Raw genomic sequence first — 55,428 nt, forward strand, 5'->3', positions numbered from 1 at the left:
CCCTCAGCTCTTCAGCTCAAGGCGAGTGCTCTACCACTTGAGCTACAGCGCCACTTCCCGTTTTCTGGTGGTTTATTGGAGATAGGAGTCTCACGGTCTTTCCTGCCCAGGCTGGCTTTGAACCGCTATCCTCAGATCTCAGCCTCCTGAGTAGCTAGGATTACAGGCATGAGCCACCAGCGCCCAGCAAGATCAACTTTTTGTAGTAAGAATCTGAAGTGCTTTTTAGCTGTGTTCTTCTATATCCTTCTCTTTTTCTCTTGTACTCTTCTTCTTTCTCATTTCCTTTAATCACAAAATCTTGTAGAGACCACCTGCAAGTTTTCTGTTCTGTGCTACGTTCTAGACTGAGAACAATGGCAAACGGTTCATACAGGACCTCTTTTATTTTTCAGAACTTATACATTAAAATCATATGTAGGAGCTAGGTAGTGGTGGCTCGTGCCTGTAATCCTAGCTACTCAGGAGGCTGAGATCAGAAGATCACGGTTCAAAGCCATCACAGGCAGGAAAGTCCATGAGATTCTTATCTTTAATTAACCATCAGAGACCCAGAAATGGAGCTATAGCTCAAAGTGGTAGAGCACTAACCTTAAGAGCTCAAGGACAGCACCCAGGACCTGAGTTCAAGCCCAAGAAAATAATATGTAAGAATACTGAAAAATATTAACATAGATATAATATGAAGTAGAAAAGATTGAGATTTCACATGTAGTCAGGAGGAAAGGGGATAATGGGATGACTGGATGAAGTATGAAGCAAAGGTGTTTGTCTCACATTTTTCTCTTAAACTCATAGTCTCCTTCACTAAAGGCATCTTATTTTCCAGTGTGAAATTATTTGGAGATTATTTGAACAAGAAATGTTTTCTGTGCCTCATGTGCTCAATGGCTTGGATTCGAATCCAACCACAATTAGAAAAAGAAAAAAATGTGAGCAGGCGCTCTGAGACCAAAAATATGATATGGAACAGCCTATATTTTTCAATGTGTGTGTGCATGCAGATACCCATAGAATATTCAACTGTATTTAGTTGTATATACATTCTATGTGTGCTAAAGTATGTCTTTCTTTAGAAATGCATTGCATTTCATTTGCATCCTCTGTCACTGTCTCTCTATATAGCATAAACTTGAGTATCTCAAAAATTTAATATCCGGCTGGGAAGGTGGCTCAGTGGTAGAGCACTTGCCTTGCATGCATGAGGCCCTGGGTTCAATTCCTCAGCACCACATAAGCAAAAACAAAAAAAGCCAGAAGTGGCGCTGTGGCTCAAGTGGTAGAGCGTTAGCCTTGAGCTGAAGAGCTGAGGGACAGCGCCCAGGCCCAGAGTTCAGGCCCTACGACTGGACCCCCCCAAAAAAAAATTAATATTATTGGCTGTTCTAAAAAACAATATCAAATCATAAATGCATAATTCATTAAAAAGCAATGAGAATATCACAAAGTCCATACAATCTCAAATTAATCCCATCTTTTACATTTTTTCTATTTCAATTATAATTTGTGTCTCTTATGATATTTGAAGTAGTCAAAATTGATCAGATGTCCTCTAAATCAATAAAAGGAACATATTTCCAATGATATGCATTGTTATGTATATTTTATGGTACTTTCATTCTGTAAAAATAATAATCCTTACTGGGAAGGTGGCTCAGTGGTAGAGCATTTGCCTTGTATGCATGAGGCCCTGGGTTTGATTCCTCAGAACCACATAAGCAGAAAAAGCCAGAAGTAGCACTGTGTCTCAAGTGGTAGAGTGCTAGCCTTGAGCTGAAGAGATGAGGGACAGTGCCCAGGCCCAGAGTTCAGGCCCCATGACCGGCAAAAAAAAAAAAAAGTAATCCAGATATATGTTACCAATTAATGACCAACTAATCTTAACTTGGGTAACACTATTTTGTGTTTTTTCAAGTCTTAGGATGAAGGGAAATGCCACCTCACCTACAGGGATCTTGGTTATGATTTTATCTGAAAATAATTTTCCTATGGAAAGTTCCAGACAGATATTTTCATGACAATACATTTGAAGTTGAGGAATAAAAGATACTTCCTTCAAATGAAATAAAGGTGCAGCAGATTTGTGGAGCATGAATTTTGAAACAACCTAGGTTTCTTTTCTACTTTGTCCCTTTTTCTATTCCCAAGCAAAGTGTGAGGTGACTGGGAACTAGACCTTATCCTCCCTTTGGAAGGGAAAAAAACACAACCAACATTTGATTCTTCACCCCAGTAATTTCTTATTATGCGTGTTTCTGTGAATGATATTTATGGATTTCTGTTTTTCAGAAAATTGCCTCAGAAAGTTGTAAAACCAGATACTGATCTAAAGACAAGTCAGATGTAAAGGTTATAAACTGTTGAATTTTCCAAAGTTAAGTTTTTGTTCATAGGAGTAGAGCCTGGGACTTTTTTTTTTTTTGCCAAGTTAGCATTCTCCTTTGCTGAGTCTGAGCACTTGGAATATTTTAACGTTGGTATGCTGTGACTCACTGCCTGTCCTGCAGCTTAATAGATACTGAAGCAACTCCACAGTATGTCTTTCAGATAATTAAACATTGTTGCTATGCACAAAAGGATATATTCTTATATGTCACTCAAGGGACATTTTATCACTATGCCCTCACCTTTTCCCACTTTCTGGATACAGAGTAAACTATGGAACTCGAGAACTATTATGCTTTCCACTTTCCTTCTCTCTTAACCTCATGATGAAGTACAAATTTGCATTGTTGCCATTCATGTTAAACAAGTCTGTTCCATTTCAGTTGTCAGGAATATTCTCACTTACCCAGCATGGTCAGCAGCAATCAGGCAATTGGTGATGATGTGAAAGTTTATTAGAACATGAAGAGAGGAGTTACCTACAAGCAATTCTGGAGCATGAGCCACCAGGAGCCAAATGCCTCCTAGGCAGAAATTCATTGAATAGCATGCATTTATTATATGTTAGCTAACAGAAAGTTAAGTGTGTGAACTCAAACTTCCTATTAGACCCTCCCCAGCATGCGGGCCACCCACCAATTGCAAGGCATGATGACACGACAGATGACCCGTCCTCCTTGGTAGCAATACGGATATGGGTAGTAACCTAGCAATGGTTCACAGACTCGGCGGCAGTAGCGATTGCCTCTACGACAGTAAATGCAACAATATCCTCTCTCATCCAGCATGGGGTCAAATTCTATTCCATTTTCAGTCTGAAAGAACAAGAAGACAACGTTGGAAGGGAAAGTTCACTAGAAAGAACACCAAGCAGGGGAAGACTACACTCCTTTATGAGTGGGGTGGCTGAGGAGAAATGAAGTGGCTTAGCCAGATCATGGAGATTTGATAATAGATAGGATAGTTTTGAGTGAGAGATTCCAAGTTCCTTAAGCATTTGTTTGTTGAAACCATGATCATTTTTTCCTAGTGATTGTCGTCGTCATAAAGGTAGTAAGTTTGGCAAGAGTCCATTGTTTTGTCTGTAAAAACAATAACTTGAATATACTCACATAGTCATTTATTGGAAGGTCTTCCTCACTTGCTTGTCTGGTGTGACGAGTCTTCTCCACCTTTACTTGAGGGACCACCCATTGCTCATTTTGTTCTATCCCTTTTTTTTCATTCGTAGGAAAATGAAGATCTTCACCATCCTCTTCAAAGTCTTGTAATTCAGAAACTAAGATAATAAATACAAATGTGTGATGCAACTGCTTTGTAAATATTTCTGAAGAAAGTATTTGGGATAATGAGAGCTAGGGTGCAGAGATTTTTTTTACTGTGTTCTGATGGATAATTTAGGCATACATGCATCACTTTTCCAAACTCCTTCAATTGATATTTGAAGGGATATTTTCTAAAAGAAGCCTCACTATTCCCAAGTACACAAACCTTTTGCTTGTTTGACATCAAACATTTATAATATTGCCTAATAAATATACTAAATTAAAGATGCCTAATAAATATACTAAATTAAAGATTGAGAACAAGGGATAAGGAATATCTATTTCCCACAATGATTTTTTTGTGCATAAGTGCTCAAAATATTTCTTGGTTGCTTGATTTGATTTGCCATCTGTTCTTCTACTTCTTCACTTCTTTTTCTTGTATAATTTTTTTATCTTTCTATTTCAAAATCTTAGATTTATAGAAGAATTACAAAGATAGTACCAAATTCTCATATATACTTCAATCAGTTTCTCCTAATGATATCTTACACAATCATGGTAAAATGATTAAACCTAGGCAGTTAGCATTGGTAAAATAAAACTAAACTATAGACTTTATTCAGATTTCATCAGTCTTTCTACTAATGCTCTTCTTGTTTACAGTCCTTAGTCCAGGATATCTCCTTCTCACCCCTCCCCCAATCTCTAAGGTATACTAATACAGGCATGCATTGGTGGGAATGCTCTTTGTTGAGTAATATAGTAATCTAGTCTGTTCAGAATGGGAGAGGCCAATGTTTATGTAAGTTGTACAGAAAAGGATGTTTAGGAACCTTTGCAGACACTGGGCTGATGACAAGTTGAAGGCTGGAATTTTCTAGTCAAAAACTCTAGCCCTCGATTACTTTTATAATGATACCTAAAATAAGTACAAAGAAATTTGTACTGTAGCTACTGTCTTAGCTTTTGGGGAGAATGACATCATTTGACCTAGAGAATCTTTTTTGAGCTATCAGAGTATAAGCTCTTGTTTCTTTGTTTTGTTTTTTTTTTGGGTCCGGTCGTGGGGCCTGAACTCTGAACTCTGGGCCTGGGTGCTGTCCCTCAGCTCTTCAGCTCAAGGCTAGCGCTCTACCACTTGAACCACAGTGCCACTTCCGGCTTTTTTCTTTTTGCTTATGTGGTGCTGAGGAATCGAACCCAGGGCCTCAGGAATGCAAGGCAAGTGCTCTACCACTGAGCCATCTTCCCAGCCCCAGCTCTTGTTTCTTCTGTTGTTGAGCTGGACCCATGTTGGGCAATAGTGTAGTATCCTTACTCCAATGAATACAGTTGTGCATAGAAAGGTTCACTTTTTGCTATCACTAGTCACATTAGAATGGTGATACCTTTATTGAGATATTTTAAAAGCCTGTTAGCAATCATTTATCTGATTTATAACTTGGCTGGGAAAAATTCTCTCCTCACTGGTAGTCAGCATACAGTCTTATCCAAGAAGGCATAAACTGTTCATCTGTTTTCATTGAAATGTGGTCTTTCATAACTGGAAACATTAGCCTGTCTTCAACTTCCACCTCCCTTCCAGGGTCTTCCTGTGTGACTCAGGCTGGCCTGAATTTGCTACATACCCCTGGCTGGTCTTCCTGTCTGTGCCCCTTGAGTGCTGAGCCACCATGCCCAGCCTGGTACTGTCCTGGGATAGAAGGAAAATGAGATAGAGTATCATACCTGCTATTAGAGTGGGATTGATCCAATACATGGTCACATTATCACAAATCTCCAGTATTTTGGAATTTTTAAGGAAATCTCTGTTTTCAATAGGCTTTTCTGCTGGGACCCAAATCACTGACTGTTCAAAGAAAGTTGTAGTAATTTCTTCATTCTGAAAGAAGAAAGGAGATTAGAGTTGGGTTGGTAGAGAAATGAATGAATTGATTAAGGCATTATGGGATATTGGAAAACAATGCATTTTGAATCTGAATAGTAATTCCAATCCCCCCTCCCCCACTGCTGCCAAACTATCTTGTGTTTTGCATACTCTAGACACCCTTGGAGAAAATAAAAACAGATTCTTCCCTCCTGGTTGTAACAGTAAGGCTGCTACTGAATGATAGCATTCTCTCATCATTTTACTTAAGGATTTCCATCATTTTCTGGGCACCTCTGGGGCATAAACATTTAAATTTGACCTCTGGAACCCTGAGTGATTTTCATTTATTTTCTCTTTTCAGTGGGTATTGTGAGTACCTTCCTTGTTTTAGGCTTTATAGCTGAGATCTGATCTATAACTTTAAAAAATTGTATAATCAAAATAGTGAAATTCTTTAAATAGCAACTGAACCCCATATTTTAGTTTTACAAGAAATTTGTCTGTTACTGGTAACTCACTATACTACAAATTTGTCTTATGTTTCTAACTTATGGCTTTATGGACTTATTATTTTATTTCTTTCATTCTAGTTTTATCTCACAGATTTTTTTAACTTTATAGACCCTTGTTAATATTATTAAAAATGATAGTTCCTCTTCTGTTTTTAGTAGTACTGGGAGCAGTTGTCTTGTGTACCTAGCTCTTTCTCACTTGTCATTAAGGCTTCAACACTTCTCTCACTTTTTTTTTGTCAGTCATGGGGCTTGAACTCTGAGCCTGTGCACTGTCCCTAGACTCTTCAACTCAAGGCAAGAGCTCTACCAGTTGAGCCACAGCGCCACTTTGATATTTCTGGTGGTTTTATTGGAGCTGAGTCTCGTGGACTTTCCTGCCCGGGCTGGCTTTGAACCGCGATCCTCAGCGCGATCCTCAGATCTCAGCCTCCTGGGTAGCTAAGATTACAGGGGTAAGCCACCAGTGTCTGGCCATTGCTCTCTCACTCTTTTTAAAAATGATCATGTAAAATGATGTTTATTGAAATGAAAAAAACTGAGAGAAAATGAGGGAAGACATGACACTGTTCAAAAAGAAATGTACTCACCACCTGACTTATGCAACTGTAATCCCTTTGTACATTACCTTTACAATAACAATAAAATGAAAAAGTTAAAAAATATAAACAGCAACCTGGGTGGGCACCCATGGCCTGTAATCCTAGCTACTCAGGAAGCTGAGATGTGAGTATCGTGCTTCAAAGCTAGCAGGGGCAGGAAAAGTCCGTGAGACTCTTAAATAAAGCACCAGAAAACCAGAAGTGGTGCTATGGCTTTAGTGGTAGAGTGCTCACCTTGAGCTGAGAAGCTGAGGGACAGAGCCCAGGCCTAGAATTCAAGCCCCATGACTGACCCCCCCTCCAAAAAAAAAATATATATAATATAAACAAAAATAAGCCAAGATTTTACACACTTATGTAACACCAATACTTAATTCTATGTCTTAAGGATATTGTTCTGCTGTTAATATTTGCAAAAAAAAAACTGGATTAAGGAATGGGAATGTGGCTCAGTGGTAGAGTGCTTGCCTAGCATTCATGAAGCCATGGGTTCGATTCCTCACTACCACATAACCAGAAAAGGCCAGAAGTAATGCTGTGGCTCAAGTGGTAAAGCTCTAGCCTTGAGCACAGAGAGGCTCAGGGACAGTACCTAGACCCTGAGTTTAAGCCCCAGGACCAGAAAAAAGAGAAAAAAAAACTGGATTAAATAAAATGCTTCTTTTATCAACATGTTAATTTAGTCAAGTTTTTAACAACTTCAAAAATAGTCCTAATCAAGTCAAAGTTCCTGTTTGCCAAGGTCATTTAAGCATCTGTAATGCTAATTGTTGCTGTCTCCCCTGAATATTTAATGTATCTCTATTTCCTAAGTATATATGCATTCTAGGCTATAATATCACTGTACCAAGCAGAATCCCTTTACAAAGTTTATGTCCATGTGTTTCTAATTGTAATAAGAAAAATAATCATAGTAATACTGTCAACTTATTACCCTGAAATATTGCATACCATGGATATAACTAGACTTTTCTGTTCACTGCTAAATTGTCTCAAGATGACAACTTTGGTTATTCTAAAACTTTTTATTGATGATTTGATCTTTATCTGGTACTCTCACTCTTAATAAAGCTTTTTATATCTTTTGTTTCTTTTTAGCTTAATCATTCCAGTATTTTTAATTCTCTGAAACATTTCTTTGTGTAATCTCTCCCTCCCTCTGCAACTTTCAAGTCTATGCTCTTTTGTCCTTGAGTCTGTAAGACCTTGGAATGTATTGAAAAGGATTATATTAAATGATGTTGATATGCTGACTAGCTTTGTTAGCAAAATAAGGGCTATTTATATACCTGCTCTGCATGTTTAACATGCACATGCCATAGATACAGTGGTGAAGGGAATGCAGAATAAGAGGGATTTTGTAATTCAGGACTGTAAATTTGTCCCATAAAAAATCTTTAGTATGAAATGCTATTTTCTTGAAGGTACAGTAATTCTACTGGCACATGATGAATATATGTGTTATTTAAAGATTCAGAAAAAATAACAGAAGAATAAATTATGGATAAAATGAGATATTATAGGCCTTTGTTTCCATTTCATGCAGGAAAATAAGTCCTCTTATATTACTTTGGGTTGTCATTCATAGCTGGCTGTACTCAAATGCTTACTTTATTTTCTGTAAAACTCAGCATTCAATATTGCATATATTGACTTTTTAATACTATTGATGGTCCTTTTATCTTACTGGTACCCTCTTATAGTCATTCCCATTTCCTGGAAGTTGATGTTTTTCCCAGAAGCATCTAATTTGGTCTTATGTACAACAAACAAAACAAAGTAACACAGTTTCTCATTATGAAGGATTTTAGAAGCAAAGCATCAGCTTTATGGTTGTTTTCTTCTTTTCCATGGAAATTCTAGGAACAGAGTCTGTAACTCCTCTGGCCATAAGGAGATCACCAGCATGAAAGATTAATGTGGGAAGCAGTGACAGCTGAAACTTGGGTATGGAAAAGGAAAAAGTGTTCCCTACCACCAACTCCCAAAAAAACGAAAAGAAGAGAGAAAAGGAAAACATCAATGTGTAGGTGAGAAGTCATAGAAAAGTAAAAAAGAACAAGGGAGAAAGAAGAGAAAGCAGTTTTCCCCCCATTTTTTTTAATTGTGAAAATACTGTACAGAGGGGTTACAATTACATGGGCAAGATAATGAGTACATTTCTTATCAAGCATTGTAGCCTCCTCCTTTGTTTCCCCTTCCCATACCATCCTCCCTCCCCCTACCCAACCCTCCTCCCCCCGACCAAAGTTGTAAAGTTCATTTTCGACATAACGACTTGTACGTCTCATTGTTGCAATGGGTCCACCTGTATCCCTAGTTAAACGATTTGTTTTTTTCCTTCCCCTCCACAAATTATATCAACATCAAATACAGTGAAAGCAGGGGTTATACTGTGGGAGAGGGACATACAAAGCATAAATATGTGTTAGAAACATTAATGTGTTAGAAACAATTGCATGAAAGAAAAAAACATTTGAATACATATCTTAAGGTTCATTTCCCTAACATCACCTTATCTGACCTTTTCTGCTTGTCTCAGCCATATACTAGTTATTGCAAATAAGGAAAACCATGGGACCTATGTTTCTTTGGGCCTGGCTTACTTCACTTAATATAATTTTTTCCAAGTCCAGAAAGCAGTTTTTAATGGTGCATAGAGAGGTTACTGCTGCACAATCCCATTTTAGATTTGCCAGTTAAACACAAAACCAAGCCAAACCAAACAACTTTTTCATTTTTATATTGTCACAGTCAGGGTATATTTTCACATATTGCCTTAGCTGAGGCCTCCCTCTTTCCTCTCACTGACATTTGTAATTATAACAGAATAACTGAGAAAACCAAGAGATACAAGGAATATCATGATGGCTGTATTTTAAGCAGTGATGGTACATCTCCTATGGCTTTTAGGGGACATTTAGTGATTGAATCCTAGGTGACCTCACCCCAGTCTAGCACTGTTTCTAGACAATTGATACCACAGCAAAGGTGTTCTTCCCTTTGCTTTTGCTTTTCCTAATAAGGAATAGTTTGAATTATTCCCATTAGCAGCCTAGTATAAAATGGTAATGTGGCAAAACTGAAATCCTTAAAACAAGTGAATGAAAAGTCACAAGAACCTTAAGAGAATTTTCAGACTTATTTTTTGAGATGTTTCTCGAACAAGATGCTTTCGTTTCTCTGACTCATACTTCTTACTAGAAAACTTTTGGCTAGGAGTTGATGTGCATAATGGGGTGGGTATCCATGCACAAAAATTCTAGTGTTGCACCTTAAAATAGGAACTTTAGTTCTTTGAAAAGCCTGAGGTCAAAACCCCAGTCTACACAATACCACTCTTTAGCCATGTGATATTGGTTAAGGCTCATTTTAGTTCTGAGTCTCAGTATACGTATCTAAACTGAGGATAATAATGGTGTCTATTTATAGGACTATTGGCAAATCAAATGTGAGTAAAGCATTTAGTACAATGTTGGACACATAACCCCCAGTACAGGATGCATTTACTAGTAGTGTTGTTATTCTAACATACCTCATCTATTTCCTCTTCTGGTTCAGAAAATTCAGGAATCACTTTAATTTGAGTCTTGATAAAGCATTTTTGAAGACCTACAAAGTAGATGCCAGTATATCCCTATAAAACAGACAAAAAATAATAAAATGTCCTGAAGTACCCACAGTTAATGAGTTCCATGACCTGTCAGGGTCCCAGAATAGCAAACATTGAACTCAAAGGAAAATCTTTATCTTATAAGGTTCTTGTGACTTTTCATTCACTTGTTTTAAGGATTTCAGTTTTGCCACATTACCATTTTATACTAGGCTGCTAATGGGAATAATTCAAACTATTCCTTATTAGGAAAAGCAAAAGCAAAGGGAAGAACACCTTTGCTGTGGTATCAATTGTCTTTATCTTTATCTTTCTTTCTTTTGGCTGTTCCTGGGCTCGAATTCAGTGCTGTCCTTGAGCTTTTTTGCTCGAGGCTAGTACTTTATCACTTGAGCCACATATCCACTTTTGGGTTTCTTTTTTGGTGAAGATAAAACTCACATGGACTTTCCTATACAGGCTGGCTTCAAATTATGATACTCAGATCTCATCCTCCTGAGTAGCTGGTACTACAGGCATGAACCACCAGTATCTATCTTAAAGACTTCAACTTGACTCAGTTGCTCAAATATTTTAAATAGAAAGCATTAAGGGAAAACACCCAACTTACATTTTTTTTTGGGTCCGGTCGTGGGACCTGAACTCTGGGCCTGGACGCTGTCCCTCAGCTCTTCAGCTCAAGGCTAGCGCTCTACCACTTGAGCCAGAGCGCCACTTCCGGCTTTTTTCTTTTTTTGCTTATGTGGTGCTGAGGAATCAAACCCAGGGCCTCGAGCATGCAAGGCAAGCACTCTACCACTGAGCCACCTCCCCAGCCCCCAACTTACATTTTTAAAGTCATGTACTTCCAATGTTTCATCAGTACCATTTCCACTTCTGAATATTTCAGTTCTGGTCATGGGATCAATTTCCATGTAAATTTTCTTTTTCTCTCCATTGCTGTAGAAAGTGTGCTCCATGTCATAGGTCTGGGAGGGCAGAAGAAAAGAAACTCTGAGCTAGTCAGTTCTTTCATAAAATGCTTTAATTGGGTAATAGCTGGGACATATTCTCTTTTGAATGCCTTTGTAGTGAGGTGCCATCTCAGCAGCTTGCCATTGGGAATTCTCTGAAATCTGAGATTAAAGGAAGGTGCTTTTTGGCACTGAGACTGATATGGGGATCCCTTCTGAGCCAGTATTTTGTACTGAAGCCAAGTTGCTGAGCTAATTATTAAGAATTCCACCAGTTTTCTTGGCAGCCCTGACTAAATAGCAAATGGTATTCTGTAAACCGGTCTGTAGTTTCCCTTTGTATTAAGCTGCTTCTTTAAGCTACAGCTTCCCTATTCTAAGTGCTCTATTATGACCCCCTTCCCCTTTCTGTCCTTGAAATTCACTAGGACTGAGAGATTCAAACACATTTAGAAAGGCTAGATATTACTTATTATCTCCACATCTATCTAGTAGTACTGGTCTTTGCTTTTTTATTTTTTCAATCTAAAGATGTTCTGCTTGGCCAATATTAGGTATGAGTATTATCCTAGTAGACAATTCTTTTTTTGGGGGGGGGACCAGTTGTGGGGCCTGAAGTCTGGGCCTGGACGCTGTCCCTCAGCTCTTCAGCTCAAGGCTACCGCTCTACCACTTGCGCCACAGCACCATTTTTGGCTTTTTTCTTTTTGCTTATGTGGTGCTGAGGAATCGAACCCAGGGCCTCAGGCATGCAAAGCAAGCACTCTACCACTGGAGCCACCTTCCCAACCCTAGATAATTCTTCTGAGATGAATAGGACCAGTTCCATGAACTATTTCCACTTAGGAGTAAGAACACAACCTAAATAACTTGGCACATATGTTAATTAGAAGCAAATAACAACCTAAAAAATTTTGCTACGTATCACAAACCTGAAATCTGCCTTCTATCTCTTATTAGGGGCCTTTGATTATCAAATTTTTTCATACTGTTGGATGCTGGTGGTTCACACCTGTAATCTTAGTTACTAGGGAGGCTGAGATCTGAGGATCACGGTTCAAAGCCAGTCCAGGAAGGAAAGTTTGTGAAATTCTTATCTTCCATAAACTACCAGAAAACTGAAAGTGGTGCTGTGGTAGAGCCCTAGCCTTGAGCTGAAAAGCTGAGGGACAACCCCCAGGCCCAGAGTTCAAGCCCCATGACCAACAAAATAATTTTTTTCATATTTATTTGTCCTTATGAGAAAGTAAGTTGTCTGCTGAACCAGTGTTGCTTTCTAATGGTACAAGCTCCTGTTGTGGTAGCTTTGTAGAGTTCACACTGGGTTATGTGTGCTTATTTTTTAGTCTCTGCTGATGTCTGCGAAAGCATGTTAGTTTAACCTGGTCAAATTTTCTCCAACTTAAGTAGAAAAACCAGTTGGAAGGGTTTATAGAAACAAGTGTTGCTTTACTTCAAGTGTGAGAAGCTTAGAGTAGCTGCTGAGTAGAAAAACAGGCAAAGTCATTTACCTCTTTGTAACTCTACAGTGCCTTAGGCATGGGTGGCAGCTAAGTGAATACATATTCCCACAATGACACATTCTTATTTTACTAAAGAAAGACTTTGGACACTGGCAAGGTCTTTGAAGAGATCATGAGAAAAACAGTATTTAAACACCTCTGGCTACTGCAGAGTTAACTCTGAAACTCTGGTCTGCTTTGTGACAAGTAGCCAATTCCTTTAGGATTGTTATTTGCCTCAGCTTAAAATATATATCCCCAGCCCCAGCTCTGCAGCCAGCTGAAGAAGAGAAACTTCTACTTCTGGAAACAAATGAACTCTCAATGTCTGACCTAAGCAGAGGACTGAGACATCTTACTTTAGATCCAGTCTTGTCAGGTCTCCCAATAGGGGGCAGTTTCCTTAGAAAATATTATCCTTATCTGAGACAAATGTTGACACCACTAGGCATTGGGGGGTAGGCTGAGGTGTTTGTTTCATCTGTCTCACTACTGATGGATTATTGCATGGAAAAATTAGATTACAGACTAGGGGATGTTGGACTGCTGCCTACCTGGGAGAAAAAGAAAATGCAGGCTGTACTTTCAATCATTGGTAGAAGACTATGGAAGCATACTGGTGACATTTAAATTTTCAGTGCAATTCTGTGAAATGAGTTTTCCTGCACTGTTGGCAGTGCACTTTCCTTGGACACCTTGCTAGATGAAAATTATTGGAAACTGCCAAGCTCAGCAGATCTTGATTATTTTCAACATTCCTGCAGCTTGTTTTCTTGGATGAGGGAGAATGGGTTCATCCTGATTGTATATATTAACCAGGTTGTTGGTTTTATTTAGCAATGATAACTTACTAAACTGAGTGAGCTGGCAATTACTCCATTTGTGTGAATCCTTGCTAGGAGGCAAGAATGGGAGCTCTATACTCACCCAGATGGAATTCCATCATCAAAGGTGTCCTTTCCAAATAGACTGTCTTTTGTCTAGGAAGATGATGCCAGTGGCTCACTTTGGACTATGTGGGGGTGGGTTTGAGCAAATCCAGATATAGCATGTGGCTCAGGTCCCTGTGGGTACATTGCTTGGGTAATGGCTATGAAAGCTTCACTGGCCCATATGAAGTCTGAGCTCATACCATTGGCATCAGCACCACTTTATTCTTGAATAAGCTCCCTGGCTCAGGGGTTGGGATTCTTTTTGGAAATGAAGGAATAAATGGTTCTGTCCTCTCCAGGAACAAACTAAAGCAGAGACAGGATGGCTGGTCTGAGATAGGTGTGAGTGGGTGGCAAGCATATCTCAGACTCGGCTCCCGAGCTCAGCTTTATTCCAGGAAGGCCATATCAAGGACAACTGATGACAAAGGGTACTCCTCCATGAATGCGCACGCGATGAAAAGTTAAAGTTTGATACTTTCCCCTTTTGTCTACACATCCAGGAATCTCATAGTGCTTCGGGGACCTTACAAGAAGAAATCAATTTGACACCTGATTTCACATTTAGATATTAGTAACAGATATTTGTCTGTTAAATTGAGTACAGTTGAGTGCTGTTGGCTCATGCTTGTAATCCTAGCTATTCAAGAGGCTAAGATCTGAGGACTGTTGGGGCAGGAAAGTCCATGAGACCCTTATATCGAATTACTTCCAGAAGAAGCCAGAAGTGGAGCTGTGGATTGAGTGGGAGAGTACTAGCTTTGAGCAAGAAGGAAATTAGGGACAGTACCCAGCTCCAGGACTGGCAAAATAATTTGAGTACAATAGTTCGCTCAGAGGAATGAAGTACTAATGGAGGATTTTATGCATCATGGTACTAGGAACAGTAGATATTTGGGGACAATGACTTCTTGTCAGCACAGCCCAAATGGACTCTTACTGTATCCACACATAAGGCTGTCTCTAAGGGTAAGGGTCAGAATGTTGGAATGGGATAAAGAACCCAATGGAGTGGAATATGAATCAGATGTGAACTGAGACAGATGTGTGGTTAGATGAAGGCAATGTACAAGGAACCCACACTGACAAAATACTGAGAAGACATAAACACATTTCTCTTCCTTGCCCAGAAATTCTGTTTTCAGTCCAGTCAGATCCTTTACTCAATCAAGCCAATGAGCCCTAGCCATTCCCCTTTCACAGTTTTCTGAGTCTCTGTAACAGTCTCTGAGATCAGAAAAGAAAGGTTTTTATAAAGAGTGGAGCTGACTCACCCCAGTGTGATGGATGTGTTTGGGGAGTGACTAGCTTTAGCCTGTCCTGACAGGATTTGACTTGTTTGTTTTTTGAAGCCTGTGATTAATCTAGATGCTCTTCTCTCCACATTCATCCTTTAATGTCTATTTAAGAGATACATTCTCCAAAGGTGAAATACATGCTCAGAATAGCTGGCTAACAGCTGTTAGACTGGAAGGAAGGGAAGGGAAGCCACCATGCTATATTATTATCCACCTAGCTTGTGGGAATTAAAGGATCACTGGGTATTTCTTTACCACACAGAGGAGACAGTTGTTTCTTATGCAAAATTGAACTTCTGCATCTTCAACCACAAGTTCTCAGTCCTAAAAAATTTGCATAAGCAGCCAGACATTCCTCTTCTTTAAACAAGAAAAAGTCATTTATTTCATCTACAGACTTGAGCAAGCTAGGAAGTTTTCCCTTACTCACAGTCCCCACCCTTGATTCTTTTTTTTTCCATTCTTTTTTGAGTATATTAATTGTACAAAGGGGTTTCTTTGGAGGGTATTTCCATACAATGCAACCATAAAGGTTAAGAATAAATCTTAAATGCAGCTGAAAAATAATGGAAAGAATTCTCATAGCAGTACTAGTCCTAACCTTAGCTCTGCCACTTAAAAGTTATGTGACTTTTGGCAAGTCAGTACATGCCTCAGAGGACAGAGTTCCTACCTTTGTCCCTCATCCCTTTCTAGATGCAATGTTGGATAGAGGAAAAATTGGTTGTGCTCAGATTTGAGGTAACAGCTATCAGGATGATCACTGGATTGCAAACATCTGTTATTCACCTGGGCTACCTCTCCTATGGCTCCATATCTATTCTTACTCTTTCAGGATAGCTTTCTTTGAAGACTCAAGCTCTAATTTTGCATGGCACCTAAGATGATGAGGAAATGCTATCTGAGGAGACTGATGGTGTAGGAATGTGCCCACCACAGCTATAGCACGGTTTCAGGTATTTGTTAGGAACTGTCCCGAGTAGACTAGAGGAAGAGCTGACCCAGTGAGAATTGTACAAGGTTAGACTTGGATCTTGCAATGCTTTAAGGGGAAAAGCAAATGAAGAGATGTCTTCTTTTCTAAAATGCTTATGTGGCACCATCTGGTGCAGCTCAAGTTCTCCTACTTAAGAGATTCCAGCTACATCTCCAACTTTTTCCTTCAGGCAATATCACCCAGCAGCTTGTGTATGAAAGCCCAGGGAAGCTAGGGAGGAAAGTAGTCTCCCATGTGTGCTTAGAGAATGTGAAGAAAGTTGTCTTGGGTTAATGCTAGGATTGAAAACATAGGCCAAAAAAAAAAAAGCTGGACTCAGACTTAAAAAAATAGTACCTCTTTTGAGCATACAATTTTCCACCTAGAATCATAATGGGTTTGAATTCTGGGTGACACTTGTTTTAGTGGACATCTTCAATTGACATTGGAGTGGTGAAGTAAGAATGCCTGTGTATCTTCACTGCTTCTCATTTCCATACTCACGTATGTAGATTTTGAAGGAATACATTAAGGAATCTGTTGATTGCTTTTTGGACATGGCAGCTTCCAAATAGCCCTAAGGTCACCAGGCAGTTATGACATGTGGCAAGAAGGACACTATTTCATTTATTTAATTTCTTTCTTTCTTTTTTTTTTGGGTCTGGTTGTGGGGCCTGAACTTTGGGCTTGGGAGCTGTCCCTCAGTTGTTCAGCTCAAGGCTAGTGCTCTACCACTTGAGCCACAGCGCCACTTCCGGCTTTTTTCTTTTTGCTTATGTGGTGCTGAGGAATCGAACCCAGGGCCTCGAGCATGCAAGGCAAGCGCTCTACCACTGAGCCATCTTCCCAGCCCCATTTATTTAATTTCTTATGCTGTCATTCTTTTTTTTAATGTAGAATTAAAAAAAATTATTGTCAAGGTGATGTACAGAGGGATTACAGTTACATAACTAAGGTAGTGATTACATTTCTTGTCTAACTTGATACCCCCTCCCTCATTTTTATCCCTCTTTCTCTCCCCCAACCCCCTCAAGTTGTACAGATCATTTCCAACAAATTGTCTTGTGATTATCGCTGTTGCATAGGTTTCCCTTTTGTCCTTTGTCTCACCATTTTGTTGTTCCCCTTCCCTTTTCTAGTTCAGATAAATGTATATACAATACCCAGGGTACCAAAATTGAATACAGTGACAACAGGTGATACACCATAGGGGTTTTTAAAGGACTAGAGGAATGGGATACAAAATATGTGCTATGGCCTATAAACTGTTTAAGGGCTGGAATTTTTCTGATTTTCTTTTCCATGTTGCATTGATTAACTGAAGAGTTGGCTTCTAATTGTTTCAATTTAAATGTGGAATATAGTTTTAAGCAGGGATATTTGTCCAGTGAATCTGCTTCAAGGATTCCAGGGCAGGAGAGTGTCAATGTGGTGTTCGCTCAGACTCTCTGAGACTGAATATAAAGCTCTGTACAGAGTCACATGGAACTTTCTATCACTCTGATCAAGTGGCTCCTGTGTGTGACTCTGTCTCAGAGGTGCTAGGGCCTGATAAAGAAGTATAGCAGCTCACTTAGAGACAATTCTCCTTCCTTCCTTCCCTTTCCCTGCCTTTCTCCCTCTTTCTCCCCTTTTCTTCTCTTTTTCCTCCTTTCTTCTCCTCCTCTCCCCTCCTCATCCCCCCTCCTTCTTCTTCCTCTTCTTTCCCTCCCTCCCTCCTCCCTCTTCCCTCCCTCCCTCTCTCTCCTCCTTCCTTCCTTCCTTCCTTCTTTCTTTCTTTTTTTCTTTCTATCTTCTTCCATATATGTGTGAGCATGTTTAAGGTATGTAATGATTTCTACATAGCTTATTTTCCCTTTGGGATCAAGAATCTTGATCTTTTGTACACAGCAAGGTGGGAGAGAAGGGGGAGAGTCACTTGCATAGCTTACTAGTTAATACCAGATGTAAAATGTTAAATAAACATTTTATTATAAACAGATGTTAAAAAAGACAAAATAAAAGGAGGCATATTTGGGAGCTGGAGGAGTAAGCACTAAGAGATTAGAGGAAGCCCCAGAAAAACAACTATATCACTGTGCTGTAGCATTAATAGTTTATCTATCTGCTAAGGTCCCCTTAGTCCTTACTCACAAGTTCCATAGGCTAGTAAAATCCAGAAGAGCCTGAATTTTACTCTGCTAATTTTTTTTTGGCTAGGTCATACTTTTAAGGGAAGAGTGTTAAGTTTGTGTAAAATGCCAGTATGCTTTTCTTTGCAATTTTTTTTCAAGACTAATCTGACTACTTTTCTCTTCCCAGGATTCCTGTCTTTCAAAGGAAGGCTTATTTGTAGACTAGGCCATTGGAAACATGAATGATCCTTGTGTGATATTTGAATGGTAGTAGATAGAGTAACACATCCGCATCTCCACCTGATCTCCTAATTCACAAAGGATCCAGCCTGATCTTGTGGTGCAAGCCAGGTCTTATGCATCAAAGAGAATAAATCACATTACCTCCTTGAATGGAAAACAAGTAAACTTTGTTGTAGAAAACCTTGCCCTAGGAGGCACCCTTGTAGGTGTCTTTTATCTTATAGCTTTATATTTTTTTTGTTCATTGCTGAGGAGTCTTTGGCTTAAAATTACAGCATAAGGTGCAAAGCTTTAAACAACACATTCAATTTTTGATAAACTTTTTTCAGTAGCCATTTTCTATGTATACACTGTTTTGTTTGTCTTCAGGAATTCCAGAATCACTCTTTTAGTTTATTCAAAAAATAAGTGAAATGAAAAACATAAATAATGTAATTGGAAGGCAAAGGAAACCATGAAACTAGCTAAGAATATGGGAAAATCCCTGCCTCATCATTGATAGCTGCACCAAGGCAAATACCACCACAAATTTAGGGGAAAGAAATCATCTCAACACTTCCAAAATTGCATTTGTAGTACTATTCAGTTTAGCGAAGAGAGAAAGGCTACCTAGATATACCTACCATATCCAGTTAAATGCATTATATTTATGGTGAATAAAAGGATTGTGGTCCTCTAACTTATATATAGTTTTTAAGAGAATTCAGATTCAGTTTGGGGCAAGAGAATTAGCTAAGTGGTACCAGTATTATATTGGAATGTGTTTTGGCATTCTTATTCTTTTGCTATTTCTTTTTTGATCTTGACTCCTTTGCATACCCTGTTAGCCATGCTTCCTTAGAAAGATGTCTGAATAGTATGTTAAGAAGTGGGTGAGGGGTCAGGAGTCATAGAGGCTAACTGTAGGAACTGGATGATGCCTGAAATCATTTCTGGAACATAATATAAAAAAGCAAACAAATGAGGTAAGCTGTTTTGCTCTTTCTTCTGCCTACACTTGATAAAGTATCCTTTGAGACTAAATGGGAGTGTGGCATCAGGTGAACAATCCCAGTGTAGCTATGCCTTTTCTGTTTTCTTAGGATACTTGGCCAATTTATTTTCTTGTTCTTTTCTTCTGCCTCTCCCCATCAATTCTTATATTCTCTCTCTGCTCTTATTGCTCCTTTGGCTCCTAAACGTTCATGTCAAGCCATTTTTTTTCTTGTCTTATCCTCCCTCTTGAATTTGTCTTTTCTTTCCTACATCTGTTACCAAATAAAAATGAACATCTTATGACAACAAATTAACAGTATCAGAGGTGGCAACAACAACAGCCACCCACCCACAGACAGAAAAGTACGGCAATGCCATCTTCACACAGTAAAATTTGTGTATTTGTTAATTTTCTTTCAAATGAAAATTGTTAGCAGGAAAGAACTGTGGTTTTATTTGGGAAACACTTTATTCATTGCAGGTGAATTTGGGAATAACAATAACACTAACTCATACTAATACAAACTACAATGGACACCCAGACTTCACAAAATGACCCCAATATTAGAAGTTTTCTGACATATCTGTCACTAATGACTTGGTCTTTCTCACTTTCTGCCTTGTGGCATTACTATTTCAGTGGGATAGTGATGATTTTGACTGGCAAGGAGCTGAAAAGCATGAGTTCTAAAAATCATAAATCAACATGAACACAGGTATGAGAACTACTCCTTCTAAAAACGAGGTGTTGCTTGTCCTTACAGAAGATGCATTGTCAGAAACATAATCCCTGAAAATCCTTTGCTGTTATTTCTGGTGGTTTCTCCTTCTGTAGTAGTCTAATTACTTTTCCATAAGTTTCTGCCCAGATAATTGAAAGAAAGATACAAGTATTTTTTATACAGTGGAAAATTTGCTTCTAGAAGGAGATTTAAGTCCTTAAATCAAAGTATTATAAAAGAATGGGTAAATCTACAGTCTATCATTCCTAACCAAAATACAGAAGACAATTTTTCCCTTACCAAAAAAAAAAGGCAAATAAAAGATAGTAAAACCTTGATTCAGTTTTTATAGTACCATAAATAAAACAAAAAAGGAATTAATCCTTTTCATTTTCAGGTTAATTTACATGTCAAACACTAGTTAAATTCAGTCAAACAAACAAAAGCATTAAGAGTGTTGGACATTTACTTACTTTCTTTGGTGCCTCCGGCCAGAAGTGTTTACTCCCCCAAAATAGGACAATTAGAGTTAGGGCCAGTATAGCAAACATCAGTCCACAAATCTTAAGTGCTTTACATATCTTCTTAGATTTAAAAGCTTCTGCCTATGCAAAGAACAGAGAGAATGAAACAATATACAGTAATCCTCAAAATAGCAAGTCATAATTCAAAGTCTCATTTCACTTTCCAATATTCATACTGCAATATGATAAATCTATGAAACCATGCTTCTGCTCAAAAGGGAAAAAGTATGAATCAACTTACATTTAAAATGTGACAGTCCTCACAGTTCTCTGGAGGATTCTTTGCCATGGTATTTCAGCACACAGTACTCTTTCCCTGCTTCGAGAGCACTGAGAGACCACTGCTGAGGTGGAGTTGCAAATGAGTCGGCTAACAGATGTCAGAGGAGAAGCTGAATTTATATGGCTCAAATATGTCATACCAGAGGCTGAGGGAACCCAGGGGGCTCTTGTGCTACAATTTGTTACATAGATATACCCATATATGTATATAACTTCTGTGCATAGAATTCCATCCAGAATGGCAAAGACAGAAGGTTATAATGAAAACTATTGTCCTGGGGGTTGGGTTGGATGAAGATCAAGCCTAGGACACATTGAAATGATTTTTCGCTATGAACTTAAAATATCAGTGACAATACATGCTGCACACTCCAGAAAAACCAAAGGGAATGCAGTTGTAATCTCAGTTCCATTTGATTCAGCAAATATTTATTGCAGAACCTTTACACGTCAGGTACTGTTTGGTGTTGTAGATTAAAGAAATGAATAAGATACTGCTTCTTCACTAAGCAAAAGCATATTGAGGACTGAGAGCAATATGTATGCACCAATTATAATTAGGACAGGATTTAATGAATACTAATTATGAACTCTCTCTTCATCCAAGTATTTGCCTCTCTTGGATTTTCTTCCTGAGTTGGTTCTTTAATGCAATATTTATTATATGTCTGTTTTGATCATTATCTTAATTTTACACACACTTGTTAGATGATATCCACTTTTACAGTTAAAATATCACTTACATAGCAGTGGTATCCAAATCTGCATCTGGAACTCAGTTCTGTCTTCATTTCAAAGGCATTTGTAAATCTCCACTTGAATATACCTCAGCAATCTCAAATTCAACATGTTTCCTATAGAACTCTTTTATTATTAACACTTCTTTCTCACAACTCCCTTCCCTTCCCATATTTTCTTGGTCTTCCCTAACAAAGTACCACAGACTGGCTTAAGTTGCCGAAATGTATAATTCTCTTTACAAAATAAATTTATATTCTTACAACTTTGGAGGCTAGCAGTCCAAGAGCAATAGGGCATCCATGTTAGCTTTTTCTGAAGCCTCTCTGTCTGGCAGGTGGCCATGTTCATGTTCACATGGTGCTTTCCTTCTGTGTGTATCTAGGTTTCAATCTTTTTTTATAAGGAGACTAGTCCTGTATGGGGTCATCAATATGACTTTATATTTTATTTTAATTATCTCTTTCATAGCTGCATTAAAAATATAGTCAAATTTTGAAGCACTGGGACTTAGGACTTCAACATAGGAATTTTGAGGAGACATAGTCAGCTGTCAAATCAGAAACTTGAGGTTTGTCTTAAAATTCCTCTCTTTTCTACATTCATTATACCCATTTGCTTTTATTCATTCTAAATTCATACATTATTTTCCACTGTTTGCCAATTCTATGCTCATTGATAAACCTTAGTGTAGGTTTACAATGACAAATACTATTCTTGTTCATTTCTCCCAGACTGCTACATTAGGCTCCAGAACCATGAGTCCATTAACTTGCTAAGTATTTCCACTTAGAGTTATCAAATACTACACGTTTTGAAATGAATTGATGATACCCCACTCCAAACATAGTCTTCCTTCTGCATTACCTCTTTCAGTAAATGACAGCATAGTCTCTTAGAAGAGAAACCTCCAAATAATCCTTGATTTGTTCCCCTTTTTGTTCATTCCCATGCTTTGTAAATTCGTAAGTGAAATCAATTCTACCTCTGAATTGTGTCCACAATACTACTACTGTCCCCATCCTCAATATTCGTCGCCTCAGTTGAGCATCTATAATCACATTTATGGTTGTGATAGAATTCTGTTTCCTTGCCTCCAATCCATTGCCTTCTAGGTGTGCTTTCTAAGACACAAATCTAAGGATAATTTCTCCTTTGATTAATAGCATTTAGTGTCTGTGAAATCCAATCCACTTATGGCAGTATAGTAGGTGCATCATTTCTAGATCTCTTCCATATCTCTAACCTTATATTTGAGCAATTGCAGACAAAGCCAACTGGGATCTCAGGTGGCAGGGCAATGGAGCATGTCTTCATGGCTCTGTTTACATTATATTTTCTCAGAGAAAAGTAATTTTCTATTTGAAACATGATTTGCATGAAATTTATTATATAAATTATTTTTAAATTTTATTTTATTGTAAAGATGCTGTGCAGAGGGGTTACAGTTACATGAGTAAGGCAATGAGTACATTTCTTGTCTTGCATTGTTACCCCCTCCCTTGTTGTTCTCACACTATACCTTCCCGCTGCCCATCTCCCTCACCCCCCCTCCCCAAGTTGTAGAGTTCATTTCCAATATACTGTTTTGTGGGTAGCATTGTTGCAATGGGTCATCCTGTGACCTTGTTTCAGCATTTTGTTATTCCCTTTCCACTCACTAAATTAGACGAATGTATATACAAGATGCAGGGTACCAAAATCAAGTACAGTAACAACAGGGGATATAAATTGTGAAATAAAGGTCATGATTCTACTTGCTTTATGACTCTGCAGCAAAGCCTAAAAATGTCATGAGAGCAGTCTCCTGTAGAATTCTATGTTTTCTAGATCAGATAGTTCCCTTCAACAGTGTTCTACTCATTCCATACCTATGATGTTTCCTTCATATTATATTGATGACCATACTCTGCTTCTTTACCCTATAGCTCACTAGTATATACTATGCTCATTGCCTCCCCTTTGGTCACAGGGAAGATCTCCATTTAGCTCTTAAAATATTGCCACTTCTGTTACTACCTCCTGAAAGCATTCCTTGATTGCATCTCTACCACTTCTTTGAGTGTATCACCCCCTTTTTTTTGCTTTAATTTTATGTCTTGCTCATATTTCAATCATTGTACTTACTTAGTATACAGTTTATGTCTCTCCTGAACAGACTTTGAGCTCTTTTGTAATATATTATTCTTGTTTAAAATATTGAATTAAGGGCTGGGAAGGTGGCTCAGTGGTAGAGCGCTTGCCTTGCATGCATGAGGCCCTGAGTTCGATTCTTTAGCACCACATAAGCAGCAAAAGCCAGAAGTGGTGCTATGGCTCAAGTAGTAGAGTGCTAGCCTTGAATTGAAGAGCTGAGGGACAGTGCCCAACCCCAGAGTTCAGGCCCCACGACTGACAAAAAAAATTGAATTAAAATAGAAACTAGAGAAACATGACATGAAAAAAATATATGAAAGAATGATTATGATTCAAGAAAACAAGGAAGATGGCACACATGGAATAGAATTTGAATTGGTTGTTCATTTACTAAAACATGTTAGTTAGTGTGATGGTTATATAGATGATGAGAAAGAGGGTTATTGTGGGATTAGTGTTATCTTGTAGATAATTTACTTGTTTTAATAGACCAGAACTGTGTTGGATGGCCACTCTTAACAATAATAGTCTATAAAAATTTTATTCTTTTACTCATCTTAATATCATCAGTAGCATTATTCTGGCTTTGCTATAGAAAGTAGAAAACAGTTTCTGACTCAAGAAAATGGTAAAAGTTAGCCGGGCGCTGGTGGCTCACACCTGTAATCCTAGCTACTCAGGAGGCTGAGATCTGAGAATCGTGGTTCAAAGCCAGCCCGGGCAGGAAAGACCGTGAGACTCCTATCTCCAATAAACCACTAGAAAACCGGAAGTGGCGCTGTAGCTCAAGTGGTAGAGCGCTCGCCTTGAGCTGAAGAGCTCAGGAACAGCGCCCAGGCCCAGAGTTCTAGCCCCATGACCGACAAAAAAAAAAGAAAATGGTAAAAGTTTGATGTTGATTCCAAAGATCATGAGAAATTATTGAAAGGTTCAAATGGAATTCTTCTTAATGTTTATCAACAATGCTAGGGCTGATGTGGGAATGAGTTAAGAGGAGACAAGAACTTAAAGGTTCACCAGCCAGGAAGTAAGTGGAAGAAATGATAGCGGCTTGGGTTTGGGAAGTTGTAGCAGAGATATAGAGAAATTTTCAGATCTGTGATACATTTTAGGGGTGTATATAGAGGGCAAGAGGAAAGAAAGAATAATAAAAGTGATTCATGATTTATTAAGGGGTTTTTATATTGGGTGAAGAGTGGTATCTTTCACTGTAATTAGAACATACTGAGGAAGACCAGTTTGGCATAAACGATGAGTATGGTTTGGGACATGTTGAAATTGAATTGTCCATGAAATAGTTAAGAAGAGATGAGTAGATTTACTTGGAACCATATTTTGGTAACTCAGAAAACAGGTCCTGGGGTGAAAAAAATAAATTTGGTAGCCATTTGTATTTTAGAAAGATAAGAGAGTTAGTGAATGGTCTCTGACCCCTGACAGATAGTGAACACTTAACACATGGGTAGCTGCTTTAAGGATGATGAACATTATTATTTTGTTGTTGTTGTTGTTGTTCATGGGGCTTGAACTCTGGGCCTAGGTGCTGCGGACCGGCTCTGTTGGGGCAACGGAGGACACCTAGTGGAGGAACTGGAATAGGTGGGGAGATGGCAAACAGACAACTCACACACAAGAGGAGTGGATGCTGAGTGCGATTTAATGCAGAGGATAACAAACTTTTATAGCAAAAGTCTCCATGAGAAAGGGCAAAAGTTTACACAATCTTGCTGCAGGGCTTCATTCTTGGGTGGTCACCAGCTGGTCGCCTGATAGGCACTTGTTTCCGGCTTTACCTCTATTTTTAAGAAATACAATGGGTTTCAATGTTTATCACCAATTAACCATTACTTTTTTCTATAGAGGCCTTAACTGTCCCATAAGATCTTTCCTGTTCCTTCTTTAATAGTAAGCACCAAGGAGGCCTAGATCTAGCAAGTCTCTTAGTAAATGAAAGAGAGTAACAGGAAGTTCTTTCTCCTAAGTAGTTCTCCCAGCAATTGCCATACATTCTTTCTGTTCTAGCTGCGCCTACAGCTTCTTGTAAATCTCTTACAAACAATTCCTTCTGCTGAAATGACGTCGTGAAACCCCAAAATTTTTATATTTACTTATGACTTGTCTACTAGCCTCCATAAGAGGGGCTTTCAGGGTAGCACTTAACTCTGGTGAGTTAGTCATATTTCTAAGACACTCATCAGATGTTGGAGTCGTCAACACTCTTGAGAAAGAGCCTTGAATAAGGGAACGTTGGGCATGAGTAAGTACAATGAGCAGCAGAAACAGTAAAAGATTAATAGGCACCCCTATACAGTGAAGAAAAGAAAAACAGGAACAGAAACAATCTTTCCCAGGGGCTTGTCAGCCTTTCCAGGAAGTAGGCCTCTTTGAAGCCCCATTCTCTGAGGTAGACTTTGGTGAAGTCCCATTCTCAGAGATAGGTCTCTTTGAAGCCCCATTCTCTGAGGTAGACTTCGGTGAAGTCCCATTCTCAGAGATAGGTCTCTTTGAAGCCCCATTCTCTGAGGTAGACTTTGGTGAAGTCCCATTCTCAGAGACAGGTCTCTGTGAAGCCTCATTCTCAGGTCTGAAAGCAGGTTTCCCATGCTAAGCAGACTTCACGGAGTAGGCGTGGCACCTAGGCACTGTCCCTGAGCTCTTCAACAAAGGGCAAGTATTCTACCACTTGAGCCACAGCACCACTTCTGGTTTTCTGGTGGTTTATTGGAGATAAGAGTCTCATAGACTTTCCTGCCCAGGCTTGCTTTGAACCATGATCCTCAGATCTCAGCCCCTGAGTAGCTAGGAATACAGGCATGAGCCACCAGCACCCGGCTGATGAACATTATTCTAGGCATTACATTTAGTATGTAGAAAGTTCTTAATAGAAAGAATACATGCTATTTTAAAAATATGAATATTTATGTATTTATCTTGGCAGTACTGGGGTTTGAATTTAGGGCTGCTCACTTGATAGATGGGCACTCTACCACTTGAGTCATGTCTTCAAAGTATAAATTTTTGAAGAAATGTTACCACTATACTATCTACCAGGGAGTGGCTAAGTCCTGTACTTCTTTATCTACTTTCCTTAGTCTCCTGAGTATCTGAGACTACATAGGCATGCCATTGTGCCAAGCTAAAATTACAAAAATTCAAGTGCTTGAATTAAATAAAATTATTATTTGAAATCAACAGAAAAATAAAGACATTCCAAGGTAAGCATAGACTTGAAGATATTCATGGCCACTAGGCCAGCACTGCAGAAGATATTTAGAGGAATCCTATACAGAAAAGGAGAAAGAAATTCATAACCATGAGAGCTTGCAAAACAATAAATCTCACCATAACAACAGAAAAGCAAGTAAGATTTAGGAGCTAATCAAATATTATGAACTTAGTAAACCACTAAACATTGAACAAAGGGTGCTAAAATCAACCATAAAATAAAACAATGAGATTACAGGAATTAGATTTATCTTCCAATAGTAACTCTATATGTTTTAACTCTCCAATTAAAAGATGAAGACTATTGTGTTAAAAAAAACCAAATACAACTGCTTGCTTGCTGTAATAAACATCACCCTTAAAAACATACACAGTCTAAAAGTAAAAGGATAGAAAGTAATACTCCAAGTAAATGGAATCTGAAGCAAACTTGAGTCACTAAAATCACATCTAACAAATCAGACTACTAGTCAAAATTAGAAAAGATAAAGGTTACTACATAAAAGAAAAGGAAACAATTCACAAAAAAGATCCGATTATCTATTTAAAAGATAACAATTATAAATATATATGCAAAGAACATCAGTTTACTTTATTTCATAAATACCACCAGACATAAAAAGGATAAAAGACCAGATAAAACATATTGGGAGATTTCAATATCCTACTCTCACTGATAGCTCATCCACAAAACAAAACAAAATAACAAAAACAAAAAACCCAAAGAAACTTTTGAGTTAGACTGAGCCAGAATTTTAATGGGTTTAGCCAACATCCACAGAACATTTTATCTAACAACTGTGGACTATACATCCTTCTCAGAAGCCCATGGAACTTTCTCCAAAATAGACTACACTGTAGGACATAAGACAAGTTTTAAAAATACAGAAAAAATTGAATGAGCTTTTGTGTCCTATGAGACCATAATGGAATTAAATTAGAAAGAGATAGTAAGAGACATTATGGAAAAATTCATATATTTGAGATTAAATAACACACTTTTGAATAATCAGAAGGCTATTGAAGAAATTAGAGGGAAATTTGAAACCTTCCCAGAGTCAAATTAGTAAAAATAATTCTAATAGGAATTTTATAGCTATGGATATACATATTTTTAAATAATAACTTAATACTAAACATCAAATTCTTAGAAAAACAACAATAGGCCAAACTCTAAAGTGGGTCTTTAAAAAGGTGGACAATTCTGAAAAAGTATCCAAAGTAACCAAAATGTAAGAGAGTGTAAGAGAGTGAAGACTCAAAATAAAAAGAGAGATATTATAATATCCAGGTATCACTGAAATCCAGAGGAATTTAAGCAACATTTTGTAAATTGATGTCCCATTAAATTGAACATCTAGAAGAAATATATATCTATATACATTTATATACATATGTGACCCACCAAACTTGAATGAAGAGGGCATAAAACACCTAAATAGATTGATAACAAATAGTGAGATTGAAGCAGTAATAAGAAGCCTTCCAACAAGGAAAAAAAATCTATGACCAGATGAACTCACTGCTAAATTTTATCAAAATTTTAAAGAACTAAATAATATTCCTCAAACTATTTAATAAAATAGAAAGACAAGGATCATTCTCAAACTCTATCTTTGAATCCAGGATTATCCTAATATCAAAACTGGAAAAGAGCAGAATAAAGCAAGGAAAGTATAGACCAATTTTCTTGATGAAAATAAGCAAAAAATTACTTGATAAAATACCTGTTAACCAAATACACCAACACTGAAAAAATCATATACTTTAATCAACTTATTTTTATTTCGGAGATGCAAAATGGTTCAACATATTCCAATTACTAAATGTAATACAACACATTAGTAGAATCAAGAATGGAAACCACATCAACTCTCAATATATGAAGAAAAATGACAAAATTCAGTACCTCTTCTTCCCTGAAGAAACTAGATACAAAAGGAACTTACTTCAAGAGAATGTAGATTGTGTATGAAAAAGCTATAGTTAGTCTTACAATGAAACGGAGAAAGTTGAAAGTATTTCCTGTGAAATTAAGAATGAGGCAAGGTACTATACTATCATATTCTTATTCAATATAATGCTTGAAATCTTATCCAGAAAAATAAGGCAAGATAAAGAAACAAAATCAATAATAGTAGGAAAGGAAGAGAGAAGATATTTCTATTTGAAGATGATATGATTTTATTTTTAGAAGATTCTAAATACTCCATTAGAAAGTTTTAATAAAAACATCGAAGTAGGAAAGTGCAAAATAAACATAACTAAAGCGGTTACTTTTCTATACACCAATACTGAACTCACTATAAAAGAAATCAGGAATGCAATCCTATTCACAGTATCTTCAAAAAATACCTTAGCATAGACCTAACCAAAGAGATTAAAGATTTCAACATTCAGAAACACTAAATATTGAAGAAAGAGACTGAAGACACTAGAAGGTAGAAAGACCTCCCATGTTCATGGATTGGCAGAACATTCATTAAAATGGCAATATTGTTGAACGTGATCTACAGATTTAATGTACTCCCTATCAATATTCTTCACAGAAAAAAAAATCCTTTAGCTCATATGAAAACAAAAAAGACCCTATTTAGCCAGAGTGATCCTGAGCCAAAATAGAAGCTCTGGAGATAGCACAATACCTGACTTCAAACTATACTACATAGTGGTAGTAGCAAAAAATTGCATGTTACTGGAACAAGAATACACATGTAGACAAATGGAATTGGCGACACAGAAATCAATGCAGCTATATCCATTCAATTCTTGACAAATATGCTAAAAGTATATTGGAAAAAATCAGCTTCTTTAGCAAGAAATGTCGGGAAACCTGGCTATCCACATGTAGAAGACTAAAACTACCTTTTATTCAGTATGAAAGTCACCTCCAAATAAATCAAATAATTCAATGTAAGGCTTGATATTTTGAAACCACTAGAGGAAAACAGGGACCCACTTCAAGTTCCAGGCACAGATGCTGAAAGGAATTCTAATAACTCAGGAAATGAGAGAAGGTATTTTATCATATTTGTATCAAAATAAATTTCTCTACAGCAAAAGAAATAATTAGCAATGAGGACACAGTCTATAGAATAAAAGATCATTTTTGCCAGGTACTCAATAGAGGATTAATTCAGAAAATATAAAGGATTCAGAAACTTTTATAATCAACAAATCAATAAATGGGCAAATGAACTGAACAGACACTTCGCAAATAAAATATATAAATAGACAGTAAATCCATGAAAATATTTGACATCATTAGCTTTTAGGGAAATACAGATCAAAATTACATTGAGAATCCATTTCACTTCAGTCATAATGTCTATCATCAAGAAAACAAGCAACAACAGATGCTTGCAATGGCATCAAAGGAAAAAGGGACCCTTATACACTATTTGTAAGAGTGTAAATTAGTGTAGTCACTGTGAAAAATCAACATGGAGGTTCTTAGATAGAACTGCTGTTTTCACTATCCTATTTGTAGGTACATACTCGAAGATATCTACATACCCATGTTTATTGCTGTACTATTCATAATAACCAAGTTATAGAATCAGCCTAGGTGCTGAGCAATGATGAATGAGGACAAATCTGAGTTTTGCTCGGCCATGAGGAGGAATGAAATTATGTTGTTTGCAGGAAAATTGATAGAAACCGGAGATCATCATGTCAATAGAAACAAAGAAGACTCATAAATACATAGATGGGCTGCATATAATTAAAGTATGTTATATGCCTGTATGACTATGTCAAATAAATCCTATCACTTTTTACAATTAAGTATACATTCAAAAAAGAATCCCTCAAATCACATGGATATGGTACAGAATATGTCTAGTGGATTTTCTACAATTTGACCATCTAATGATCAGACAATACTATAATTAGTCAGTGATTAGACCAACCACTGATTACATCAGCCACAGATCAAATGAAGTGATTAGGTAGACCACTGATTAGATCAGCTTCTAATTAGATCAACTACTGATTAAGTCAGATACTGATTAATTAGCCTCCAGTTAGATCACCCACTGATTTTATCAAACCACCAAGTGAAATTGATTCCTGATTAAATGAATGTTAGACCAACCTTGGATTAGAGTAGTAATTGAGTAGATCAACTATTGATTGGAATACTCTGACTGGATACTTCAGTGACTAGGTTATCCAGTACGGCATCTGCCCAAGGTTGCCAATATCACCATTAACAGTGAGGGCTACCCACATTTGTCTGGTTAGCACCACAAAAATCTCCCCTGTTCTCAACATCCTTTTGCTGAACATGAGAGGCCTCTAATGTAAAGTTCTAAAAATCCAGTAGATCACCTTGGGTATATGTGGAAACCTGCATTCCCAGCTATAGTTATTATATATTTTCTCAGTAGAAGGATATAGACTTTCTGACACACTGGTGGGTGCAGAGTTATATGGTCTAGACACACTCCTGGAGATGCACTGCACCCCAACATTACAGCAGAAGAGAAGCTTTTCCTATTTTTAGTTCTCCTCTTCAGTTTGGTCATATTTACATCATTGGGTTGCTCCCTTTATGACTAGGATGCAAATGGCAGAGGGAGTTGTAGGATGAATTTTGTAATTCTTGGATTGGCTTGTCGAAGTAGGTGAAGGAAAGACACTTCCCATGTCCAATTTTGCCTGTCTCCTTGAAAATAGAATGCTTTCTCTATCATAGTTGACAGGGTCTATCCCTTCTGGAAGTAGAGGATGAACTATGTTGAGATGGTGATCAGAGAACAAGATGTTCCAAGTGGAGATTATAGGGTAGCTAAATGATACTAATGATCAAGTCAGGGCTAGTATTTTCCCTTGAGGAAGAATCATAAGGATTTATTTCAATAGACATTCTTTGGTGAAAACATAGACGATCATTGGGTCTTTGCTTTTAGTTACTTTGAGCAAGTTTTTCTGATCATGAAAAGTACTGTATCATTTCAGAAGTGCTATGGAGTTATCACAGAATTAATAACACATTAAAGCAGTCATGAGAGTGACTTGTAAAGGTTTGTCCTCACTCAATGATTCAAGAATGCTTGGAATAGGGACAAATGAAGCTGAAGATACATCTGTGGAGAGAGCCAGGACATAGTCCCCCTTAAGTAGGAAGTTATACAATTATTTGAAGTGTTGGCAATTTTAATAAAAATTTTGCAATCATATCAATCATAATTGGGTGGTAAATTAGTCCAATGAGCTAAATGTCTATGAACTGGTTTTTTTTTTTTTTTGCTTTTTCAGGGGTTTTAGTTGTTTTTTAGAGTACTAGTCTAGCTGAAGGCCCTGCATTCACTGCCCACATTGCAAAATTTTAAAAAGTTAAGTTGCACCACAATTTGCATGTGGTTTGAAGTACTTGAAATGTTCTGAAAACAAAAAGTGTTGCATTATTTATATGAAAAAGATTGCAAAGTTCGTTTTCAACATAGTGTCTTGTACATCTCATTGTTACAATGAGTCATCCTGTATCCTTGTTTCAGCATTTCGTTGTTTCCCTTCCCCTACCCAAATTAGAAGAATGTATATACAAGATGCAGGGCACCGACATCCAATACAGTGGAAACAGGGGTTATACCGAGGGGGAAGAACATACAAGAGAAACAAAAACATCACATAATACATTTTAGTTACATTGAAAACAATAACAAGAAAGAAAAGGTTATTTACAACATGGGCAGGAGGGGGGAGTTGGGGAGGTGGGAAGGGAAAGGATGGTAGGGAAAAAACAAAAGAGGAGGTAACAATGCTGGATAGGAAATGTACGCATTACCTTACTCATATAACTGTAACCCTCTGTACACTATTTTTATGGAAAAAAAAACAAAAAAAGAAAAAGAATGCAAAGTATGCCAATAATTCTACTAGTACATAGCACATAGAAATGTTAATGTTTTACCTATATTAGGATAACTAAAAAAATATTATAAAGCCGGGCATGGTGGCTCACATCTGCAATCCTAGCTACTCAGGAGGATCACAGTTCAAAGCCAGCCCGGGCAAGAAAGTCTGTGAGACTTATCTCTAATTAACCACCTGAAAACTGGAAGTGGTGCTATGGCTCAAGTTGTAGAGTGCTAGTCTTGAACTGAAGAGCTGAGGGACAGCATCAAGGCCCAGAATTCCAGCCCCACAACTAACAAAAATATAGAATAAGAGTATTATAAATTAAAGACTAAATCTCTCATGTCAACCAGGTTCACAATTCCTTTATATGGAAAGCAATCAAGTAGGTAGTCCTTTTCATTTAAAAAAATTATCATGTGTTAAAATTTAAAAGTATACAATTCTATGAAAATGATCACATCTAAAGATTTGTGTAACCACCATTACAATTAGGGTAAAGAATATCTCCCCCACAGTGAGGTGATGGAGGATGAGGAGCTGGCAAATATCAATGGGAAGAAACAGTGAAGTATTGCAAACACCAAAACAACCATGCATGTGAGAATGAAGAAGTGGCTGCTTGTCAAAAGATTCTACAAGGCAAATGCCTGTGCAAAATAAGATTTGTTAGAGAAAACATGGAAGATAATTCAGGGCTGCAAGATTATTACAATTTTATGAGCAAAGTGATAAAGGTATATAAATATATCTTAGGGTGGGGACATAGTTAAGTATGAGTGGAATGTTGATTGCATATAAGGTGAAGTTATGACAGATAAGTTACTCAGATCTGATCTCTTTCTTCTGCCAGGCTGTTCTGTTTTTCCTCTTGTGCCTCTCCACCTAGCCATACATCTGAATTAAAAAAAATCTCAGTCATTTTTCTTTTCTTTTATATTATCTTCCAATATTCTTCATTCTTCTAGAACAAAGGAATAGAATTATCAGTAATATTCTGCCCATAAATCAATTAATAAACTAAAAAATACTATCACCTGAGTATTTTACAGTGCATAAGTCAATGTAGTTGGAGGAGACATGCAGAGCTCAGACCAATTATAGGAGATCAGTGCTTTGGGACAGTGGAGGAAAACTAATTCAAGGTACTGAGGATAAGCTTCTGAAAGAGAGTGACAAACTAAGAATCAAGAAAGAAGTATGCAGGTGACAATTTCACAAAGGTTTCAGAAGACGAAATGGCAGGGACAAACTCATGAGTGTAAAAACAAATGGAGAGCTTCAGTAATTGGAAGAATTTTATAACAGCAGACTAAAGTATAATTTTACAAGCAACGAATATCTTTCATTTTCTACCAGTAGGAAATAAAAGTATTGAAGTTATTAATAATCCACATTAATTACTGTTTCCATCATTAACTATTAATATTATTTATATCTTTTTGTATTTTCATGTAAAAACACAGCCACATATATATGGATGTTTATATATAAATTTCTTTAACAGTTTAAAAGTATATGCTTTTGCAAAAACATTCTTCTACATTCTGAATATTTTTTGTCCCTCACCAAGTTTAAATGTGGAAATCCTACCCCTACAGAATAGTGATGGTATTTGAAGGTAGGGCCTTCATTGATGATTAAATCATGTGGGTGGATAACTAATAAATGAGATTAGTGCCCTTATAAAAACTGCCCTCACTATTTCGAACACACAAAGACACAATTAGAAAGTACTTGTATGAATTAGGAAAAAGGCTTTTTTTCCAACACCAAATCTGTTGTAACTTTGGTGATTATAAGCACTATTTGTAAGTCATCTAGTGTGAGGTATTTTGTTACGGCAGCTTGAATGGACTGAGACACATTCATATATTTATCTGCTACTTGTTATTTTCATTCAGAAACATAGCTTAGGTGTTCTTCCTTATCATCAGAAAAACTTACTTCTAATAGCTGAATAATATTTCATCTATGATGGACTGAATTGTAATTTATTTAATCAATTAACTCTTGATTGACATTTAAACTGCATCTAGGTTTTTCTGTGATTATAGAATTTTTCAATGCCTTTACTAGTAAATACATTATGAATATCATCATCTATTTCTGTCAACATTTCTTTAGGGTAGATTCTCAATAGGGCATATTGGTTTCCTGAGGATGACATAAATTTTTACAACTTAGTGATTTCAAATAAAAATTCATTCTATCTCACATCTGGAAGCTAGAAGTCCTAATCAAGGTGTTCACTTGTGAAAGCTCTTGGAAAAAAATCTTCCTTGTCTTTTTTTTTTTTTGGTTGGTTGTGGGCCCTGAACCCCGGACCTGGGTGCTGTCCCTCAGCTCTTCAACTAAAAGGTAGCCCTCTATCACTTGAGCCACAGAGCCACTTCCAGCTTTTTCTGCTTATGTGGTGCAAAGGAATTGAAACCAGAGTCTCATGCATGCAAGGCAAGCACTTAACCATTGAGCTACCTTCCCAGCTCATCTTCCTTATCTTTTACTAATTTCTTGTGATTCTAAACAATCCTGTTGCACTCTAATTGCTGTCTCTGTCTTCACAAGTCTTCCTTTTCCGTGTATGGATCTGTGTACCAGATATTGGGTATAGAATCTGCCCATATAATATAGTGTGGCCTTGTCTGAACATAAGCAGGCACAATTTCCATTAAATGTTCCATTTAGTTCAGTAAATAGAGGAATTATACTAAATGCATATAATGTTAAATGTAGAGAGCACAATGTAACTTGTGTTTACTGTATCTTGATCACATCAAGATATAAGGATACATTGAATCACTGACCTATCTAGTTTATTTGAGTATACTCTAGGATGTTCACACAATGGTGGAAATTGCCTAATGATGCATTTCTCAGAATCTATACATGGCATTGATGCAACTAAGAGTCTCATAAACTTTTTGCTTAAAGATGGCTTTGAACTTTAATCCGCAGATTTCAGTCTCTTGAATAGGAAGGATTACAGGTAGAAGTCACCAGTGCCTGGATGTAAGAATTATCCTTTTTAATATGAAAAGCTAGTAGAAACACTTTGTCCTTGTTCCACAATATGTAACATGCCAATTTTTTCCTCTAGTGGCTTGCAAATACTCTTTGGTTCTGGAAACCCGTTGGCATTATTTCATATTTTGTTTCATTATTGTCTTACTTGCTCATAGAATCTAAACCTTATGGGGAAACAAAACATATTTTTGTCCATTGTCTAATGTATCATGTTTGCCAGGAACAGAGCAGATACATAATGTGCATTTAAATAATATTCTTGATTAAATTAAAAAAACAAATACTAATTATGATACTTGAGTTTTAAAAATTTTATTCATGGAATTTAAAGTGAGAAACTCAGCTGTTACTGATAATCTTCCCCTTAAGTTGGGTCTCTCAGGTTTTTGGTAACAGCAATGAGAAGAGTGAACTAATGCATACTATTCTATCCTTAACATTTTTGATGATCTGAGAGGTTGAAAAAAATGTTACAGTCTTGTTTACATTTCATTCTATGAATTTCCTGTTAATATTTCTTGTCCAATTCTCCTATTTTTTATTTAATTTTATTTTTTATTGTGAAAATACTATACAGAGAGGTTACAATTACATGGGCAAAAGAATGAGTACATTTCTTGTCAAGCATTGTAGCCTCCTCCTTTGTTTCCCCTTCCCATCCCTTCCCATCCTCCCCCCACTCCCCATCTCCTATTTTTTTTTACTGATCGAGTATAATATTTATTGGAGGTTTTGTTTTAATTCCTTGAATCATATTTAATCACCCAATATAACCCAATAAACCTATATTGCTGTCTTTAGACAGAATTATTAAACAAGAGAATGGAACTGAAATGGTTTGAGTGCTGTGCTGTTTGTTTTTGAAGAGAAACTTCTGGGCAAAAAAGCTAAGGGACACTGCCTAGGCCTCAATTTCAAGCACCAGCAATGGCACAAAACAAAGTATACAATTCAATGACTCTTAAAATATTCACAAGGTTGTGAAAATATCATTGCAGTGTAATTCTAGAAATTCTCATCACCTGCCCATGAAACTCTATATCCATTAACAACCACTACTTTTCTCCAGCCTATGATAACCACTAATTTACTTTTTGTCTCTAGAGATTTGCTTTGTTTGGACATATCATATAAATAGGGTCATATGTTATATGATTCCTTGTATTTGGTTTCTTTTGTTTAACATAATGTTTTAAAAATTCATCCATATTTGTGTGCATAGCTATCTAGGTTTTTGTTATTGCCAAACAATATTCCATTGTGTGGTAATGCTACTGTTTAATGATTCAACTAATGTGGGACAATGGCTTGCCTTCATTTTTTGGTTATTATGACTAATGTTGCTATGAGCAGTAAATTACAAGTTTCATTAGAACATTCTTCTTAAATATTTTGAGTATTTACTTAGGAATTTAATTTCTTGGACATATGTTTACTTTTTTGGAGAAACCACCAAAGTGTTTTCCAATGACTGCCTCATTTTATATCTTCATCAGCAATGAACACACTTTATAGTTTCTTCCAATAATTGCAATACTTGCTGCTGTTCATTTATTTTTATATCATAGTCATTAAAGTGAGTTTGATATAGTATCTCATCATGGTTTTCGTTAACATTTCTTTAATAACTAATGATGCTAAACACTTTTCACATGCATATTCGATAATTGTATGTATTCATAATGTCTATTTAAATCTTTTATATCATTTCAAATGGGGTTATTTTTATTTAGTTTTACATATTTTTTATATATTCTGTATATTATCTCTTGCTAAACTATGGCTTGAAAATATTTTCTCCTATATTATGAATTCTCTTTTTACCTTTTTGTTGTGTGTATGCTAGTCCTGGGGCTTGAACTCAGGACCTGGTGCTGTTCCTGAGCTTTCTTCCCTCAAGGCTAGCACTCTACCACTTGAGCAACAGCACCACTTTGGCATTTATTTTTGTAGTTAATTGAGGTAACTGTGTTATGGAACTTTCCTGCTTGGGCTGGCTTTGAGCGGTGATCCTCAGAGCTCAGCCTCCTGAGTAGCTAGGATTACAGGTGTGTTCCACTGGCGCCTGGCTTCTTTTTGATTTCTTCTGGTCCTGGGGCTTCAACTCTGGGCATGGGCACTGTCCGTGAGCTCTTTTGCGCAAGGCTAGCGCTCTACCACTTTGAGCTACAGCGCCACTTCTGGTTTTTGGGTGGATAATTGGAGATGTCTCACAGACTTTCCTGCCCAGGGTTAGCTTTGAATCGCCATCCTCAGATTTCAACCTCCTGAATAGCTAGGATTACAGGTGTGAGCAACCTTTTTTTTTCTTTCCAATTTTTAATGTTCTTTGATACACAAAGGTTTGTGATTTTGATGAATTCTAATTTATTCATTTCTTCTTCTGTCTGTAGTTTTTGGCATCATATCTAAGGCTCCACTGTCAAGTCCAAGTTTGTTTAGCTATTATGTCAATTTTTTCTAAGAGTTTTATGGTATTAGTTCTTGCATTTATGTCTAATCCATTTTGAGTTAGTTTCTGTATATGATGTGAGGTAGGGGTCAAAATGTATTATTTTACATATGAATATCCAGTTATACAGAATCATTTTTTGAAAAGACTGACCTTTCTGCATTGAATAATCTTGGTACTCTTTTAAATATCATTTGACTGTTTATAAAAATGTTTATCTCTTCTATTTAACTGGTTTATATATTTGCTGCTACTTCAGTGTTACGCTGTTTTGATTACCATAGCTTTTTGTGACCATATATGATTAATTATCTAAAGTCGTCTTTTTCAAGATTGGTTTGACTGATCCTTTTCACTTTCATACACATTGTAGAATCAGCTTGTCAAATTCTGCAAAAGAGAAAGTTGTAATTTTAATGGGGCTGTTTTCAATTTGTAGATCAATTGGGGAAATACTGTCTTTTAGTATGGATGTGTTCCCATTCCTTTATGTCCCTAATTTGTTCAATTATGCTTCCTACTTTCCAATGGAAAAGTCCTGTATTTTCTCTCTCTTTTTTTCCGACCTAAGACTGGGACTTTTTCACTGCATTTTTTTTTATTTTTTGACTAGTACTCTAACAATTGAGCTATTATCTCCCACCCTGAGTCTTGCATTTCTTTGGGGACATTAGTTTCTGTTTTATTCACAATTTTCACTTTTGGATTATTCATTAGTAGTGAAAATGTAAATGATTCTTTATACAGTCTTTGGCTAATAATAGTTTATGATTTTTTAACTCTAACAGTTTGAAAGCAACATAATTTCAGTCAAAACTATACTTCAAATTTTGAATTTTGTTCTTGCTCAGACAATATGTGGTCATATACTCTCTTGTGACACTGGACAGTGGCAACAACCTGCAGCTACAAGTCAGCTATGTGATCAGGAATGTAAACAGAATGTATTATATTGTTAGTGTCTATTTGGATACAGATACTTCATAAATTACATTAGATATTGAACACTTCAATTTTGAACTCTCTTTGTATTAAATGATTTTGTACAACTGTAGGCTAATAATGTGCTCAGCACATGTTCAAGATAAGCTCAGCCATGCTTTGGTTTTAGGTAGATATTATACAGGTTAAACACATTTTTTACTTGTAAATTTTCAACTTAAAATGTGCTTATTGGGACCTAATCATATGTTAAGTCAAGGAACATGTGTACTGATATGTAATGACCCACCTCTAAATTTATTAGTTTCATTATTTTTCAGTGATGAAATTTTAAGGTTTAGGACCTTCATCCTGGATCATTTCATATATAAATGGAGTCTATTGCAATACTAGATTTGAACTCAAGGATTAATGGGTAGGCTGACTCAATACTGCTGAGCCACACTTCTAGCCTTGTATTCATTCCACTGGTTATTTTTAGGATATGATCTTGCTTCCACCTTAAAACTATCCACCTACTTCCATGAGTCTCATCCTAACTAGGATCACAAGTGTGAGCAAGCACAACGAGCTTCTCTTTTGTGGAGAAAGAATCTTGAGGACTTTTGTGTCCAGCGAGGCCTCATAGCATGATCCTTCTATTTTCAGCATCCCAAGTGGTGAGGATTATAAGCATGAGTCACCCACACCTAGTATCAAATGTTTTTTTTTTTGTCAGTTGTGGGGCTTGAACTCTAGGGCTGGGCACTGTCCCTCAGCTCTTCAGCTCAAGACTAGCACACTACCACTTGAGCCACAGAGTCACTTCTGGCTTTTTCCCCCTGCTTATGTGGTGTTGAGGAATCGAACTCAGGGCCCCATGCATGCAAGGCAAGCACTCTACCACTGAGCCACCTTCCCAGCCCAGATTTTTTTTTTTGCTTGTCATGAAACCTGAACTCTGGGTCTGGGCGCTGTCCCTCAGCACTTCAGCTCAAGGCTAACTCACTATCACTTGAGCCACAGCACCACTTCCGGCTTTTTCTGCTTATGTGGCGCTGAAGAATTGAACCCAGGGCCTCGTGCATGCAAGGCAAGCACTCTTATCACTGAGCCACCTTCTCAGCCCCCAAATGGAGGTTTTTTTTTTAAATACTTCCTTCCCTATGCTATCCTGATGGCCTTTCTCCCTCTTCTTTCTTATTTTCCTCCAGTTGATCTGCTCAGTTTTATAAATTCAGTTTCGTACATGCTGACTTAAAGATGTTTTGGAGTCATTCAAGTGGAACACGAATTGATGGTTGTGGCAGAAGAGAATGTTGGGATGGAGTTTCACGTTTTGTGGATGTTAACATGGGGACTACAGTTTAAGCCACTGAAAACATTATCTCTCTGAAGAAAAGTGTTTAAAATGAGAAAAGGATCTAAGGAAGAGTCCTGAAGGTCATATTCAGTAAGGATTGGGAACAAGCAGAAAATATGACAAAGAAACCAAGAAGTCACTGCTAGAATGATAGGAGTTCTATCATGAAAATATTTTGCAATGAAAGCTAAAGGAACAAAGAATTTAGAGAAAGCAGGAAAAGTCAGTAAGGAGTCTGAAGACAAAATGTTATAAATGCCTTCAGAGAAGTTTAGTGAAATGATGTCTAAGCTAGATTAGAGCATGCAAATATGCTCATGGAAAAAAAACAGAAAAGGCAATGGTGAGATATGTATTTTTCTAGTTTCCAAATATACACTACTTTAGGATTTGAATCATATCTAATTCTCTATGTAATGCCTAAACATTTTTAGTGTGATAGAACATTTGAGGAGGAAGTCTTGCTTGGAAGAATTTGTTTTAATGGGGCACATATGAACAGATTCCAGGTAAAAGAGTCCTGATCTCATGTCTCTAGCTCATTGTTTTTCAAAGCATATTGACTTTTATTAGAGTACCTAGAGCTACTTTAAAAATACGTATCAATGTTTATAATTACAGACCCATTAAATTATAAATCTAGAATAGCTTTCCTAGATTTATAACTTTAACAACTTTCTACAGTTACTTTATATGAGTACCTAATTTGAGAAGCATGGTTCTGGAAGAATCACTTTCTGAAAGGTGATTTATTTACTCCAAAGAGACAGAGAATGCACCTATACAAAAGATATGGAACATGAATTAAATTAATTTGGCTACATTTCTCTACACATAGAATGTTTGCCAAATTTCAGAGAAGTTCTCTCATTTTATCAGTGATGTCATTGGTGCCTGGCAGAAACAAGAATGCTTATCTTCTGTAGGTTTCTGAATCATGCTTATATCCTTCATTGATTAGATTCCATCGTTCTGTATACTATCTTTTAATGTCAAGAGTCCTTGCTTTCAGCCCATTCACAGAGTGAACATTTTCTGCACCCCTCAAATCCATGATGAAATCCTAACTTCAGTTTTAATAGTATTAAGAAGTGTGGCTTATAGGACTTTATAAAATCATGGAGGCAAAGCCGTCATGAATGATGTTAATGCCCTTACAATAGAAATCCTGAATGACTCCTGGACTCCTTTTATCACTTGAAGCTCATTGAAAAAAAACCAGCCATCTATTAACCAGGAAGAGATTCCTTACCAAAAACCAAATCTACAAGTACCTTGGTGTAGGACTTGACTCTAAAATTGTGAGAAATAAACCCTTGTTATATAAGCCATTCAGTTTCTAGTATATGGGTAAAGCAGCCTGAACTAACACATTCTTTTTGATTGATGATTGCATCACCCTATAAAAGAAAGTACAACTTAGATGTGGAAAATGACCTTCTAATCCAAGACTTTAGTTTTCTGTGTAATGTATGACCATGACCTATATTTAATGGTATCTAGTTCCATTCTTAAGTTGCTTTCACTATCATATACTTTACAGCTTCATGGCTCTTGGCAATTTTCATACTTTGCCTTCTATCCTGACCAAACAGGTACACTCATTACTTCCTTATTTACTTCATATGCTTATTCATACTGTGTGTTTTCTTTTATTGATCATAAAATTAAGGAAAGTTGGGACCAAAATTATCTTAGAGATTTTCTGCTCCAAACCTCTTGTTTTTATAGATAGGAAAAATGAAGATCAGGGTCATGAAACAACTTGCTTAAAGTAATACTGTCAGTGGCCCAACTAAGACTGGTGTGTAGGTCCCCCAAGTCCTTTTCCAGTTCTTCCTTGTAGAGACAGTTGTCTCTAGAGAAGATGAACTAGTAATTTCTCATACATTATTCAAGTATGATAGAGTCTAGGTGCAAAAATGGAATTGGAAGAAAATAGTAAAATTTTAAACTTAGTCTGTTAAAGAGATTTAACTTTCAACCACTATATTAGTTTTCATTTTTCCTCCTTTCTCTGCCAGAAACAATAAAGTGACTACTGTGGCACCAAGACCAAGGTAAGGTATTATACTTAAATCTCAGTTTAAATGATTTACAATTGAGTGGGAAGACTGTCTGGTGTACCGAGTTTACCAGGCTATTTCTGAATGCCACAGACCAGCCATGTGACCCTCATCAAGTCATGGTGATGCTCTTTACCTCATTTTTTTCATTTTGTAGAAAGGACTCTACTTACAGTGTTTAAGCAGAGACTAATTAGGAGTTGGTGGCTTTAAAAAAGAAGTGACTATTCAAGGGGCATTAGCTTTGGTCAACTTACTGATTCCTTTCTACAAATGTAAGACTGAAGCAAAAAGTGAATGAGTCTCTCTACTGCCTCATTCCATAGCTTGATTAATATTCTTTTAAAAACTTTCAAAAATTATCCCATGTGAATAGCATGTCATATTTTAAAATGGGAGAAAAATCGGAAATAATAAAAGATTCCTTTTCTGCTGACCTTTTTTTCTTACTAAATATTCTCTATGGATATTACCAAGAGTCAAAGGAAAATTGGTATAAAATAGAGACAGGAAAAGAAAGAGATCATTCAGAGACTGACAAAAGAGCAGTGACTTTGAGAAGGAAAAAACTCAGTGAGAGAGACGTGGTAAAGTCAAGCAATCTGGTGAACAGAACATGTGAGGCTGTGCAGTAATAGATGCCAAGGAGGATATGTGGAAAAAAGCATGTGCCTGGCCAAAGAACTTAAAAAAAACTTTAAAAAATCCCTGAGAGCAGTAGGAGATAAATGAACAGTCTCCAAAGTCTCCAAGGTGCTCTGGAAAATCAATCACAAACATCATCTAGAAGCAGCTGACTTAATTCATTCTATTCCTATTACAATAAATCTGACTGGCATATAAAATTCGTGTGCCTGGAAATACTTGCCTGAAAAATTACTTTGGGACTCTTTCTTGAATTTTTATGTGCATAACAAAGACTAGAAAAACACCAAAAAATATAGAAAGCTCAATCATTTCCTTTTCCAGAGAAGGTTTCAAGATCGAGATGATAGCCAAAGGTGTGGCTAGTAACCTATCATATAAATTCAATTATTAAACATTTTGGTTATCCAAATGAGGAGGCTGCTTTTTTATGGGAAGATGTACAACTTGTCATATAAAAAGCACATATTTGAAAGGCCAGTATTTTCTCATGTTGGGGATGGTTTTGTATCTGTACTGGCTCACCCACCCTCTCCTATGTAACACTAAGAGGTTGGCCTGGGTACAAAATAAATTCAGTGGCCCACACAGAATTTGGGTGCATGACTGGGGCCTCATTAGTACCCTGGCTCAGCCAACTAATTCTAATGAAAGTTCCACTGAAGTAGCTGAGATCAATTCCTAACCCTTAAATTAGAGCTACTGAAAAAGGACCACACATTTCACAACATAAGCTTAATACAGATTTGTTTCATTGATGATACGCAAATCAATTTAGGGTAAACTGGCCTTTTTGTGTGTTTTATTGGATATTCAGTGGGATCTTTTAATCTGTGGATTTGTGTTCTTCAGTTCTTGGGAAATATTCTTGAACTGTTTATCTTACAATCTCATTTATTTTTCTCCCTTCTTTTTGAACTACTACTATTAGGTGCATATGAAAACACTGGAGTCTTCTTCTTTTTCTTTGTTGGCCGTGGGGCTTGAACTCTGGGCCTGGGCACTGTCCCTCAGCTCTTCAGCTCAAAGCTAGCGCTCTACCACTTGAGCCACAGCGCCACTTCTGGTTTTCTAGTGGTTTATTGGAGATAAGAATTTCATAGACTTTCCTGCCCGGGCTGGCTTTGAACCACGATTCTCAGATCTCAGCCTCTTGAGTAGCTAGGATTACATACGTGAGCAACTGATGCCCGGCTGGAGTCTTTTTTCTATAATTTTTGTGTCTTTATGTTTTTGTTTTACTTTATGTATTTGTTTATTATTTTGTTTAAAATAGACTTAATTGTTCAAGTAAAGTTTTAGGATCACAGCAAAACTGAATGAAAAAATAGATTACCCCAATACATACACTGTTCCTACATACACATAGCCTTTCCCAATAGCAAAATCCCACACTACACTGGTGCCTTTGCTACAACTGATGAATGTACATTGGCATATTTTATCATCCATTCTATTGTTTAAATTAGGGTTCATATCTTAGTGTTTTATATTCTATGGGTTTTGACAAATGTATGACATGTATGTTCCTTTATAGTGTATTACAGACTAGTTTCACTGACTTAAAATCCTGTGTTCTAGGGGCTGGGAAGCTGACTCAGTGGTAGAGTGCTTGTCTTTCATGCATGAGGCCCTGGGTTCGATTCCTCAGTACCACATAAGCAGAAAAAAACGGAAGTGGCACTGTGGCTCAAGTGGTAGAGTGCTAGCCTTGAGCTGAAGAGCTGAGGGACAGCGCCCAGGCCCAGAGTTCAGGCCCCTCGACCGGACCCCCCAAAAATAACTGAGTTGTCTTCTAAAGTAGTTGTTATTATTTTATGTTTCCACCAGTAATAAATTACAGCCTTTGTTGCCCCCACATTCTCACCTATAATTATATGGTCTTATCTCATTGGTCTTCTAGGAATTGTACTTAAGTTGGCTGACTTTTTGAAAATCATGACTCAGTATTGGATTTTGTCAAATGCTTTTTCTATGTCTATTGATGTGATCCTGTGTTTTTCCTCCACCTTGTGATATGAACTGTATTAATTGATTTTGAATGTTGAACCAGTTTTGTGTATATTTGGAATAAGTCCCACTTGGTTATGATGTATAATTACTTTTGTGTATTGTTAGATTCTCATTGCTAATATTTTTGTAGATTTTGTATTTATGTTCATGAGGGATACTAGTATCAATCTTTTTCTTTCTCTCTCTTTTTCTCAATACCTCTGAGTTTGCTGCCTGGGAAATGCTGGCTCTGCAGATTAAGTTAGAAAATATTCTTCTGCTTCTACATTTGGAAGAAATTGCCAAGGATTGGTTTAATTTCTTCCCTGAATGTTAGGTAGAATTTACCAGTCAACCTATCTGGTCCCGATATATTATGTGTTGACAGGTTATTAATCATCAGTTCAGTTTCTTTAATTAACACAGGCTTATTCATATTGCTAATTTCATCTTGTGATCTTTTTAGCTGTTTTTTTTTCTTTTCAAAGGTTGAGATTTCCTGTACTTTCTCATCCATATTTTAAGATGTTTTAATAGCATATATTAGTTGTACAAAAAGAGTTTCATTGTGACATTTCCACATATGTATACTATATGCCACATCAACCTCATCCCCTTGATCACTATTCCTGATGCCCTCTTGCCACTTCTAAAAACAATTTCAACAGGTTTCATTTTTCTATCTTCATATAAAATACTTTGACCCTTTTCATTTCTCTCCTCCTTCCCCTTCTGATGATAGTTGGCATTTTCAGAGCCGGTTTAATTTTCCTTTCATTAATTTTTACTGTATATGAATTGTAACAAGGGATTTCATCATGATATTTAGCATGCATATATTATGCTTTAATCAGAACAACTTCCTGTAGTATTTACTGTTTTTCCCTTTTCCCAACTCCTATTTTTTTGTGTCTTGGGGCTTAAATTCAGAGCCTGGGTGCTGTACCTGAGATTTTTTTTGATAGCCTAAAATGACTGATTTGTTTATTTTTCACATGTATTTTTTATTGTAGAGGTGCTATACAGAGGGGTTACAGTTACAAAAGTAAGATAATGAGTACATTTCTTGTCGAACATTGTTACTCAGTCCTTCATTTTTCTCCCATTATCCCTTCCCTCCCTTGCTCCTCCTACCTCCCTCAAAGTTGTAAAGTTCATTTCCAGATAGTGTCTTGTGAATATCATTGTTGCATTGGGTCATTCTTTGTCTTTGTTTCACCATTTTGTTATTCCCCTTCCATTCCCCAAATCAGATAGTTGTATATACAAGATGCAGGGTACCAGAAGCAAAGGCAGTGATTGGCAAGGATAAACCAAAGGAAAAAGAAAAATGAAATACAGTAAAAAGAAAGTACACTGGAAGGGGAAACAAAGGAGGAGGCAACAATACTTGATAAGAAATGTACTCATTACCTTGCCCATGTAATTGTAACCCCTCTGTATGGTATTTTCACAATAATAAAAAAAAGAAAGTACACTGATGACAACAAAGTCAGCAACCAAAAAAAAAGACCTGTTGTTTTCATGTCTTGCAGTTCATTTCAATTAGCATCATTTTATATGGTCATAGGTACATAGCTATTGAGCTATTGTGTTCCTCTGCTAGGACTATCCTAGACATATACTAATTATAACAAATGAGGGAAACCATGACGTCCATGTCTCTTTTGGTCTGGCTTACTTCACTTAATATAATTTTTCCCCAAGTCTTTCCATTTCCTTACAAATGTGTCCCTGAGGTTTTTTTGTTCAAAGCCATAGTTCCATTTCTGGAGTTGGGATGGTTAATTGGAGATAACAGTCCCACAAATTTCCCTGTCCAGGCTGGCTTTGAAACACATTCCTCAGATCTCAGCCTCTTCAGGATTACAGGTATGAGCCATCAGGGCCTTGTCTCATCTCCTTATTGTTTAACAGCTTTCAATGAGAATTCTATGTCATCTTTATATGTAGATATAATGTATTTTGATATTATTCACGTTCTTACATTCTTTCCCTCTTCCTGTTATCTTGTTCCCCCAAAGAGTCTCATAGTTACAGTCTAATTCTATACATACATACACAAATATAAATACCTACCTATATGGATGTCATTAAATTCTTGATTCTGCAAATGAGAGAAAATGTGTTGTATTTGGCTTTTGAGTTTAGCTTATCTTGCTCAAAATGATTGTTTCCAGCTTTATCCACTTTCCTGCAAATGGCATACTTTTTGTTTTCTTTTTGGGTGAGATAGTCATATGTATTTATACATATATGGGTACATATATATTTATACACAAGAATATCATGGGCTGAGAAGATGGCTCAGTGGTAGAGCACTTGCCTTGCATGCCTGAGGCCCTGGGTTCGATTCCTCAGCACCACATAAGGAAAAAGAAAAAAGCCAGAAGTGGCGCTGTGGCTCAAGTGGTAGAGCACTAGTCTTGAGCTGAAGAGCTGAGGGACAGCGCCCAGGCCCAGAGTTCAGGCCCCACGACCGGACCCCCCCCCAAAAAAAAAGAATATCATATCTGGCACCTCACCTAATTTCTTTAACTAGTATGAAAAATCTAGAATAAACACATGTATGCTGGTATACTTTTTATATATTGATTTAAACTCCTTCAGGTATATGTCCGAGGGTCATACAACTGGGTCATATGGTAGATCTATTTCCATGCTGTTGGCTTTTCTTTTTGTGAAAACCCCATACTGATTTCCACAGTAGTTGAACAATTTTTGTCCCCATTGTTGATGTATGCCTTCCAGCATTTGTTGTTCTTTTTGTCTTCATGACTGCCATTCTGATGAGTGAGATGTGTGAGATGCAGTCTTTACTTTTGATTTGCATTTCATTTATGGCTAAGGATATTGTACATTTCTCATTTCTTCAGGTATCTATTAATTATCTGTATTTCTTCTTATGAGAACCAAGTTGTTTGCTTATCTATATATCTGTCTATCATCTCTCTCTCTCTCTCTCTCTGGTTCTGGGGCTTGAACTCAAGGCCTCAAGCTCTTGTTTGCTTGTTCCCCCTCATGGCTGATACTCTACCAGTTGAACAGCACTTCCAGTTCTGCTTTTTGCTCATTAAGTGGAGATCAGACTTTCACGGATTTGTCTGCCAGAACTGGCTTCAAACTGTGATTCTCAGTTCTGAAACTCTTCAATAGCTAGGGTTATAGCTAGAACCTAGCAGCATTTGGCCACTTACACATTTATTAGGCTTTTTGCTCTTTTCAATTTAGTTGTTTTTAGCTCTTCGTATATTCTGAATATTAGTCCTTTATTTGTTCAATGTCTAGTAGAGGTTTTTTCCCATTCTGTGGTTGTCTCTTGAGTTGCTGTGCAGAAATACTTTAATTTGATATAGTCCCATTTGTCCTTTCTTGCTCTTATCTTCTGGGAAACTAGAGTTTTATCTAGAAAATAATTACCTATGTTTATATCTTTCAGAGTTCCTTATTTCTCCCCCCCCCTGTAGTAATTTTAGATGTTACTTTAGATCTTTTTTTCATTTGGAGTTGATATTTATACATGATGAGAGATAATGAAGAATTTAGTTTTAGTCTCTTGCACATAGATGGCCAGTTTCTCCAACACCTTTTGTTGAGGCAGCTGTCTTTTCTCCATTATGTTTCTTATTTGGTATATCCTTTATTTAAATTTCAAAACTGTATTTATGAGTGATTTTTAACAAAATAAAATAGGAATCCTCAGATATGGTAGTTCAATAGTAATACATAAATAATTGGTCTATGTGAGAAATTCAAAAACTAGTTGAGAGGCTTCTTTATCCAAGTTAGACACAAAATTGCCGATATCAAAGCCATTAAGGAAATATGAGACAGATTCTTTGTACAATACTACTTCTGTAACAATGCCATATGATTGGGAGGCTCATGCTACCAGATCTCAGCTTCTCCTTGGTAAGGGAAAGAGATAGATCACTGTTAAAACACTGGAACTTCTCTGGAGATTGCCTAGAGTACTGGCTTCTGTCTATTCCATTTTATTTTATTTTATTTTTGTTGGTTGTGGGCCTTGAACTTTGGGCCTGAGCACTGTCCCTCAGCTCTTCAGCTCAAGTCTAGCGCTCTACCACTTGAGCTACAGCACCACTTCTGGTTTTCTGGTGGTTTATTGGAGATAAGAATTTCACAGACTTCCCTGCCCGGGCTGGCTTTGAACCGCTATCCTCAGATCTCAGCCTCCTGAGTAGCTAGGATTACAGGCGTGAGCCACCGGCACCCGGCTGTCTGTTCCATTTTAGAGCACGGACAGAGCCCAGTATCATCTAGCTGCCAAGGACCGGTAAAAACAGTGATGACAGTTTGGGCTGGCAGACATCACCATGTCACAGTCCTTCCTCCTAGCTCAGCACAAAAAAAGTAGACAAAAGTTTCATGCTTTCAGCTTTTTTCTAGGGAGGAAAAGGGGTAGAATACACACACACACACACACACACACACATCCAAATATTCTAAGGGTTGCTCAGACTTCTGTCTAGACTGTCTCAGAGTGCTAGCCTTGAGCTGAAGAGCTGAGGGAGAGTGCCCAGGCCCAGAGTTCAGGCTCCACGACTAGACCCCCCCCCCCAAAAAAAAAGAGTATCCAAGAAAAACAAAAGCTAAAGGAATTCATTTACATTAAGCATATTTTATTAAAAATTTAGAAAAGAAGTTCTTAAGATTAAAAGGAAATAATATTGTGCACCAACATTTTAGTCCAAGAAAGTATAAACTTATTCGAATATATAAACTTATGGGCATATATTGAACAAATCCTTATTATTAATTTTTTTTCAAAAAAATTGTTAAAACTGGGTCAGATACCAGTGATTCACACATAGCGACTCTAAAGGCTGATATTCAGAGGATCATAGTTTGAGGCAAGCCTTTATGTAAACATTAATTCATAAGAATAAATGTTTTCACTATGCACAAGCAGTATATTAGAAGGTGGAATGGAAGAGAAGACCATGTTTGCAATAGCAACAAGAAAGACAAAATGCTTAGCAAGAAGTATGGGAAGCATGTGAAGAAAATACTTTTGGAAGATGAGAAATGAAAGGATATACTTTAGCCTTGGATTGGAAGACTCACATTGTAAATATGTTAATTCTAAGTTTTACTTACAAATTCAATGCCATCACAGTAAAATATCAGTGTTTTATTGTGAAGAAAATTTTTAAGTTCATGTGAAGACCAAGTGGCAAAATAATCTAGGTATCTTTGAAGCAAAAACATATCAAAATGAAAGATAATAATTTAAAATATAAAGCCTCAAAATTTGTGTGATGCTGGAAAATGAATAGACAGAATAGAATAAAGTACCCAGGAAAAGATTCAAATGGAGATGGGGATTTAGTAAAAGACATCTTAAATCAATATGATAAAAGTGGACTTTTACATAAATAATGCTGGAAAAATATAAATTTGGATCTGAATCTTATCTCATATACCAGGCTAAATTCCAAATGGGTTCACAATTTAAATTTTAAATGAAAACACAAAAGACTTGGAAGAAAACATAGGTGAATTCCTTATAATCTTGGAATTAGAGAATTCCATTTAGAACTACAACTCAAAACACAAAAGCCATTAACATTTTACTATTTAAAATTTTTATCAGCATAAAGTAATGGTACAAAGGAACTTCATTATGATATGTACAGCATAAAATATACTTTGATCAAATTCACCCCAGCTATATAACTCTTTTATTTTTTTTGGTTGGTAGTGGGGCATGGACTCTGGGCCTGGGTGCTGTCCTTGCGCTCTTCAGCTCAAGGCTAGCACTCTACCACTTGAGCCACAGCACTACTTCCAATAACTATTTTAATCCCTCTTCCTTCTACACTCTCCTTTTAAACAGTTTTTGGTGGGTTTCATTATGATATTTTCATAAATCTTTATTATGTACTTTTATAATATTTACTCCCATCACTACCCTCTTCCTCCCTTCCCCCCACAAGCTGGTTCCCCCACAAATAGTTCCTAGTTTCTCCTTTTATGATCATTGCACATTATATTTTTACATGTAGATTCCATATAGGAGCAAAAATATGTGGTATTTTTTCTTTATGATCTTGAGTTATCTCACTTGACATCTTGATCTCCAGTTCCATCCATTTCTTTGGTAGACAATACAGTTTTATTTTTTTATGGCTAAATAATACTCCATTGTATATATGTAGCTCTTTCTCTCTCCCACCCCCCCTCCCCCTTTTTTTCTCCCCCCTCTCTCTCCTCTCTGTCTCTGTCTCTCTGCCTGTCTCTGTCTGTCTGTCTGTCTGTCTCTCTCTCTCTCTTTCTCTGTGTGTGTGCTGGTCCTGGGAACTTGAATGCAAGGCATGAACACTGTCCATTAGCTGTTTTACCTAAGACTGACACTCTACCACAGCTCCACTTCTGGCTTTCTTTGCTGGTTATTTGGAGTTAAGAGCCTTGTGGACTTTCTTGCTGGGGCTGGATTTTAACGAGGATCCTCAGATCTCAGCCTCCCGAGTAACTAGGATTTTAGGTGTGAACCAACAGAGCCTGGCTGTAACATCTTTTCTTAATCCAAATGTTATTTGTTGGACTTTAAGACTGCATATATTGCCTATTCAGGATACATTTTAATGAAAATTAATTTTAAGTGAAATTATATTTACATGAACTATATTTTATAATTTAAACGGATGAAAACTATATAGTTGTATTTTCTTATGTTTAAATTAAAACATATATATATATATATATATGTATGTATGTATATTAAGTTCTGTTGGGCAGTGAGTGCCAGTACGAGGGGGAGGAGGGCGATCCAAGAGGGTGAAGGAGGGTGCACATATGAAAATAGAATAAGAAAACTATTGAAATTGTTTTAAGAAGGGGAGAGGAAAGATGAAACAGTGTGATGGAGTAAATTTGACCAGGGTTCAATGTGTGAAAATATCACAAGAAAATCCACTCGTACAATCAATATATTTTTATGTTTTATTATTATAAAGGTAATGTTCAGAGGGGGTGCAGTTATGTAAATCAGGTAAGGAGTGCATTTCTTTTTGGACAATGTTGCTCCTTCCCTCGCTTTCTCCCAGTTTTTCCCTCCTGTCCCCACCTACAAGTTGTATAGTTCATTTTCAACATAGTGTCTAGTGAGTGTCATTGTTGCATTTGTTCACTCTTTGTCCCCCCATTTCTGTGCACCCTAGCCCTCCCAAAGATAGATAAACAAACAAGACAAAAGAAAATGAAAACAAAAACAGCAACAAAAACCCTCTTGTTTCCATTTCCTGGAGTTCCTTTTGATAAATTTTATTTTATATGATCAGATGCACATAATATATGATAATATTTTTAAAGAAAGATTTGAAAAACTAGTAAGAACTCATACTCATAGTTATCTGTAGGAAAGTGGGGATGGAAAGATAGTGGGTGTGGTAGGGTACCCATTAGTGTATTACTATTTATATTTGACCTTTAAATTATGTAAATATATTATTGATTAAGAATATTGACCGGACCAAAAAAAAAGATGCTGGTTAGTAGTGGCTCTAACCTGGAATCTTAGCTGCTCAGATCAAGGATCATGGTTCCAGCATCGCCCAGGCAGAAAAGTCCAACAGAACATCTCTAATTAACCAGCAAAAAGCTGGACTAGAGGAATGTCTTAAGTGGCATGGCAAAGCACCAGCCATGAGCAAGCAAGCAGAGCAAGAATGATTTTCCATGTTCAAACCTCAGTATAAGCAAAAAAAAAAAAAAAAAAAAAGAATACTGAAAAGGATAAGCATATCTTTTACTTCTTTGGTCTCTATATTCTGTTATTTCCTTTTTTTTTTTTTTAACCTTTTGGTCTCTTGCTATATTAATGTTATCATTGAGTGATTGACAAGTTCCAGAATCTGAAGGAGAGATGTTTTTCTTTTTTTGGGGGGGGTCCGGTTGTGGGGCCTGAACTTTGGGGCCTGGGCGCTGTCCCTCAGCTTTTCAGCTCAAGGCTAGCGCTCTACCACTTGAGCCACAGCGCCACTTCTGGCTTTTTTCTTTTTGTTTATGTGGTGCTGAGGAATCGAACCCAGGGCATCAGGCATGAAAGCAAGCGCTCTATCACTAAGCCAACTTCCCAGCCCAGAGAGATGTTTTACTACTTCTTTTTTTTCTTTTTTTCTTTTGGGTCCGGTTGTGGGGCCTGAACTCTGGGCCTGGGTACTGTCCCTCAGCTCTTCACCTCAAGGCTGGCGCTCTACCACTTGAGCCACAGTGCTACTTCCCGCTTTTTTCTTTTTTCTTTTGTGGTGCTGAGGAATCGAACCCAGGGCCTCAGGCATGCAAGGCAAGCGCTCTACCACTGAGCCAACTTCCCAGCCCCGTTTTTCTACTTCTTAAGAGGAAAATTAATCTTGGAAACCAGTTACTTGGTTTCTATTATTGGCCATAATACAAAAAGATAGGATTCTGAATATTGAAATATCAAAAGATCAAAATGTTTACTGCCTTAAATCCTAAAAGATAAATATTCCAAAAATATAATTCTGGAAAAAAATCTTCTAAATTAGTTATGAGACTTTTATTTACTTCTAAAATTATTTTAGTAACATAAAACTAAAATACTTTATAGGCCCCTTTCCAATAAATAAGGAACAATAGCATACATATTTTTGCAAGTGAAAATACACAGGCATCCTTATGATAGTCATAGGGTATGGAAAAGGAGATCAAAGAGCAAAATATGTAACAACATAACATAGCATTACGGGTAGCAATTGTGTGTATCCAGCTTTATAACTGAGGTCAACAGGAACAGCTAGCTTGTTATGATGGACTATCAAGGTCTTCTGATGAGATCAGCCACATACCCTGATGGGAAACCACCTCTGTGCAGTCACTCTAAAAGCCATGATGTCAAGAACTGTTATGTTTCAGAAATATATATGAACAACAAAAACATTTACTAGGGAAACCTGAATATTTTTCCTTACACACAATACTTACATAGAAAGTCAATGTTATGGTCATGAGCTTCTGCAGTCTGATCAGCAAAAAAAAAATGCACACAACAATTTAAAACTAATATTAGTCTTAACACAATTTATAACTCTTGTATTGTGAATGGAGCAAAGAAAAAATAGCACAGGAAACTGTCGAAATGAATTCAACAATTTTAGATAGTGGAAAAAGTTGAAAAAAGAGAAAATTCTATCTTCAATCCCCATCAAAAATTAATAGAAAGTTTGAAATATGGAAAAGTGTATTTGTAGGATTGTGGACAAGTATACAGATATGGTCCTTAAGAGGTGGATAATTTTCACTAGCATTCTGTTTTGAAGTGTTGGATTGTGATTAGTAGGTGGTTGTTATTCTTTGGGGGTCTGGCTTTCCTTGGAGAATATGTTCACATTTATTTTTTACATGGTGCTATTCTTTTGAATTTTTCCTGTGATTTGATAGTTACTGGCACAAGTATTCTCTATTAAAATTTCCCATCTTTTGTGGCATGCTTCTATTTTGTTTTTGGCACTCAAAAATCTATTCTTTGTGAACTCATACACAGACTACAAATTTGGCAGAAACAATACTAGTGATTGAACAGCAATACCATTGAGTAAATGTTTTCATATTCTACTGTGCATTTTTATTGTGCATAATTATTTTCAAATCAGTCAATAACTTACTGACTTCTTCAGGTAAATATGGCTTTAATTCAATAAGAGATTGTGGCATTTCATCAGCTGGAAGGAGTCTCAGCTGATGCAGATACATGATGCAGCTTAAACTGAAGTTATCATTGTCTTTTTTTTTTCCCTCTGGTTTTCGGGCTTGAACTCTGGGCCTGGGTGCTGTCCCTAAGCTCTTCAGCTCAAGAGGAACACTTTACCACTTGAGCCACAGAGCCACTTCTGGTTTTCTGAGTGGTTTATTGGAGATGAGTTTCACAGACTTTCCTGCCTGGGCTGGCTTTGAACCACAATCTCAGATCTCAGCCTCCTAAGTAGCTAGGATTACAGGCATGAGCCACCTGAGCCCCCCATCATTGTCTTCTTTAATAGATTATTCCTTCCCTGTATTTTTGCACTCTTTTATAGTGCTTCTTTTTTATGGCATTTGCATATTTGTGGATTTAAGCATTTAGATTATAATGTTTAGATTTTTTGGGGGGGGTCTGGTCATGGGGCCTGAACTCTGGGCCTGGGTGCTGTCCCTCAGCTCTTCAGCTCAAGGCTAGCACTCTACCACTTGAGCCACAGCGCCACTTCT

At 37.0% G+C, this 55,428-nt stretch overlaps 1 protein-coding gene across 1 annotated transcript; it reads right to left on the reverse strand.

Annotated features, from left to right (window-relative positions):
- Positions 1-2,818: 2,818 nt before the first annotated feature.
- Positions 2,819-21,004, reverse strand: Tnmd (tenomodulin). Its single transcript, XM_013035081.1, has 7 exons — positions 20,731-21,004; positions 20,439-20,570; positions 11,078-11,218; positions 10,173-10,274; positions 5,382-5,535; positions 3,498-3,664; positions 2,819-3,200 (listed from the first exon to the last, which is right to left on the reverse strand). Exons 1-7 carry the CDS (start codon positions 20,776-20,778, stop codon positions 2,991-2,993), a joined length of 954 nt encoding a protein of 317 aa, XP_012890535.1. The 5' UTR covers positions 20,779-21,004; the 3' UTR covers positions 2,819-2,990.
- Positions 21,005-55,428: the final 34,424 nt, after the last annotated feature.

The sequence above is a fragment of the Dipodomys ordii genome, unplaced genomic scaffold (genome assembly GCF_000151885.1).
Source record: "Dipodomys ordii isolate 6190 unplaced genomic scaffold, Dord_2.0 Scaffold203, whole genome shotgun sequence".
Lineage (NCBI taxonomy): Eukaryota > Metazoa > Chordata > Mammalia > Rodentia > Heteromyidae > Dipodomys > Dipodomys ordii.

Bases quoted from the DNA above. Each gene is read 5' to 3' on its own strand.
- Tnmd (XM_013035081.1), bottom strand. From the start codon at position 20,778: ATGGCAAAGAATCCTCCAGAGAACTGTGAGGACTGTCACATTTTAAAT. The intron at 11,219-20,438 runs GTAAGTAAATGT...CTGCCCTCCCAG, and splicing joins GGCCGGAGGCACCAAAGAAA to ACCTATGACATGGAGCACAC. The intron at 5,536-10,172 runs GTATGTTAGAAT...TTCTTCTTTCAG, and splicing joins CAGAAGAGGAAATAGATGAG to AATGAAGAAATTACTACAAC.